The sequence below is a fragment of the Cervus elaphus genome, chromosome X (genome assembly GCF_910594005.1).
Source record: "Cervus elaphus chromosome X, mCerEla1.1, whole genome shotgun sequence".
Lineage (NCBI taxonomy): Eukaryota > Metazoa > Chordata > Mammalia > Artiodactyla > Cervidae > Cervus > Cervus elaphus.
The window spans coordinates 174,346,309-174,418,397 of record NC_057848.1 but is presented as its reverse complement, the minus strand read 5'-3'; the positions used below and the strand labels follow the sequence as shown (position 1 = coordinate 174,418,397).

The 72,089-nt window shown below is 45.0% G+C and overlaps 1 long non-coding RNA gene across 3 annotated transcripts; it reads left to right on the top strand.

Moving 5' to 3' along the window:
- The first annotated feature begins 16,593 nt into the window (after nucleotides 1-16,593).
- Nucleotides 16,594-48,486, top strand: LOC122689259. Of its 3 annotated transcripts, none has more exons than XR_006339778.1 (5): nucleotides 16,594-16,722; nucleotides 19,023-19,123; nucleotides 29,242-29,431; nucleotides 32,340-32,433; nucleotides 48,206-48,486. It is a non-coding gene; the product is annotated as an uncharacterized LOC122689259 (long non-coding RNA). The 3 variants fall into 3 exon arrangements; XR_006339777.1 differs by having other exon boundaries at nucleotides 16,604-16,722; nucleotides 19,020-19,123; XR_006339775.1 differs by lacking the exon at nucleotides 19,023-19,123 and having other exon boundaries at nucleotides 16,601-16,722.
- The last annotated feature ends 23,603 nt before the right edge of the window (nucleotides 48,487-72,089 follow it).

The following is a 72,089-nucleotide window of genomic DNA, read 5'->3' as shown; positions in this document are numbered from 1 at the left end:
GGTAGATAAGAGTCAGACACGACTGAACGACTTCACTTTCCCTCCATTTACTTAGAATGATACCCAAAGGCTTATTCTCTCACGTAGCTCTGAGCGGCTGTTCCAGGGAGGTGAGGGAGGAGCCAAGAACTGTTGCTGGGAAACAAAACAAAACAAAAAATTTGAGTCCCCTACATACGAAGAAGTTGTGTTCTGACAGCACATTCGTAACTACAGTTTGTTTGTAAGTCCAACAGAGTTAGCCCAGGTACCAAACTAAGACAGTCAGGTATATGGTAATGTACTGTCCTAGGTTTAGAAAACTTAATAATACGGCCTTCCCAGGTGGTTCCGCAGTAGAGAATCCACCTGCCAATGCAGGAGGTGTGGGTTCGATCCCTGGGTCTGGAAGATTCCCCTGGAGGAGGAAATGGCTACCCACTCCTGTATTCTTGCCTGGAGCATCCCATGGACAGAGGAGCCTGGCGGGGCTACAGTCCATGGGGTTGCAAAGAGTCAGACACGGCTGAACTGCATGCATGTGACAATGTAAGTCAGCCTGTGTGTGTGTGTGTGTGTGTCTATGTTAGTCACTCACTTGTGTCTGACTCTCTGCAATCCCATGGACTGTAGCCCACCAGGCTCCTCTGTCCATGGGATTCTCCAGGCAAGAATACTGGAGTGGGTTGCCATTTCCTTCTCCAGGGGATCTTCCCAACCCAAAGATAGAACCTGGGTCCCCTGCATTGGCAGGGAGATTCTTTACCACCAGGCCACCTGGGGAGCTCGTCATGAAAATACATGGAAGAGAGACAAAAGCACACGGTGTGGATTTCCTTTTTTTTTTTTTTTCCCTGGAATGTGTCCACATTTTCAGCAAACACTGTGGGAAAGGATCCTTGCACAAAGGCTTCAGTTCAGTTCAGTTCAGTCGCTCAGTCATGTCTGACTCTTTACAACCCCATGGACCGCAGCACTCAAGGCTTCCCTGTCCATCACCAACTCCCGGAGCTTACTCTAACTCATGTCCATTGAGTCAGAGATGCCATCCAATCATCTCAACGTCTGTCATCCCCTTCTCCTCCCACCTTCAATCTTTCCCAGCATCAGGGTCTTTTCAGATGAGTCAGTTCTTTGCATCACGTGGCCAAAGTATTGGAGTTTCTGCTTCACCATCAGTCCTTCCAATGAACACTCAGGACTGATGTCCTTTAGGAGGGACCAGAACCGGCAAACGTCAGCCACAAGACAACCGTGCTGCTTCCTTCCTGGTTTCCATGGCTTTGTGACTGCTTTTGATATCTGAGGTTTGATTTTGTTTTTAGGCAGACTCTATTCTTTAAGAAACATTGAGCAGAGAGTACAGAGAGCTCCCACGGAGCCCCCTAGGTTTGATTTTAATGATGGAAGAATCTTTCATTGTCCTGTAGGAAAAAAATAGGCAAGAAAGACTAATCCTGTTTTCCACCAGGATGGAGGAGGCAGTTGGCATTGTTAGCAGATGATTGTTGATCCTTGGCAGCTTGGAGGGGTTTTATGTCCCTCAGGCAGGAATTTTGTCCCTCCCCAGGGGGGTCTTTTTTTGTCCCAATTTAACACCTGGTTGGACGTTTTTATTATTATGGTTTCCCAAAGGCATCTTTTCCTCCCTCTTAGCTGCCATTCTATTAGGTTTTAGGTTTCCCGACCTTTTATCACCCGACGGCAGCTTCTTCGTAATTGATGGAACCACCTGTAAAATCAAGTTCCTGTCATTAAACACCAGTCCGTTTCCGTGGCAGGAGTGATTACGGTTTGCACAGCGGAGTTTCCCAGACACAGAAGTCAGTGAAGGCCCAAGAAAAGAGCAAATGGACCTCTCGACGCAGAGGGTGAGAGGTGATGAAAAGACGCAGGAGCCGCATTGAAATACACGGGGACTCTTTCGCGCTGAGACCACGCGCTTCCAAGACTGGGGGCATCCTTATGGCCCGACTGGTCCCAGCCTGCTTGCGTTTATTTTTATTTTTTTAAGTAAATTTTTTTTTCTTACTTATATTTGGCTGGGCTGGGTCTTTCTTGCTGTGCAGACTTTTCTCCAGTGGTGGCGAGCGGGGGCCACTTTTCGTCGCAGAGCGCACGGGCTTCAGGAGTTGGGTCTCCCAGTCTCTGGAGCACAGACTCAGTAGTTATGGCACATGGGCTTTGTCCTCCACAGCATGTGGGATCTTCCGGGATCAGCGATCAAACCCGTGGTCCCCTGCATTGGCAGGGGGATTCTTGACCACAGAGACACCAGGGAACCCCTGCCGCTGGCTTTTAGAATTCACTTCTATGTCCCACCGTTCAGAGCCTGCAAGTCCATTTCAAGGAGGAATCCATCCACGGCATCTCATCTTTAAGCCCTCTCTCCTTTGGAGTGGCCATATCAGTCTCGAAGCCTTGGCAAGCATGGGATGATTAGCAGGACCTAAAGTGTTAGTCACTCAGTCATGCCTAACTCTTTGCCAATCCATGGACTGTACCCACATGGCCTGCAGCCCACCAGGCTCCTCTGTCCATGGGATTCTCCAGGCAGGAATACTGGAGTGGGTTGCCATTGCCTTCTCCAGGGAATCTTCCCGACCCAGGGGATGAGCCTGGGTCTCCTGCACTGGCAGGTGGATTCTTTACCGCCATGAACCCCTCCGAGTTACCTCCGGGGGTTAAATTTCACATTTCGTGCCCACGTCCGTAGCTCACACTCTACATCTGTTTGTTCAGCTGCAGACTACCGTTTGCATCCTCGGTCATCGGGCGTCTGGAGACCACCTCCTCTGAGGGCTGCCTGCCTCTTTTTGAGATAGGTAGGTCAAGGTAATCCTTTAGCTGCAGGTAATCCCCATGCTGAAAGCACTGTAGTTTCAAAACAAAGAACGGGCATCTGACGGAGGCTCTGGCTTTTAAATGAGTTCTTCTCTACCTTGACTGTTTCCCTTTTTTTTTTTTTAATTTTTAAAAAAAATGTTATTGGAGCATAGTTAATTTACAGTGGTGTGTTAGTTTCAGATGTACAGTGAAGTGAATGAGTTATCCACACACATATGTGCTAAGTCACTGCAGTCATGTCTGACTCTTTCCAACCCCATGGACTGTAGCCCTCCAGGCTCCCGTGTCCATGGGATTCTCCAGGCAAGGATACTGGAGTGGGTTGCTATTTCCTCCTCCAGGGAATCTTCCCTGGCCCAGGGATTGAACCTGGATCTTCAGAATTCCAGGCGGATTCTTCACAGTCTGAGGCACCAAGAAAGCCCTAGCAGGACATGAAGATCTCCTTATGAAGGAAGCTTCAGACCAGGATGACAATGGTGCGGATTTGCAACTTAAGGCAGCCCTGGGGGAACCTTCCCTCCATAAGGCCAGTCCTGTGCGCTGAGGGTTATCAACCACACAGTTAGAAAGGTACCCATGCTGGTCTTCACCTGGAGTGGGGGCCGGAGGGAATTACAGCCCCTGCAGAATTAGTTTACTGTGCTCATCACCATCATCCAGGGTCAGGCGAATTAAGGATGCTTTTCTTTCTGATTGGCACCCTAAACCGCCCTGTCATTCCAGTGTGTACATGTTGCATGATGCATTAGAGGTTTTTTTTTTCTTTCCTGAAGCCAAGGCTGAGCCTCGCTGGAAGAAGGAATCAAAGAGAGACATTGTCCTGGGAGAAATCCCGATCCTGGGGAATTCTACCAGTGGTAGTGTTGGTCACACACTTGTGTCTGACGCATTGCGACCCCCTGGACTGTAGCCTGTCGGGCTCCTCTGTCCATGGGATTCTCCAGGCAAGAATACTGGAGTGGGCTGCCATTTCCTCCTCCAGGGGATCTTCTCGACCCAGGGATCGAACCTGGGTCTCCTACATTGCAGGCAGACGCTTTACTGTCTGAGCCAGCAGGAAAGCAACCAGGAATTCTACCAGAGCAGTCATAAAATGAAAATTCCTTGGTGAAAATAAAATGCTATCATGAGGACTTATCATCACGTAGCCGATGAAACAGGAGATGATTCTAGGGGAAATGAACATATTCCCGTTTTGGTCTTTCCCCCGCCCCTCCTTTAAACATGACATTATTGACTGAGCTGGGGAACATGTTATGAATGCAGGATTCCAGGAGTACTGTTCTCACTTATATCTTTCTGAATCATGTGTCTTTGTGGTTATTTCAGCCCGTGATTCATAAATCATTATTTACGTTTAAGCAGTTCTTCATCTCGGAACACTTCCATTAGCTACAGACGTTGTGTTTATCATCACACATAAGCCACTGTCCTCTATCAGCATGTATATATTCATATATTTTCGTTGGAAAAGACCCTGATGCTGGGAACAATTGGAGACTGGAGGCGAAGAGGACGACAGAGGATGAGATGATGGGATGGCATCACTGACTCAATGGACATGAGTTTGAGCAAATTCCGGGTGATGGTGAAGGACAGGGAGGCCTGGCATGCTGCAGTCCACGGGGTTCCAAAGAGTCAGACATGACTTAGCAACTGAACCGAACATGCCCGAGGCAGGAGTTGTCCACCTCAATTTTATTGACTCATCATTGTGACTCAGGGCCTTGCATATTTACACAGTGTGTGACTCTGGAAGTGGGAAGCAAAGTACCAAATGTTTGTTCTATAGTTTCCTTCGTATTGTTGGTCTGAAGCAGTGTGAGGAGAGAATCCTGGCAGGCAGGCCCTCCAGATTCAGAGCTGGGCACGTCCGGTCACCCACGTTCCCTGTTGATGGAAAGTCATGAATTACAACTCATGTGATAAAGATGTATTGATGCTGCTAGGTCCAGTGTTCTGTCTCTTTCACTCTTTTCATATTCTGGTTTCTGTCTTTTGTTTAAATATGTATCTTTTTATTTATCTGGCTGTACTGGGCCTTAGTTCTAGCACGTGGGATCTTCAGTCTTCATTGTGGCATGTGGGATCTTTAGATGAGGCACAAGGGATGTAGGAGGTAGGCATGGCAACCCACTCCAGGATTCTTGCCTGGCAAATCGCATGGACAGAGGAGCCTGGCGGGCTACAGTCTGTGGGGTCGCAAAGAGTCGGACACAACAGAAGCGACTTAGCACGCACGTGGAATCTCGGTGGCTGACCAGGGTTCAAACCCAGGCCCCCTGCATTGGGAGCTCGGAGTTTTAGCTACTGGACCACAAGGGAAGTCCCCCGCAAGCTGTTTACTAAAGTGATTCTTTAGGAAGATTCCTCCATACGTAACTAAATAGGTATGATTTGGGTATCTCTCCTACAGCTTTTTGTTTTAAGAAATTATATATTTTTGTACCTGTTGATTAGTGACTCAGTTGTATCCGTCTCTATTGTGACTACATAGACTGTAGTCCACCAAGCCGCTCTGTCCATGGGATTCTCCAGGCAAGAATATTGGAGCAAGTTGCCATTTCCTTCCCCAGGAGATCTTCCCAACCCAGGGATCAAACCTGCGTCTCCTGTGTTGGCAGGCAGATTCTTTACCACTGAGCCACCTGGGAAGCTTGTTTATCTTGAGTGTGTGTTGATATTTATCCACATCTTTAGATTTCATGTCTGCCCACTGTCTGTTTATAACACAATGATATAAACACAGTGTATACATTGATAGTATGTTTTCCCTATGAATATTTCAACACAAACATTGTCCCATGTGACTGAAAATGCCTTATAAATCATAATTTTTTTTTTAATCTTGCTGAACAGAATGTAAGATCTCAGTTTCCTGACCAGAGATCAAACCCCTGCCCCCTGCAGTGGAAGGTCAGACTCTTGACCACTGAACAGGCAGAGAAAGAAAGAAAGAAAATGAAGTCACTCAGTCGTGTCCAACTCTTTGCGACCCCGTGGACTGTAGCCCACCAGGCTCCTCTGTCCATGGGATTCTCCACGCAAGAATACTGGAGTGGGTTGCCTTTTCCTTCTCCAGGGGATCTTCCCCGACCCAGGGATCAAACCCAGGTCTCCCGCATTGCAGGCAGATGCTTTATCCTCTGAGCCACCAGGGAGAAGTCCTCGTAAATCATGATTTTCAGTTTGCACAGTTTTGTCCATAACTTGTTGGCCATGCATGATTTGGTCATTCAGAAAAATTATGTGGTATCAAGCATAACTTATTTTTGCTCTCATCATCAAAGCCACAATGGTTTATTTAATAATAGGCTCAAAAAGCATCAGTTATCATACTGTTTGGATTATGTTGAAGGGGGAAAAAAAGCGGCTGGTATAATTTGGACGTGATGCAGTTGGTTGAAGAGATGTGTCCACATTTCTAAGTAAGAGTGTTTTGCTTCTGTGCCGTGTTTTAAAAGGTTATACAAGTGTTTATTTGCTTTAACTCTTCAGCTGTGTTTTGCCGTCTTGGGGATCATCCTTTGTTTGTGCATTGCGATTGAAACTGAAGTGTATTTGTTCAGAACAGAATGGCATTTGTTTGTCAACTGCCGAGTACAGTGTGGCTTGAAAAGGGAGCAGAGTAAATAGAACAGGGGAGAAGAGTTGTGTGTTCCGGGAGTGGATTAGCACACGATGGCATTAGAGAGCAGTGTGTATTCAAAAGATTGAAAAGACCCCCGATCAATGAAGACAAAGATTTTTTTTGTTTTTTTTCGGTTGTCAGTGGCTTAGCCTCATCGCTCAGTCTGCCCTGGCCCAAATGCTAATTTGCGTGTGAAAATAAAACCAAATTACAAGACGCACAAGGTCAGGAGATTCCCTGAGAGTTTAAGTCCAGAGAAAGGACACTTGGACGTTGTATCCTTATTTCTGTTACCCACCCACTACATATGTGTATCCATGTAGGCCTGGCAGCGTGTCATCTTTATATACATGCGTGCATGCTCAGTCGCGTCTGACTCTTTACGACCCCATGGACTGTAGCCCCTAAGCTCCTCTGTTCATGACATTCTTCCAAGAATCCTGGAGTGGGTTGCCGTTTCCCCTCCAGGGGATCTTCCTGACCCCAGGGATCAAACTTGCATCTCTTGTATTGGCAGGCAGATTCTGAGCCATCTATGAAGCACCTACAGATAAATAGATAGAATTTGCAAAAAAAAAAAAAAAAAATCTTTCAGGTTTTTCTGTAATGTCTTGTGGAAAAGCCCGAATGAACCTTCTGGCCGACTCATGCATTTTTGCATGCAAAATGCATGAGAAGCACCATTTGATAGTGTGTGAAAAGAGGTTCTTATACCCAAGCTCAGCTATTTACAATGATCATAATGAGATTGCAGTGTTGAAGCTTGGCCTTGCGGTTGTCAGGATGGAAAAAGTCTTCCTCTACCCTTCTGGCTGGTCTAAGAATTAGATGGCTATGAGACAGATTGGCCGGAAAGGATATGAAACAAAAGTTGAATAACACATATACCTGGAGAGACCCTGGGAAACCAAAGTGCCCCTGACCCTCTTCTTGAATACTGTCTTCAGCTCCAGATGACAGAGGATGTTGGGGGCGGTGATTTGTGACTTCAACGGGGAGGAGGGTAATAGACATGGAGATGGAAAAGCAGACATTTGTAAACAAGTTTCTGCTGGCCCAGCAGAGACAGTGGGATCCAGAGCGGAATCCGATCTCCAGAACCCGCCGGCTGCACACCTGGTCCGTGTTCTTTGCCAGCATCTGGCATGTGAGTATTTGGGACGCCCTGTTTGGGAAACTGGCAAGCCACCCCTGTATTCTTGCCTGGGAAGTTGCTTGGACAGAGGAGCCTGGCAGGCTGCAGTCCATGGAGTCTCCAAGAGTCCACAGGACTAAGCAACTAAGACTCATTGCCATGTGAAACGGAAGACGTGAGAGAATTCCGGATAGTTCATTGTTTCAGCTTGATTTTCTCCTTAGCTCCACCCTTCAATTTAGGTGCCCTGAGATGATAGCTGATTGCCTGGGCCTGACTCTTTCCTGCTTGGGTAGTACGACTTCCCGCACTCTAAAAGGCAGGTGGTGACAGACCCCTCTGCATTTTGTCAGTGGTTGGGAGGATTAAAGAAATTAACACAGATCAAGCTCCCAGAAGGCTACATGAGCGCGGTGAGCATTGGACAGATGTCATCCGTCACTGTATTACATAACCCGTGTTGTGGAGCCTGCTGGTGGAGGACGTACATCTTCAGGTTTCCGGGGTCTGTGTGCGTGCATGCACGCAAAGTCACTTCTGTTATGTCCAACTCTTTGCTAACCCATGGACCGTAGCCCACCAGGCTCCTCTATTCATAGGATCTCCCAGGAGAGTACTGGAGTGGATTGCCTGCTCTTCTCCAGGGGATCTTCCCCACCCATGTCTCTTATGTTTCCTGTAGTGGCAAGCAGCTTGAGCCCCTGGGATTCTGCAATCTGGAGGAAAAGACAGCCTCTGGTTAAATGAGTGCATGTTAAATGAGCCACTTTGAAATTGAAACTGTTTCTGGGTGATGGCCATGTGTGTAGTCGGGGAAACTTTCAAGCTGACCTGGGGTGCTTGAAACTTTCAAAAGATGAAGGAGGTCCTCACTTACATCCACAAAATGCCCCCAGGAAGATATTTTGGGTTGACGGAAGAGTTTGTTTCTTGGCAGAGGATGCTATGAAAGAAACGGTTAATAAGACTCAGTTTCGGACTTTGCAAATGAAGAGGATGATAATATGCCACCCCAAATGGAAACAGTGGAGAAGGAAATGGCAACCCACTCCAGGATTCTGGCCTGGAGAATCCCCATGGACAGAGGAGCCTGGTGGGCTACAGTCCATGGGGTCGCAAAGAGTCAGACACGACTGAGCGGCCAACCACAAAGTGAAATAGACGAGTGGTGTTTCCGGGGCTCTGGGGGCTGTGAAAAAAACTCTTGTCTTTTAGGTCTCAGCACGGAAAAGAATTTAGCGAGAGGCAAAGTGGTAAGAAGTGATTCATTAGAATAGACCTCTTGTGAGGCTTACAAGTCAGGGGGTTCCCTGCCTGGAGTAGACAGTAGGTAACATTTTTATAATCAAATGTAGAGACGGGAGGAGGAGAAACCCTTCTTTGACTTTCTCGAGTAGGTGTCAACACTTCCATCATCGGCTCCTTCTCCATGCGGAGCAGGGGAGGTTTCTTATTCCCTCCGTGGTCAAGTTAGGACCACAGATTATTCCTTCTTTATGTGTGTAGAGAGCTTCTCCTAATTTGCCGAGCTCACTGGGCAGGATGTGGGTCTCATGCCACCATTATTTTATTGTCTTGGGACGTGTCTCCTGCATCTGTTGCATACTTTTGTTGCTAAGGAAGCCTGCTTGGTTTTGTGGCTAAGCAAACCTGTTTTTCTTGTGCTCATTCATGTCCGTGATTGTGTTCAGTCGCTCAGTCCTGTCTGACTCTTTGCGACCCCATCTGTAGCCCACCAGGCTCCCTCTGTCCATGGGATTCTCCAGGCAAGAGTACTGGTGTGCGTTGCCATTTCCTTCTCCAGGGGATCTTCCTGACCCAGGGATCGAACCTGTGTCTCCTACATTGGCAGGCAGGATTTGTTTTTTTTTTTTTTTTTTAACCACTGAGCCACCAGGGAAGCCCAACTTAAAGGGATCTCCCACATTTCTTTCTCCTACTTACAATCCCTTAGTGGAATTAGCTACTCAATTATCTACTTTGTCCCTTTACTCTGTCTTTGTCAAAAGCATGTGACATGATTTGGAGCTGAAAGCAGTTTTCAAGGGTTGACACAGGGGGAACTCTGCCCTCCCCCTCTCTGCCTAAAAGCACGCCATGTGTTATCTTTTTATAAAAGGAACGCATTTTCTGTTGTAAAGTTGTCTTCTGTCTTATCAAGTAGAGAACAACTCTTAAAACTGAGCCATGACTCCTTTCTGCAGAGGGTATCAGCTTGCTTCTTGTAACAAAACTTGCTAAACAACCCTTAAGCTTCCCTCAGATATTTTCCTTCCTCTCCTAGAAGCTAAAACTCTTCCTTCTTTTACTATCTAGTCACTTCAGCACAGTTTATCGCCCTTGGTTAACATGACCTGGATCTAACTTCCTCTTTAGAGTGCTCATTTATCTTCTGTGAAACCCCGAATGCATATAAAATTATTAAAACAATAAAATCTGTGCATTTGTTGTCAGTAGTCAGTCGTGACCAACTCTTTGTGACCGCATGAACTGTAGCACCCTAGGCTTCCGTGTCCTTCACTGTCTCCCAGCGTTTTCATGTCCATTGAGTCAATGATGCAATCCAACCATCTCATCCTCTGTCGTCCCTTTCTCCTCAATCTTTCCCAGCATCAGAGTCTTTTCTAATGAGTCAGCTCTTCACATCAGGTGGGAAAGTATTGGAGTTTTAGCTTCAGCATCAGTCCTTCCTATGAATATTCAGGACTGATCTCCTTTAGAATGGACTCTCCTTGCAGGCCAAGGGACTCTCAAGAGTCTTCTCCAACACAATAGTTCAAAAGCATCAATTCTTCATTGCTCAGCCTTCTTTATGGTCCAACTCTCACATCCATACATGAAAAACCATACCTTTGACTATACAGACCTTTGTCAGCAAAGTGATGTCTCTGGTTTCTAATATGTTATCTAGGTTTGCCGTAGCTTTTCTTCCAAGGAGCAATTGTCTTTCATTTTCATGGCTGCAGTCATTGTTCATAATTTTGGAGCCCAAGAAAATAAAGTCTGTCACTGTTTCCCCATCTGTTTGCCCTGAACCCGATGGGAGCAGACGCCATGATCTTCCTCTTTTGAATGTTGAGTTTTAAGCCAGCTTTTTCACTCTCCTCTTTCACCTTCCTCAAGAGCCTCTTTAGCTCTTCTTCACTTTCTGCCAAAAGGGTGGTGTCATCTTTATATCTGAGGTTACTGATATTTCTCCCGGCAATCTTGATTCCAGCTTGTGTTTCATCCAGCCCGGCATTTAGCATGATGTACTCTGCACATTAGTTAAATAAGCAGGGTGAAAATATACAGCCTTGACATACTCCTTTTCCCAATTTTGAACCAGTCTGTTATTCCATGTCTGTTTCTAACTGTAGCTTCTTGACCGGCTCAGGAGGCTGGTAGGCTGGTCTGGTATTCTCAACATATTTATCCTATTAACCTGGATTTTGTTCATTTCATTTGCCTCTGTCAGATCCTGAACCTAAGAGTCAGGAAACTGCCATAACACATTACAAACTAGATTGAATTATGGAATAATTTTCCACTACAAATGTATGGGTTTGTGTGCTTGCATTTGTTATAGTATAGCATAATATATAGTGTAGCATAATAGCATTTGTTATAGTATAGCACAATTATATATTATGTACTATGAGAGAATAAAAAAGATATGCTTTTTTGCTGAGCATCTTAGTCTCTTGGAGAGTGAAAGACATTTTGAGCAAAACCACATTAATATTTTTTTCACCTTAGTCTAGTAGAGGCCGTCCTTGAACCAGAAGGACTATGACCTCTTCTGCTTAGTATATCAGGTGCCTGGATCAGCAGGGGTGGGGGGTGGTTTTTTGCAGGCTAGCAGCATCCACGTCATCCACGAGGCTGTCGGAAGTACAGAACGTCTTGCCCTGGCCCAGACCTCCTGAGTCAGACTTGCATTCTGATGAGATCCTTGGGTGATTCGTCTGCCCGTCAAAGTGGAAGAAGTGCTGCTCTGACTGGTGATCAGTAATCGTCTGTACCAAAAGTGAATAAATGAGTGTATACATGAATAGATAATTGAATAAATGGAGCAATTAAGAAGTAACAAATGGTATGTCTTTCTTTACGCTTGCCTAGAATGCTGAAAGGTATTGGCTGTGTTGCTCAATTTTGCATCCAGCCTCTCTTTTTATTTATCTATTTATTAATTTGTTTTGGGCCGCACTGGGTCTTTGTTGCTGCAAGCAGGCGTTCTCTAGTTGCACAACTATCCAGTTGGAGCTCAGAGTCTTAGCTCTTCCTAGACATGTGGGATTTTTCCCAGTCTGGAGAGTGAACCCGAACCCGTGTCTCCTGCATCGGCAGGCAGACTCTTATCCACTGTACCATCAGGGCAGTCCAGGCACCTCTGAAAGAAAGGGCTTCTTTATTCACCAACCAGATTTCTTTCCAGACCGGACCACTAACTCGGGTGGTGATGATGCACCTGGGTTCCTTCTCTCAGTCTTGTCGTCCTATATGTAGACGAAGGCTCACTCAGCTCACCCTATGAGTTTCAACCTGCTGGTTCTTGCAGAAGATAGTCCTTAGAATTTGCGAATGGATGCCCATGTGACCTGCTTTAGTTTTCCTTTTCATAGCCGTTTAGGCTTGCAATTGCCTGCCTTGGATTCCTTGCGCTGACATCATGGTGAAAAGTTGCTCGGTCGAGTCCGACTCTTTGCGACCCCATGGACTGGAGCCTACCAGGCTCTTCCTCCATGGGATTTTCCAGGCAAGAACCTAATAGCATAGGTCTTCCTTTTTATTTGATAATTGCATAGTGAGATGGCTTACATCCTTATAGGCTGAGACCTAGCAGGGTTTGTTTCACGTTGTGTATTATTTTGATTTACAGCTTCTGAGCATTAATTGCTTTATTCTTGTAAGCTTCCCATGATTGCTGTTCTATTTTTTTTTCTTCTTGAACGTGTGAAATATTTGGTTAGTCATACAGATGGGAAAAAACTAAAGTCTCAAACTTTTTTTAAAAAGCTGCGGCTTTATTATTGATATATACTTGACCTTCAATATTATATGATTTTCAGGTGTAGAACATAATGATTCCATATTTGTATATTTTGTGAAACGGTCACCACCATAGTTGTAGCTAACATCTGTCACCTTGCATAGTTATTTTTTCTGATGAGAAGTTTGGCAGCTTTCAAATTAACTGTCGTCACTATTTTGTACATTACATCTCCATGGCTTATTTATTTTATAAATAAATAAGTTTTATTTTATAAGTAAGTACTTATAAATGTAACTGGCAGTTGATACATAGTGGCTTCATACTTTTTGCCACCCTCCTCATCTGGCAGCCCCCGGTTTGTTCTCTGCATTTCTTGAGTTTGATGTTTAATTTTTTAAGTCCCACGTAGAAGTGAGGTCTTGCAGTCAATATCTTTGACTTCTTCCACTTAGCGTAATGCCCTCCATGTCCACCCATGTTGCATCAAATGGCAACATTTTGTCCTTTTTTTTTTACAGGTGAATAATATTCCACTGTGTGTGTATGGGTGTGTGACTTTTTTTTTATCCATTCACCCATCAGTAGACACTTAGATTACTTCCCTCCACAGCCATGATGCTTGAACGGTTATGGAGATGCCTTTAGCAATAGCCTCGAAGACATGCTGAGGTTATGCTCCAGTGCGTCCTAGCTGGATGGACCCCGCATATTGGTTGTCGGGCTTAGAACTCTGACTAGTGTATATGGTAACTTAGCGTCAGTGAGAGCTGTGTTCTCATTCACATCTTTGTTCATTCTCGGGTTGAATGAGGTTTGTCGAGCAACTAATACTGGCTGGGTGTAAAAGATGTAGAACCGAGGGAGGTCCAGCCGCTGTGCTTGTGAGTCTCACGCTGGTGGGGAAGATGCTCTTGTGAATGTCATAGCAGACGGCAGTGGGCATGGCGTGCCCTGGGGATGTAAGACAGAGGGCTCCGAACACCACCACCCCTCCGCTCCCCCCCCCCAGACATGGGAGAGGCCGTCGTTGCAGAGAAGGGCTCATTTAGGATGGACTTGAAACAGTCAGGGTGCACTCCCCTTCATCTTCTGCCTGGATTCAGCCTGCATGCTCCATCCGACTTCTGTCAGTCCAAAAGCTCAAGTGGCTTTCATCATCCACGGAGCCATCTGAAGTGGGACTTGGGTTTAGTTGATTTCACTGTCCTTGAACTCAAGTGAGGAGAGCCTTTTTTTTGAAGACATAGACTGCCTGGGTCTTCGCCACTATATTGTCAATTCCTTTATCAATAAATGGGTTCTGTATGAGTGCGCGTGCGTGCTCAGGAATGTTTGTACAGCCCATGAACTGTAGGCCACCAGGCTCCTCTGTCCATGGGACTTTACAGGCAAGAATACTGGATATGCGTTCTGTGTATATTTTTATATATTATATTGCTCGTTCAGTTTTCTTGTATAGCAGAAAGTGGTACAGAAGTGCAAAGCCACTGTGAAAGTGATGTGAAACTGTTAGTCGCTCAGCTGTCTGACTCTTTGTGACCCCGTGGACCAACTGTAGCCTGCCAGGCTCCTCTGTCTATGAGATACTCCAGGCAAGAATACTGGAGTGGGTTGCCATTTTCTTCTCCAAGGGATCTTACAGACCCAGGGATCGAACCTGGGTCTCCTACACTTCAGGCAGATTCTTTACCATCTAATCCACCACGGAAGCCCAAAGGAATTAGACGCTACTAAAAAGTTTTATGTATACATGCATATATATATATAGTGTGTATGTGCAATTTATATATCTGTATATATATATTTAAAGTGACAGTCTTCCAAAGCAAAACGTGCATTCTGTACCCTATATACGCCTATCAATTTTTCCTGAAGCCTCCGTCCCCTGCAATCCTTACCTTTCCTATATCACTTGAGCTGTTCTATTCTTGGCTCTTCCCAGACAAGAGAGATTGCACTTTCCAAAGGAAGAGGCCTTATTTGGTCAGTTCTTCTGAAGCTCCTCCGTGTTCCCTTTTCTGTAGGACCAAGCCATGGAGCTAAACCTTTTTTGTTTTGTTTTTGGGTAGCAGGAATGAAACTGTAAATACAAGAAAGCATGTGCTGTGCTTAATGGCTCAGTCGTGTCTGACTCTTCGTGACCCCATGGACTGTACCCCACCAGGCTCCTCTGTCCTCAGAATTCTCCAGGCAAGAATACCAGAGTGGGGTGTCCTTCCCTTCTCCAGGGGTTTTTTCCAACCCAGGGATTGAACATGAGTCTCCTGCATTGCAGGCCAATTCTTTACCATCTGAAACACCAAGGAAGTCCCCATAAATCCTGACATGGCAAAAAAAAAAAAAAATGTCACTCAGCTGTATGGCAGTGAATGCAGATACCTTGACATTGATGTAAAGAATGTACTTTTTTAATTTATTTTTTTATTGAAGGATAATTGCTTTACAGAACTTTGTTGTTTTCTGTCAAACATCATTAAAAAAAAAAAAAAAAAACGCCTGTAGGTTGGCAAACAGCTGAGTGTGTCCTGAGCGGTCTGTGGTCCATGTGGAAACTGCCTTAATATCAAATCCTTTATCTTTCCTGTTGCTGGACACCTACTTTGTAATCATTTGTTTTCCCCACTGAAGAAAGAAATTGGGAGTTGAGATAGTGGCTGACAGTGTAGACAAATGGCTCAGCTAAATACGGCTGATTGGAAGGACTTCCATTGTGGTCCAGTGGTTAAGATTTTGCCTTCAATGCAGGGCGTGCGGGTTTGATCCCTGGATGGGGAAGTGAGATCCCATGTGCCTCATGGCCAAAACACCAACGCATAAAACAGAAGCAGCATAGTGACAAATTTAAGAAAGACTTTAAAGAAGTCTTAACAAAGCATCAACAAGATCTTAAAAAAATAGAGTTGAGTGGAGACAGAGGCTGGAGATTTGCAAGAGAACGGGCCGGTGGATGGGAAGTAGGGAGGTGGTAGGTATTGGCGGGTTAACACCTCCATCAGTGTGACGTCTGAATGAATCAGGCTCTTGACCCTTCTCAGGGTAGCCAGCTCATCAATCAAACAAACCAAAATAGAAACTCCAAACTGGCATCCTCCCATCTTGTGTACAGAGGAGACGGTTAAGACTGTTTACGTTCACCACTTCAAGATCTTTTGTCCCCTCTCCATTCCGTTCAATTGCTCAGTCGTGTCCGACTCTTTATGGCAGAAACCAACACAATAGTGTCATTATTCTCCAGTTAAAAATGCACAAGTTGTTTTTTTTTTATCGTCCAGAAATTGACAGATGTCCCGGGAAAGGGGACGTGACCAACCCAATTGAGTCACTGCCAACTGAGTCTGCTCCCAGCCAGCCCTTCTTTATCTTGCTGGAGAAATGATGTAAGAAGGCAAACAAACAGCGACAAAAACTTGTATAAGTTTGGAGATTTTTTTTTTCCTTTTAATTATTTATTTTGGTTGCACAAAGGTTTATTGTGACATGCAGAATCTTAGTTGCAGCATGCGGGGGTGGGGGGGTGTGTAGTTCCCTGACCAGGGATTGAACCCAGGGCCGTCTGCCTTGAGAGCACGGAGTCTTAGCCGCTGGACCACCAAGGAAGTCCCTGGAGATGTTTTTCTAACCACGTGGTGCACTGTGTTTGCTCTGAAGAATGCAGAGTATATTATACTCTGTGGGTTCTAGGGGTGCACATGGAAACTGCCTTTTCTCTTTTTATAGGGAGCGGTGTGCTCTGCCTGGCATACAGGATCTTAGATCCCCGACCAGAGATCGAACCCAAGGCCCCTGCCGTGGAATGTGCAGAGTCTTAACCACCGGCTCGCCAGGGAATTGCCTGGTCTCTTTTCTTAACCCATAACACATGGAGCGATCAGGGGGTATAATGTGTGAATGCCTCCAGCCGTTTACATCCAAACAAAGGAGCGCTTGACAGGAGGTGTGCGATGAAGCTAGACAGACGTGACTCGGGGCGTCCCAAGGCAGTGCTTGCGAAGTCAGCACGAGGGTGCGGTCACTTCTCTGGCAGACACGGCCAGCAGCATCAGATGGTCTGACTCGAGAGGCACAAGGCCGTATTCCTACAGCCAGCCTCATGTGCCGGGTCAATCAACAGTGCCATCAGGAAAAGTCATGCCGGAGGGTTGCGTGTTGGCTGTGAGTCAAAGTCTTTCTGCTAGGATGGGCTTGCGGGTTTGCTGTGAGTCATGCGTTTTCTGCATTCAGCTTTCTTGACTATCTGCTTGCTTATTTCTCTTTGGCTGTGCTGGGTCTTGTTTGCTGTGCCCGGGCTTTCTCTTGTTGCAGTGAGGGGGCGGGGGGCTGCTCTCTAGTTGCGGCATGGATACTTCTATTGCGGTGATTTCTCTCGTTGCAGGGCACCAGCTATAGGCACTTGGGCTTGGTAGTTGCAGCTCACGGGCTTAGTTGCTCTGAAAGTGAATGTCGCTCAGTCGTGTCTGACTCTTTGCGACCCCATGGACTGTACAGTCCATGGGATTCTCCAGAATACTGGACTTGGGTAGCCGTTCCCTTCTTTAGGGGATCTTCCCCACCCAGGGATCGAACCACGGTCTCCCGCATTGCAGGCGGATTCTTTACCCGCTGAGTCACAAGGGAAGCCTTAATTGCTCTAAGGCATGTGGAATCTTCCAAAACTTGGGATCGAACCTGTGTCCCCTACATTAAGCTGGACTCTTAACTACTGGAAGCCCTTCCGCTTTCTTTAAATTAGCACCTTTTCTCTGCTTCTCCCTTCTCCTCCCTTCTAACACACACACACCAGATGTCCAGGTTTTTTTCCTTTCAGGGGAAGAATAATCATTGGCTCCTGTCATCAGCAGCAAGGTCTTGTGGTAAAGGCTGACTTCTTCCAGGACAGAGTTTGGAATCAGTAGTTTCAAGGTGATGTTTAGCAAAGGTGCTATGAATTCAAGCAGATAGGTACTGAGTCCCGTTGGGGAGAAAGGAAACTCCCCCTTTCTAGGTTCTTCTGGCTGGTTTGAGAATTAAACGGGCGTGGGACAGAGGAACAGGAGAAAATCTCACTTACCTGTGTACACACTCTAACCTCGCATGAGAGTCAGGGACCTCACGTTCACGGGAGGCTCGGAGACAGAAGGGTCGAAGCAGGTCTGAGCAGCTTCCTGGGTGGAGGAATGGAACGGAGCCTGGACCTCCAAAGACAGGAGGGTTAGGGTTAGGGGTTAGAGTTAGGGTTACGTTACGGTTACACTTAGGGTTAGGGTCCCAGGATGCTAAGAAGAAGAGCAGATGTTGGGTGGTTGTGTTTGCCCTGACGTGTAGCTGGGGTTGCTTAACTAACATTTATCTCTGGGAATAACTCTTTGGAGGGGGGGAAAAAACCCCACAAAACCCACACATTTCGGGAGGGGGGTTCAAGATGGGGAACACATATGCACCCATGGCTGATTCATGTCATTGTATGGCAAAAACCACTACAATATTGTAAAGTAATTAGCCTCCAATTAAAATTAATTAATTACAAAGAACCACACATATCAATTACTCTGAGTCATCAGTGGGGCTTCCGTGGTATCTCAGGCAGAAAGAATCCTCCTGCAATGCTTGAGACCTGGGTTCCATCCCTGGATCAGGAAGATTGCCCCTAGAGGAGGGCATGGCAACCCACTCCAGTATTCTTGCCTGGAGAATCGCATGGACAGAGGAGCCTGCCGGGGCTACAGTCCATGGGTTGAAAAGCGTCAGAACTTGCAGGGCCTCAGTAGCATCTAGGCCAGAACACTCACCACGTGGAACAGGCACATTTGGCATGGCTTTATTCTGAACCCCCACAGCCTCATTCTAAGAACCTGAAGAGTCAAGATAACTGCAGTCTGAGGACTGGTGCAGTGGGTTCCATGATGTGGGAGTGGGGTGGGCAGCTTGGGAGCTGGAAGCATCTCGGCTTTGGGCTTAGATCCCCCTGCACCCCAGGTTGGACCTGAGAGGTAAGTGTGGGGCTGGGGCACAGGGAGGGGACCGGGAGCAGTTACTTGACCTCAGTGAAGAGCCCCAGTTTTAAAGCGGTAAACTGCCTTCTCTGCTGTTGCCCTCTAAGCTGCAGCCGGCATCTTGCGATGGTTTCTGTTCTCTTTCCTCTCTGAATAACTGTTGCTGGCGTATCTAGTACCGATTCCTCATGAATCGTCTGCCCCTCCTGTTGCTCTGTGACAGTGCCTGCTAGTTTCCCCGTTGAAGGGAGCTAGCTGTCCTTGAGAAGTGCCTGGCATTCCCTAGCTGTGCACTGAATGCATATCTGCCCGCTGCTTTCATAAACGCAAGCAGACAGGGGCAGGAAGCCTGCTCACTTGGCCGTAATGCACTTCTGTGTAGCGGCAGGTCACTCACCCATCCCTAAGTCCGTTCTCACTGTGTGAGGAGGCATGCTGTGCTTGGCCGTGTTTGGGATGAGTTTTTTTTCTTTTTTCCAGTAGGGTCTCTCTTCCTATGAAGCAGAGACGAAAGATGGGAGCTACACGGTTAATACAGAAAGCGCTGGCTCAGCCAAAGGGACCGAAATAGGCCCTTGAAACAGGTAGTTGATTCCTGATAAAGACGTTTGTCATCGCAGACAGGGTCTGAGCGCAGACCTGGAGAGCGTCTGAGAAATGAAAGGAGTTTGGGGACACCAGTGAAGTGTGCACACACGCACACATGTATGTGTACACACAGGCACGTGCACACACACAAACACATATGCATATGCACGCACTCATACATGCGCGTGGAGAAGGACACGGCAACCCACTCCAGGATCCTTGCCTTGAGAATCCCATGGACAGAGGAGCCTGGTGGGCTACCATCCATGGGGTCATTCACACATTCGTATAGAGGCCCGTGAACACACACATGCAGGCGTGCACCCATGCAGACACACAAACACTATACACACATACATGCATGCAGACACAGCATACCAATGCACACACAGGCATGTACACATACACGCACATTACCTTTTTCTTCTCTCTTCTCGAAAGATGCTGTTTTTGAACACATAGGGGAGGAGAAATCTTTCTCCTCCTCTCCTCCTGGTTTTCATGGCTAGGGTTGTGACTCAAACTGATAAAGACAGATTAACAAGAGGAGAAGATCATCAGTTTTAACGCACTGATGTTCAGTAAGAGAAATGCAGTGTGAGGAACTGGCCCCAGTGATTGAGGCTTATACACCGTTGTAGGCTGAACAAAGACAAGGGGTTTGGGGATTCTGGTAGGAACAGGCAGTACAGAGAACTCTGCTCAATGTCATGTGGCAGCTTGGATGGGAGGGGAGTTTGGGGGAAAATGGATACATGTATGTGTGTCCTGAATCCCATTTCTGCCCACCCGAAACTATCACAACATTGGTAACTGGCTATAAAAAATAAAAAGTTATAAGAAAAAAGCAAGATAACACATCCTTGAAACTCAGGGCAAAAGCTTCAGACTCTTTCCTCTTATGGGTCTATTGTCTTCAGTCCTAAAGACATTTCACACAAGCAAAGAGTGAACCCCCTGCATGAAACATCTCACTGGCCCTCCTTATCTCAATGCAGTTCTTCCTCAAACAGGGGGATTCAGAGACTTGAAGCATGAGGGTAAATCACATAGACACAGGCAAACACATGGTTCCCTCTGACTGTCGGGCGTTGATGGACAGGCTCGCCACGAAGTGATCACTTGACGTCACTGGTGCTGGCTTTTCCAGGGCCCCCATGGGTTCCTGTCCCAGTTCGCTGTCTCACACCTGGGGGCAGCCACTCTCTGTTCAGTGGAGATTTTGTTTTCTTTTTCTCGCATGAAATATGAGGAGTCTTGATCAAGTGCAATTTTGCTTTTGATTCTGACTAGTGAGCATCTGCCCGCCCTGTTTATTCGGTGCTTCTCTTGATGTTCAAGCTCTAGACAAATGTTCAGAAGGACAGAGGAAGGACTTCCCTGGGAGTCCAGTGTTTAAGAATTTGCCTCCTGAAACCAAAATTGAAAAAGACACATGTGCCCCAATGCTCGTTAAAGCGCTATTTCCAAGAGCTAGGACATGGGAACAGCCTGTCTATCCATCAACAGATGAATGGATAAAGAAAATGTGCTACATATACACAACGGACTATCACTCAGCCATAAAAAAGGAAAGCATTTGAGTCAGTGCTAATGAGATGGATGAAGCTAGATCCTATTATTGGAGAAGGAAATGGCAACCCACTCCACTCTTCTTACCTGGAGAATCCCAGGGACAGGGGAGCCTGGTGGGCTGCCGTCTATGGGGTCGCACAGAGTTGGACACGACTGAAGCGACTTAGCAGCAGCAGATCCTATTATACAGAGTGAAGTAAGTTAGAAAGATAAAAACAAGTATTGTATATTAACGCATATATATGGAATCCAAAAAGATAGCACTGATGAACCTATTTGCAAGGCAACAATGGAGACTCGGACATAGGGAACAGACTTATGGACCTTATAGGGTTTCGGGGAAGGAGAGGGTGGGAAGAATTGAGAGTAGCATGGAAACATACATACCTACTGTATGTTAAAAAGATAGCCAGAGGGAATTTGCTATATGACACAGGAAACTCAAACGGGGGCTCTGTGACCACCTAGAGGGGTAGGATGGGAAGGGAGGTGGGAGGGAGGCTTAGGAGTGAAGGGACATATGTATCCCTGTGACTGCTTCATGTGGGTGTTTGGCAGAAACCAACACAATAATGTAAATCAATTATCCTTCAATTAAAGAGAAATAAATTTAAAAAAAAATCCACCTCCCAATGCAGGGCACCCAGAGTCCATCCCTGGGTGGGAAACTAAGATCTCACAAGCATTACGACAACTGGAGAAAGCCTGAGCATTGTACTGAAAACTCATTGCAACATACATTCATGCAATAATATTAAAAAGAAAGAAAGAAAAAGTACAGAGGAAAAGGCCAAGTACAGTATCACTGATGCACATTCCTCGCAGAATCTTTGCCCACACATGAAATTCTCCACCCCACCCTGGGAAGAATCTTTTACTCGCAAGGGGTGGCTCTCCAGATTTTGGTGCTATAGTGATACAAATACTGCAGCAGAAGGTGAACTAAAGCCTAGACAAAAGGTTTATCACTCTGCTTATTCTCCTTTTGGAACTATTAATTACCGTGATATTGTTCACATTCCTATTACCTTAATGTTATTTCTCATACTGTTGCAGAAACCAGTACTCGAGAAACCAAGCCCCACATTGGGAGAGTTGGATAACTCAGGTTTATTACGCTGGCGGGCCCAGAGGAGTTAACACTCTAAGCTCTGAGCCCCGAACAAAGGGGTTGCAGAGTTTTTATAGACAGGCTATAGTGGGCAACACTAGCTGCTAATGGGCTGGTTTAAACTAAGGGGTTTAGCACGTGAGGGAACAGTGGTCAAGATGGGGAGGGGGATGCCTGACCTTTACATGGACAGGCATGATTAAGCAGGTTTGCAGGGGCCTGGCAATTGCAAAGAGCAGGACAAGGGTGAGTGAGATCAGCTCCAGTTCCTCAAATTGTAAGTCCCTGCTTTCTGAGACTATGAGACCTATGTGATCCAGACTTTGCAAGGAGCAAGCTGAGTTACAGAGGCAGGAAGAGCAGGAGGTTATGTAAATGTTTAACTTTTCCTCTTCAATATGATAAATTTTACAAAATAGGCAGTTTAAAGGGAGTCAGCATCATCAGCCTTCTGGTTCCCAGTGCTGTGGGGTCTCCGCCCTGGTGGGCAGCATATGGTTAGCTTCTCCCACCTGGTGAGGGTTTCAGTATCTATAAAATAGCTCAAGAGGCATGGCTCAGAATACTATCCATAGCCCTTAAGGGGGAACTAAAGGTCCTTGACTTTGTTTCAGGACTTCCTGGGTGACTCAAATGATAAAGAACCCGCCTGCAATACAGGAGAGGCAGGTTCCATCCCTGAGTCAGGAAGATCCCCTGGAGAAGGAAATGGCAACCTGCTCCAGTATTGCGTAGAGAATCCCAAGGACAGAGGAGCCTGGCAGGCTATATAGTCCATGGGGTCAAAAGAGTCGGACACGACTTAGCAACTAACCCTTTCACCCACTTTCACGTCACCTGACTTGGTCTAATGGCAAAGTATTATCATTTTATCTTGCTCGACTTTTCCTGTGCTTTTTTTTGCATTTTCTCACTTCTCTGGTTAAATTTATTCTTTAGAACTCAGGGAAGGCCTGGGAGGTGAAAGTTTTTCTACAATCTAGAAGCAGAAAGTTTTTCTGCAATGGGGGGACAGTCTGTCCTGGGAAGGCTCTATGAGGTCCTGCTCAGTTAGAGAAGGCTCATCCTGAAGGGTCTGCAGTGATCTTCTTCCACCTGTTCTCAACTCAAGAAACTGGATGAAAGGACTTCGCTGGTGGTCCAGGGGTTGGGACTCCATCTTCCAATCCAGGGGGTCCTGGTTGGGGAGCTAAGATTCCACCTGCCTCGTGACCACAGAAAACAAAATGTAGGACAGAAGCAATATTGTAACAGATTCAATAAAGACTTTAAATGTGGCCCTCATGAAAAAAATCTTTGTTGTCGTTCAGTCACTCCGTCATGTCCAAATCTTTGTGACCCCATGGACTGCACACACCAGGTTTCCCTGTCCTTCACCATCTCCTGGAGTTTGTTCAAACTCATGTCCGTTGAGCTGGTGATGCCATCCAACCTCTGTCGTCCCCTTCTCCTCCTGCCTTCAGTCTTTCCCAGCATCAGGATCTTTTCCATTGAGTCAGCTCTTCACATCAGGGGGCCGAAGTACTGGGGCTTCAGCTTCAGCATTAGTCCTTCCAATGAATATTCAGGGTTGATTTCCTTTGGGATGGACTGTTTTGATCTCCTTGCTGTCCAAGGGACTCTCAAGTGTCTTCTGCATATCTTGGGTGGGTGGGGGACTGGATTCAGTTGCCCAAGGTCATTCCATGCTTGGTATGAGATTCCCTGCAAGCTGAAGACACAGAATTATCTTGTGGCCTCTGATTGGTTGTGTGTTTGTAAGTGTCAAAAGATAAGAAAGAAAAAAAAAAGTACTTCGTGTAAGATACAGCATTCCTACTCTTTTTTGCTCTCTCTCTCATGGGGAAAAAAAGCAACAACAACAGACAGTACTTATTTAACTTTCTCAGATATATGGCCCTGCATATTTTCTCTGGTTAAAGGGAATTTAAAAAAAAAAAGATTATTAGGATACAGTTTGTGAGTTTTTGACAAACAACCTGGGGTAGCGCATACTTTGCCAGGTCTGTCAAGGTGAAATACTTTTGGAATAGAAGTGGCAATATTTTATGCGTGCTTAGTTTAAAAATGGAGTGTGTCCTTGAAATATGATTTCCAAGCTTTGGAGTCATTATGCGTGAGTTCTTTCCATTCTAAGTCAGGAGGTCTGCATCCAGGGGACAGATGGATGTGCCAAAGATTTGGGACCCTCACCTGTCCATCCTGTTCCCACTATATTCAGTAAACACCACAGAGATGTGTTTTTTTGAAAATCAATATTAACGTCCTTTTTAAAGATTGCTCTTTACAGAACTGTTTCCTTCACGCCCCTTTGCTCTGTGATTTTAGGAAGCTTTTACTCTCTGTCTTTTTTCACAATTAGAAGATTCTTGGCATTGAATGTCAAAGTTACATTTTCTTTCTTCATTTTGACCAGCTTCTTAAGGGATTACCCATGATTACCAATAAACTGTGGAGAATCACACTGCCTGTTGACTAATGTTAGTTCTGCCCTGTACTACATGTATGATCTGAGGCAAGTGACTTAAATATTTTGATTATTCAGTTTCTTTTGCTATAAAGTTTGAAGATAATGGTAGAGCTTCCCAGGTGGCACTTGTGGTGAAGAACCTGCCTGCCAATGCATGAAACATAATGAGAGGCGGGTTCCATCCCTGGGTCGGGAGGATCCCTGGAGGAGGGCATGGCAACCCTCTCTAGTATTCTTGCCCGGAGAATCCCCACGGACAGAAGAGCCTGGTGGGCTACTGCCCAGGGCGTCGCAAATAGTCAGACATGGATTATTATAACAGCAGCATTCAATATATAACATGGTAACTGTAATTGACACCACTGTACTGTGAAAATGAAATTTGACAGATGAGTAGAACTTGAATGTTGTTCACAAAAGAATTAAAAGGGTTAGCATTTTTTGTGATGGGTGTGGGAGCATCCTACCTTGAGATATGCATGTGTCATATCATTACATTGTGCTCTTTAAGAAGTATCTTCCAGTTTTATTTGTCAATTGATAGTGCTGAGAGAAATGGAATGCATGTGTCCATCTGGGTTAGTGTTGACCTGATGTATCAATACTTTTTGGAAATCTGATTTGTGTCGATTTCTTACTATACACAGTGACTTTTTCCTTATTTTTTTTTTTTCCTGAGTTAGCACAGAGGAGAGACTTAAATTCAGCATCGATTTTTCAACCTGGAAAAGAGAAAAATTACAACCTTCCTTTGGGGAAAAATCAACAATAGAGATAAGCAAACCACTTCCTGATGAGACACAGTCTCTTTACCAACTCATTTATTTCCAACGTGCCAGTGTAGGAAGGGATGCCTTTGAGGGCTGGGGGGTGGGGGGTGAAGAGCCCTTTTATTGAGTGGATTCATGTCCCTGTTTCCTTGAGGACAGCCCAGTAAATGATTCATCTTTGTAGTTTCTGTCTCCAGCGCTTAATAGACAGTAAATGATTCCTTTTTTTTAAAAACTCAAGATATTTTAAAAAATTAATTTATTTATTTTAATTGGAGGCTAATGACTTTACAATATTGTAGTGGTTTTTGCCATACATGGACATGAATCCGCCATGGGTGTGTATGTGTTCCCCATCCTGAACCCCACTCCCACCTCCCTCCCATCCCATCCCTTTGGGTCATCCCAGTACACCAGCCCTGAGCACCCTGCTTCATGCATCCAACCTGGACCGGCGATCCGCTTCACAGGTGATAATATACATGTTTCAACGCTACCCTCTCAAATCATCTCACCCTCACCTTCTCCCACAGAATCCAAAAGACTGTTCTCTACATCTGTGTCTCTTTTCCTGTCTCCCATATAGGGTCATCGTTACCATCTTTCTAAATTCCATATATATGTGTTAATATACTGTATTGGTGTTTTTCTTTCTGACTTACTTCACTCTGTATAATAGGCTCCAGTTTCATCCACCTCATTAGAACTGACTCAAATGCATTCTTTTTAAGAGCTGAGTAATACTCCATCATGCGCATGTACCACAGCTTTCTTATCCGTTTGTCTGCCGATGGACATCTAGGTTGCTTCCATGTCCTGGCTGTTATAAACAGTGCTGCAATGAACATTGGGGTGCACGTGTCTCTTTCAGATCTGGTTTCCTCGGGGTGTATGCCCAGCAGTGGGATTGCTGGGTCATATGGCAGGTCTATTTCCAGTTTTTTAAGGAATCTCCACACTGTTTTCCATAGCGGCTGTACTAGTTTTCATTCCCACCAACAGTGTAAGAGGGTTCCCTTTTCTCCACACCCTCTCCAGCATTTATTGTTTGTAGACTTTTGGATAGCAGCCACTCTGACTGGCATGAGATGGGACCTTTACCTCTCCTGCTTTGCCCCCTCAAAATGCCCCTTTAAGCAGCCCCTCAACTATCCCAGGGCCGCTTGTGTAGTTTTGTCTTGGCTGGAATGTCCTGGAAAATGCAATTGCACAGGATTGCGCCTTTTCTTTAAATAGTTTTATTTGTAAAGCTAATTGTTTTATTTGTAAAACTAAGTTCTTTTTGTTTGGCTCATGCAGAGCATCAGATGGTTGGATGTCATCCCTGACTCAATGGGCATGAGTCTGAGCAAGCTCCAGGAAATGGTGATGGACAGGGAAGCCTGGCGTGCTGCAGTCCATGGGGGTCGCAAAGAGTCAGCCACAACTGGGCGACGGAACAGCAGCAACAACACTGGGTCTTAGATGTGGCCCTTGGGACCTTGGACCTTGGACCTTGGGACTTGGAAAGACTCAGGAGTCCTTCCCTGTGATGCATGGACTCCTGTAGTTGCTTGTGGGATGTTAGTTCCGTGACCAGGGATGGAACCCATGTTCCTTGCATTGCAAGGCGATTTCTGAACCACCAGACCACCAGGGGAGTCCCCATATCTAGTCTTTGAAGGTGGCTTTTCCCATGGAGCATCGTGACTTTGAGACTGGTCCACCCTGTCGCAGACATCATTTTCACCTTCTGATTTAATTCTGTCGTATTATGGAGGCTCCACAATGTATGCATCCATCCCCCTGGTCCAGGGGCCTGTGAACTGTGTGTGTGTGTGTTTTTTTTTTTTGTCTGTTATATTTAGTTGCAAAGACCTTTCTGGTAACCATTGTGGGAGATGTTTTAGGGCAGTGGAAGAGATGAAAACCAGCCTTGGGAGTTGTGAGGGGGAGATGGCAATTAGAGATGAATATTTCATGAGATTTGCCTGTGAAGTGACGGATAGCCAGAGATTTGTAGTTCCAGGGAGAGATGGGGTGAAATGAAGATTTTGTTCTTTTTATTACAGGAAGATATATCTGAGCTTATGGATCCTCTAAGGGTGAATACAGGGTTTTTATATTTGAGTTTTGCCTTTGTTTGTTTTGCTATTCCGTGATAGAGACATGCCTGAAAAATAAATTTAGCATTCAGCAAAACAGTTAAAAATAACGGGGCTCGGGGGAAATAGTTGAGAGCGTGTTGCTCAAAACCTTTTGAACTTTGCAACCTGCATAATAACAAATACAGTCATATCAAAGTCACTAGCAAATGAAAAAGCAGTCACAGTGCTAATTTTAAACAGAGGCTGGCGTGTGTGTGGAATGTTATACTCGAGAATGATAGCTTGCTGGCAGGGGGATGTACCCCAGGTTTCGGAAGACAAAGAAAAAGGTACAGAAGTCAAGGAGAAACAAGGTCATCAGCATGTCCCAGATGATTGAATGACTGGCTGCATGGGCCAGAAAGAGAAGGTGGGGTGATAGAAACTGTGTACATTTCTCTTTTCTCCTGTGCAGTTGATGATTTCAGCTATGTTCATATACTTTGTATTCCATGGCTGTGACTCACTGATATGAAACATTAATCTCCGGAATACAATTTATATGAACCAGTGCACCTTCTGTGTTCTACCGACATCATTCCTCGGGTGATCAATGGCAGAGAAGCTAATCCATGATACATAAGTCAGTGTGTGTCCTTAGGAAGAATGATCTAAAAGTTAGAGGAGAGAAAAGTTTGATGTTGTTATTGTTTCCTCACTAAGCCAGGTCTACTCTTTGTGACCCCATGGACTGTAACCCGCCAGGCTCCTTTGTCAGTGGGATTCTCCAAACACGAATACTGGAGTGGGTTACCATTTCCTTCTCCAGGGGAAACTTCTCAACCCAGGGATCCAACCCGCATCTCCTACATCTACATTGGCAGTCGATTCATTACTACTGAGCCACCCAGGAATCCCCAAATTTGATGTAATGTGCTCACAAATAATTTAGAATCAGAGAGAGCCTATACCAGAGCGTATGACTCATTCCTGACCCCTAAAGTCTTATCAAGAGGCATTGACGTCTGCTCCACAGTTTTACAAAAGGACCATATTAAATAACTTGCGCATGGCCAGCTTTAGTTCCCACAGTTAATTGGTGACATTTGCAATTGTCAAAGTCATTATCTACCAGTTTTCTACATTTTCAATCCATAAGTGTTAATAAGAATAAATGTATTCTTATTCAAGAATAAACTTAATTATCCTCTCCAGCTGGTCAGGCTGAATTAGATAGCATCCTTAGTGTTAATGGGCCAGCCTGAATGGGGTTTGGGGGTTAGGGGAGAATGGATGCATGTATTTGTATGGCTGTGTCCCTTCACTTTTCACCTGAAACCATCACAACATTGTTAATTGGCTGTGTGTGGGGGGGGTGGGGGGGTGTGTTAGTCACTCAGCCGTGTCTGACTCTTTGCGACCCTGTGGACTATAGCCCCAGCAGATTCCTTCATCCATAGGATTCTTCAGGGAAGAATACCGGAGTGGGTTGCCATTCCCTTCTCCATGGGATCTTCCCGACCCAGGAATCGAACCCAGTCTATTGGCTGTACTCCAATACAAAACAGAAAGTTTAAAGTTTGGAAAAAACAAACAAAGGAGTGAGGTAGCATCCTTGGAAGATCAGTACATCAGTCGCAAAAAAAAGGTGGCCCCTGGCGGTCCAGTGGTTGACTCCACACTTCCAATGTAGGGAGCTCAGGTTTGATCCCTGGTCAGGGAACTAAGATTACGCCATCCCAGTCAGTGTGATCGAAGCCAAACAGAAAAGGTGGTTCCGTGTTGCAGTGGTCTCAGACTGAGAGGGGCTGGGACCGGGTTTGGGGCTTATCTCAGAGGGGTTGGTATGATGTCAGTTTCCATCTGTTGTCGTATAACTTAGTCTCTCCATCTTTTTCTGATACATCTATGCATTGATATCCTCCATTAAATGTGAACTTTAAGAGAAAAACATCGTGTTTCCTTGATTCTGAATTCAAGCTCTGGTTCCCCCGAGTGGCAACTTTAGAAGGGGATGTCATCAAAGTTCATGAGATGACCGTCTGAGAAGGGAGCGATGAAATTACTGGCCAGAGGGTGTTAACTCCTTTAGACTGACCCCACTCATTCTGTCTTTCCTCAGACCTGCCACACTGTGGATGAGCAAGAAGACGGAGGTAAAATACGACAGCCCCAGGCCATCTAAAGAACAGCATAGCTGAGTGCCCGGCATAGACTTGAGTGTGGAAAAGTGTCGTGCAAGAGAGGAAGCCTGCGTGAGAAGCCGACTCAGCCCCCAGAGCAGACTCTGCCATCTCCTAGCTGCGGGAGGGGTCAGTTTCAGAAAGTGTCCTTTCTTTGAGACTTCCCTGGTGGTCCAGTGGTTAAGACTTGCCCTTCCAGTGTAGAGGGTAAGGATTCAATCCCTGGTGGAGAAGCTAAGATCCCACATGCTTTGGGGTCAAAAAAAAAAAAAAAAAAACAAAACATGGAACAGAAGCAATATTGTAACAAATTCAATAAGTTCAGTTCAGTTCAGTTGCTCAGTCATGTCCACTCTTTGTGACCGCATGGACTGTAGCCCGCCAGGCTCCTCTGTCCATGGGATTCTGGAGGCAAGAATACTGGAGTGGGTTGCCATCTCCTTCTCCAGGAGATCTTCCTGATCTGGGGATCAAATCCACGTCTCCTGCCTTGGTAGATGGTTTCTTTGACACTGAGCCACCTGGAAAGTCCCAGAATGAAGCATTATCCAGTCCTCAATATTAATAGTGCCAAAGCTGAAAACTCCTGAAGTATGGTAATCCAGATACATCTCTTTATAGAAAGCACTTAGGTTTCCAAGTGAAGGTCTTCCAATGGAAGGTTAATCTCTGCCTGCCTGCTAAGTTACTTCAGTCATGTCCAACTCTTTTGCAACCCCATGGACGGTAGCCCACCAGGCTCCTCTGTCCATGGGATTCTCCAGGGAGGAATACTGGAGCGGGTTGCCATTCCCTTCTCCAGGGGATCTTCCCAACCCAGGAATCAAACCCGGGTCTCCTGTATCTGCAGGCAGATTCTTTATCAACTGAGCTACAAGGGAAGCCCTAGATGATGAATTAGGATCATTCAAATAATTTGGCAAAATTACTTGAGGAATGAATCAGAAACTTCCTCAAGTAATTTTGTCTCCATCTCTAGGTAGATGTTGCATTACTTGTCTCTATAATAAGTTGGTAGAGTTCTTGTCTGCAAGGGGATTATAGGAAAAAATTGAGGATTGAGTATTTAGGTATTTGCTGAAGCTGATGCTGTGTGTTATAACGCAACCTGCAACAGATGTAAAGCAAACAGTGAATTAATGTTTCAAAGATGGGCTTATCACCTTTAGGGGCTGAATCCTGTTAGCGACATTATTACTCAACTTTTTTTGGTGTGCAGTGGGTAAATATCAACTGGAGAATTATTTCATTTATAGCAGAAAGTCACAGTTCTGGATCGTAAAACACAGTCGGGATCATAAAAGCACACATCATAAGAGAAATGTGGCCTAATTTATTACCTCAATTTTGTGCCCCAGGTTTCCTCGCTATTGTTCTTTTTATTAATTATATGAGTTTTTTTTATGGTTTATTCATAAACAGAATGCTGTCCCCAAATGGATGAACCTGTTGACTCATTGATCAGTAAACTGTAAATGCTGCTGTAAAATAGAGTGTTTTGGCGATAAATCAGACATGAAGAATTCTAGGTTTCCCCGGGGAGCATTTTTGGTAGGTTACATCAACCAACTCAAAGCCCGTACCCGTGAATCAGTAATGACTGCTGGTTTATGAACCTTGCAAATCACAAATATTATTTTTCCTCCTCAGCACATCTCTCCTGTAATAAATAGGTAATTGGTTTTGCCTTATTATACTTTTTATATCACTCACTGCAATAATCACATATAAATCCATAGGGTTTATAATTTCTTTTATTATAAATTTTTCATTAGTTTAATTCCTCATCTTTTCTTTCTTAGTCATAGAGCATTGCCAAAACAATCATAATGAACTCAGCACAGATATTTTTGCTTTGGTGGTATAACTGCTTTGTTATATTTATTACTGTTAATTATTTCTTTTATCCTACAAGTATACTTATCACCTAAGGATGCATTATTTTATTTTATTTCTATTTTTTTCATTTATTTTTATTAGTTGGAGGCTGATTACTTTACAATATTGTAGTGATTTTTGCCATACATTGACATGAATCAGCCATGGATCCACATGTGTTCCCCATCCCGATCCCCCCTCCCATAAAGATGCATTATTTTATAAACACTGTAGACTGTGGAGAAAAAGGAATGCTCCACTACTATTGGTAGGCATGTGAATTAGTGCTGCTACTAAAGAGAAAAGTACACAGGTTTCTCAAAAAAGCTAGAAGCAGAGTTAGCACATGGTCATCCAATCCCACTTCTGGACATGTATCAGGGAAATACTTTACCTCAAAAAAGATGCGTGTAGCCTAGTGTTCACTGCAACACTGTTTACAATAGCCAGGACATGGAAGCAAGCTAAATGTCCATCGATAGATGAGTTGATAAACAAGATGTAGTAAGGGGCTTCCCTGGTGGTCCAGTGATTAAGACTCTGAGCTTCCACTGCAGGGGGCACAGGTTCAATTGTTGGGTCAGTGAACATCTTCCATGATTCGTGGCATGGCGCCGCCCCCCCCCCAAAAAAAAAGATGTTTCCCATAAACACAATGGAATATTACTTAGCTATGAAAAAGCATGAAATAATGCCATTTGCAGCAATGTAGGTGGACCTAGACATTGTCATACTGAGTGAACTATGTCAGACTGAGAAACACAAATATCATATACCACTTACATGTAGAATCTAAAAAGAATGATGCAAATGAACTTATTTACAAACCAGAATAGACTCACAGACATAGAAAACAAGCTTATGGTTACCAAAAGGCAAGGTAGGGGGTATTAAATTTAGGATTTGGGTTTAACATATACACATTAATGTATAAAGTCTGTAAGCAGCAAGGAACTACTCTATAGCTCAGGGAAATGTATTCAGTATCTTAGAATAGCCTATAGTGGAAAAGAATATGAACAAGCATATACACAGACATATAACCGAATCACTTTGCTATACCCTGGAAACTAGTGCAACATTTCAATTTAACTATACTTAAATTTAACTGATTAATAAAATAAAAAATAAACAATGTTTTTTTTTTTCCCTTCCATAGAAGACTCTCTAGGAAACTCCCAATACAAAGGAACAACTCTGCTTCAAAGTGTCCCGTGCAAAGCTACATCACAGGAGAATCTGCCTTCAACAAGGTGAGACAGCGTCTTAGACAAAGAAGTCACAGAAATTTTTGTACAAAGTAGTTTCTACCATATAGTGTACACAAAGTTAGATGAAAAGTAAAATGAAATGACATATACGCTGAAATTAAGATAAGAAGGAATTGCCAAGTTTTAGATGAGAACACATAACATTCTGCATATGCTTCAAATATTTGTAACCAAGGATTTTCCTCACCTTGATCAACATCGGACTAGTGTATGCTTTTATTTATCAGTGTTTCTCTCTCCCTCTTTTTCTCTTTACTCTTGAGTATCTCTAAAGACCCACTCAGAAAATGTCTGTTTCTCCCACAGTTGACTCTGAGCTTGTCTGACGGGCACATTGAACTATCCAGGGATGAAATGCCTCGCCAGGCTAAACACACTTTTAACAGCAATATTGCGAAGATTAAGCTTCTGTGCTTACCTATAGGGGGCCCGCCGTGTGTCTGTTTTGGGTGTTTAGAACGCTGGATGGGATCACTGACTTGGATGCTTCTGGGGACGTGTGATTCTCATATAAGGCCGATGGGAAGAGCCCAGTGGGATCTCTGGGACCGCTCCCTTTGACATCATGCAGGCTGGTCAGGATGAATGAGTACAATATCTCCCTGCCTGGGTAGCCCTGCAGGGTTCAAGAGGCTTTCAGTAGCGTCATTCCACCAAGCCACAAGCCCTCGTGAATCCAAGTGCTGCCAGCCATCGTGAGGACTTGAACAGGTAGGAAAAGATGAAGGTGAAAAATACCATATGGCACCTCTAGCTTTCATGTCTCGTACATGACTTGCTATGCATGTTTTAATTAAGTACCTCATTTCCTTGTCCTCAAGTGGTTGGGTGCGTTGGCTCTGGAGGTTAATGTCTATGTTTTCAAACATCAGGGTGAAGTCTAGATAAAGCCAGAGACCACAGGGACGTCCCGGGACAGTTGGCCAGGTGATGAGGCTGTGGGGTCTCCTTTTAGGGAGTAAGTCTTATTCTACCTGGAATGACTACGACATGTTAGGTGGTGGACAGTTTTGTAAACGTGTCTGCGAAGACCTGGGTTTTCTGGATACCAGAGAAGCAAGAAGTTTCATGGCCTGTTTCTGCTCTGATCACCTGTCTTCCATTCATGTGTTGCTCTCTTAAAAGTAGCATCCTGGCCTCTTTCATTTTTTGGGAGGGTGGGCTAAGACAAGCCCCCTTAACCGTCATGGCATCATGAGGGAGTAAATAGGTAACTGAAGTTAGATTGGTTGGAGTCTCTCTTGAGCGAGTATGGATATTAAACAAAGCATAAAAAGGGCTGGAGTGAATTCATCCCAGGAGTTCCCAAATGAAGTAACTAGTCAGCCAATCACTGGTGCTCGCATCTTTCAGATGTCTTCATTCCTTTTTGGGCATTGGCTCTAATCATCTCCGACCTGATTTTACTTTACTCATTTTTTTTTTTTTAAGAGATGTTATTTTTCCTTTTTAATCCTCTTCAGTTAGCTTACCTTGCTTTCCATCGTTGGGACTATTCCATAAATCCAAATTGATAGTCCTCATCACTGATTTCAACATAATCACATTTAGTTGGGCGAATATGAATCAGTTCACATTGAGTTTCAGTCTGGTTGAAAATAGTGGCATGTCCCTTTCCTCTTTGTATTTTTTTTTTTTTTTATCATTGAGGGAGTTCCCATGTAGAGTATTGTTACACTATTATATAACTTGTATTTATTGTAGGAGTTTCATTCATAACTGTGAAGGGTGAAAGTGGAGTTCAGTATACATAGTCATACAGGTTCTTCCAACCAAGGACTTGGTAGCAGCCTTGATGACTTCGGTCACACTGTAGATTGCATTTCATGTGGGGAAGAGGCTGGGGTGATGGGCAGTGTTATTGTCTCCAAGTCACCCCCAGTGAAATGAGGTAGGGCTCGGCATTAAGTCAGAAGTGGAATGACGGACATGCTCCTAACAAGAGGGTTGGAATGATTAACGGGGAAACTCACTGTGACATGTTGGGAATGAGTCCATTTGATCTAGACCCAAGCTGATGGGCCATCACCGTTGATTAAGGGAATCTGAAATCCTCATGTGGGCGTGTATCACCACACTGTCGGAAGTTAAGAAAAGGTGTGGATGACTGATTAAGTTTGTCAATAGCCTGTGACAACCGATTTCTATGCAAATCAATTTCATGACTGCTGAGTGAATGGCCTTGATGGGTGAATATGCCTGCTTTATCTCGGGAGATTTCACCAAATGTTGACCTTTTTAAGAACACTGTATTGGAGTATAGTTGATTTACAATGTTGTGTTACTTTCTGCTGTATAGCCAAGCAAATCAGTTATACATGTGTGTACATCTGTCGTTTTTTAGATTCTCAGTATTTTTTCCAAACATTTTTCCTCTCCAGCATTTTGAAAGTTAGGCCTCTTAGAGTTGCTCACCTAAAGCAGAAACTGAAAACGTACAATGGGTGTAAGCCTGGCAATGGATCATTTTTGGCAGTCACTCTTGACAACCTGGGCTGAATACCAGCCTTGTTTAGGGACTGCGTTAACAGTTATCACAGGAGAAGTTACAGTCCTGTTCTTGTCAGTTCTTCCTCTGTGATTAATGACCAGAGGAGAAAATCCTAAGAATAACCTGGGTCCCGGTCAAAAGAAACACGGGTTTAAATCTAAGAAGAGCGGAATGCTAAGCATCTATACTACTCTCCTCCTGAGGGTAGCGTCCCGGGTCATCTGTAAGAGGTCCTTGTCCCGTGGTCGTGAGATAACCAAGCTGAAGTGTCAAGGGGAAAGGCTCGATAGACAGTTTATTTGGATAAATGGATATTGACTGGTGAGTTAGAATGATCTCATGGGTTATAATGCTCTGTGAGCTGTGAAAGTCCTTTTTGCTGGCTCACAACCTTAGAACATATATTTACCCATAAATCACTCCTGTTGTACAGGTAAAATTGTTTATATGGCTCTGTTGGTTAATTAGTCACATCTTTACCACAAGGAACAGTTTAGATCAATTAAAAAAGAAAAAAAAAAAACCTACAGATAAGCAAGTGTCCCTTTTCAGAAGACTAGGCTTATATTTAATCTCTCTATTTTAGAGTTGTTCAGTGTTAAATCTAAAACTTCCTCGGATTTTTTCCCCCCATGAAAGTTAACGTCTCATCATTTAGTATTTATTTTCAACTAAAATACCCCTGACTCTTGTGAGTTATGAATCAATTTGTTTGCATTGCCTCAAATTGATGTCCCTTGCTTGACTGCAAGGAGATCCAACCAGTCCATCCTAAAGGAAAGCAGCCCTGAATATTCATGCGAAGGACTGATGCTGAAGCTGAAACTCCAATCCTTTGGCCACCTGATGCAAAGAACTGAGTCGTTGGAAAAGACCCTGATGCTGGAAAAGATTGAAGGCAGGAGGAGAGGGGGAATACAGAGGATGAGATGGTTGGATGGCATCACAGACTCAATGGATATGAGTTTGAGCAAACTCCGGGAGTTGGTTATGGACAGGGAGGCCTGGCGTGCTGCAGTCCATGGGGTCGCATGGAGTCGGACACAACTGAGCGACTGAACTCTTGATAAATGTATACGATATCCATTCTATTTAGGGTGGACTTGTCAAATTTTCATGTCTGCATGAGTCACCTGAGGGTCTACTTAAATCAGAGATTCTAAATAATTCCCCTCATCTGGCCTGGGATTCAATATTTCACACATCTCCCACAGGGTGTTGCTTCTGTTTCTGGAGGTGAGCGAGCCTTAGATCTTTTCTTCTGCCAAGCATCAGATGGTAAACATCTTTGGCTTTCTTGTCCAAAAGGAGCCAGAGACAGTGCAGAAACACCAACGGCTGTATTTCAGTCTGGTTGTATTTATGGACACTGAAGTTGGAATTTCACAGAATCTTCATGTGTTACAAAATATTATTCTTTTTGATTGTTCCCAAACACTTGGAAATGCAAAGACAGCAAAACAACAACAAAACGAAAAAAAACCAACATGCATAACTCTTGCACTGTATATAAGTAAGCAGCAGGCAAGATTTGGCCCGAGGTCATAGTCGTGTGATATCTGTTTTAACTCAGCATTGCAGGTTAGATTGAGTTGTCAACGAGACGTGCAGCGGGCCTGGGGAGGGAGCACTGCTTTCTCTGCCATCTGCAGATGGGATCAGCTTAGAGGGGCTCTCTGGAGGAGCAATAGATTTCCTGTGCCCTTAAAAAAAAAATAGTAATACTCATTATTTCTCCTGGGAGAGTAGATAATCAAGCCACGTTGGTATTTCCATGTTTATCTTAACTCCTAGAAATAGTGTTTAGAGGAGATATCAACCATCAGTTAGAATGTTGTGTATTTAATATGATGCTGTGATCAATGGGACACCCAGGAAGATGTATGGAACTTTTTGTTGCTGTTGAGTCACTCAGTCATGTCTGACTCTTTGCAACCCCATGGACTATAGCACTCAGGCTTCCCTGTCCTTCAGTAACTCCCAGAGTTTTCTCAACCTCATGTCCACTGGATCCATGATGATGTCCAAGCATCTCATCCTCTTTCGTCCCCTTCTCATCCTGCCTTTCATCTTTCCCAGCATCAGGGTCTTTTCCAATGAGCTGGTTGTTTACATCAGGAGGCCAAAGTATTGGTGCTTCAGCATCAGTCCTTCCAATGAATATTCAGGACTGACTTCCTTTAGGATGGACTGGTTTGATCTTCTTGCAGTCCAACGGGCTCTCAGGAGTGTTGTCCAGAACCACAGTTTGAAAGCATCAATGAGTCATTGTCTAGTTATGGTGTGTGATTGGAACTTTGGGCCTCCCTTGTGGCTCAGATGGTAAAGAATCTGTCTACAATGCAGGAGACCTGGGTTCGATCCCTGAGTTGGGAAGATCCCCTGGAGAAGGAAAGGGCAACCCACTCCAGTACTCTTGCCTGGAGAAACCCATGGACAGAGGAGCCTGGCGGGCCACAGTTCATGGGGTCACGAAAGAGTCAGATATGACTGAGTGACCAACACTTTTACTTTTCACTTTCACATTGGAGATTTAGGAGATGACTGTGATTTTTCTTAGTCAGTATTTCCGTGTGTCCGTGCTGTTACTGCTAGGACAAGATTGTACCTTTCTGTGGATCATTGTATTAAACCTTTGAGTCTCAGGGAGTACATTTACTGTCGGGAAATGAGAAAGTCCTATTTTCCTGTGATGTCGTTGTAGTCTGCCACCCTGAGGATGTTAGCGGTGGCTGCAGACCAGGCTGGATTTCATTCCTTTGACCTTGACTGTGTAGCCTTCTAACTTTCAGGGCTGATGTGGCTGGGAGGTTGCAGAGAAATGTGGCTTCACCCTGTAGGAACACCAGCTCTGTCAGTTACTGTCTTAGAATCCAGCAGACAGCATGCCCCTTTACCAATTCTAACACCCTAGGCAGAAAGTTGGACCTTTATTTAAAATACTGTGACGAAAAAAACTGAAACGTCACTCTGAGTATGCACATCTATTGCAAGGCATAGGATAATTTCATATATGGTGCTTAGACTCAGTAAGATGGTACATTTAAATTTTAGGTGTGTATTTAGGTCAGAATTATTGAATTTAAAGAGCTGGGTCTTAGTTGCAGCATGCAAACTCTTAGCTGTGGCATGTGGGATCTAGTTCCCCGAGCAGGGATCAATCCCCAGGCCATCTGCCTTGGGACTGTGGAGTCTTATCCACTGATGCTAAATTGCTTCAGTCATGTCCAACTCTCTGCGATCCTATGGACTGTGGCCCGCCAGGCTGCTCTGTCCATGGAAGTCTTCAAGCAAGAAGACTGGAAGGGGATCTTCCGGTGGGAATCTCACCCACTGCACAACCAGGGAAATCCCGAGAATTAGCTAATGTTTACATTCACGTCAGATGATGGTTATGATAGTTGTGGCGTATGAAGCATTTTTATTTTGCTGGCTCTCTTTCCTTCTTATAAGATTCTTTTCTGATGAGTACACAGAATGTCAGACACGTGGACTGTCCTGTGTGAGGTCACTCAGATACCGTGTTAGTAGTTAGGAAATTCTAGATGCTGAAGCACAACACAGACACGTGTAATAATTCCAGCACGTGATAGAGGCTCGATTCTCCTTCCAGTAAAGGGTGCAATGGGTGTGCCTAACAGGCTTGCAGCTGTTACCCTGTCAGACATTTGGGACCCACACCGTCCTTGCATTTCTGACTTCCCTGGTGGCTCGGCTGGTACGGAATCCACCTGCAATGTGGGAGACCTGGGTTTGATCCCTGGGTCGGGAAGATCCCCTGGAGAAGGGATAGGCTACCCACTCCAGTATTCTGGGGCTTCCCTTGTGGCTCAGCTGGTAAAGAATCCACCTGCGATGCGGGAGACCTAGGATCACTCCCTGGATCGGGAAGATCCCCTGGGGAAGGGAAAGGCTACTCACTCCAGTGTTCTGGCCTGGAGAATTCCATGGACTGTATAGTTTATGGGGTCGCCAAGAGTCGGACACGACTGAGCGACTTTCACTTTCAGATTTCAGATGTCCTTGCATCTCAGGCAACCACGATACTCTGTAGTTTCCAGGTTCTCAGTGCTGTGGCTTTAAGTGGGTCAAGTGGAAAGGGTATGGGGGTGGGAATTCGTCTCCCAGCGGGGTGTGCTTCCACTCAGCTGGAACTCAGCGGCAGGACCCCCACCCGGAGGAAGAGTCAGCAAGTGGGTCCTGGTGTTACCAGCAGGACAAAGGTGGCTTACGACTCAAGCTAGCATCCTTCAGATGTCCTTTCTCTCTTCCTTACTGTGTGTTTGTTAAGTTGCTTGAGTTGTATCTGACTCTGTGCGACCCCCCTGGACCACAGCCCACCAGACTCCTCTGTCCATGGGGGTTCTCTAGGCAAGAATACGGCAGTGGGTTGCCGTGCCCTCCTCCAGGGGATCTTCCCGACCACCCAGGGATCGAACCCGCATCTCTTAACATCTACGTGCATTGGCAGACGGATTCTTTAGCCCTAGCGCCAGACCGACTCTGATCTTTTTAACATCTACACTCACCAAGTTCTACCCCAAAGGAAAAGATGACCACAGTCAAGAATTTACCTGATCATAATTTTTTTTTCCTGCCTCTCAACCCTCTTGAATCCTTCCGCAGCTTCTTTTAATTTCAGTGCCAGGAGATGGGCTATCCGGAACTTCATTTCCTTCGAGTTGATAGGATCGGTCAGTTCAGTTCAGTTCAGTCGCTCAGTCGTGTCCGACTCTTTGCAACCCCATGAATCGCAGCATGCCAGGCCTCCCTGTCCATCACCAACTCCTGGAGTTCACTCAAACTCACGTCCATCGAGTCGGCGATGCCATTCAGCCATCTCATCCTCTGTCGTCCCCTTCTCCTCCTGCCCCCAATCCCTCCCAGCATCAGGGTCTTTTCCAATGAGTCGTAGTGCTCTATAAATTATTCAGGATAATATTTCTTCCCACGCTGGTAATATTGCCTTTGTTTTCATCTCCTGGCCTCTTGTATCAGGCAATGGGACGTGTAATATCTTAGCCCCTCGGAATTTGAGGGTCAAGGTACCAATGCGCCCGTTTAAATATTCATGAGGGAGGCGGAGCCTGCTTTTGGAAGCTCTGCAGGCCTGTTTAGGCATTCCATCCCATCCGTGCTTCAGGTTAAAAACCCATGACTGCCGGAGAGGAAAAAGCCAGGCTGTGAGTAGCCAGCGCTGGAAGAAAATTGGCTCATTTTACCAAGCGACTTGGCGAAACAGATGAGCCTGCCAAGGATGCTGGAGTGGTTTTGCCTTCTCCTTGCCCCGTGGCTCTCTCTGAGTACGTTCTCTGTTTCTGATCGTGGGACGTGAATAAAAGAGCCCATCACTGCCAGCTGCTGGGGAATCAGCCAGCCTGCCAGGCAGGAGCGCTTCTCCCAGCTCTGAATCACTGTTCGAGTATCGCAGCCAAGGGCTTGGAGGTCTCAGCCATCCAACCCTTCAGGGTTGTGCTCATCTCGTTCAGCCCCTTGCGGTGATCTCTTTATTTTAAGTAATGAATCAGTCAGGCAGACGTCTTTGTAGGGAAAAGTGCGGTAATACAAAGATGCGGGATTTACAAGGGCAAACGTTGCTCTGACATGTCGAAAACTTCCAGGTTCCACACAGAAACGGAGACAGCAATCCATGACCTCAGCGCAGTTGCAGGATACAAATTCAACATGGAAAGACCAGATATTTCCTACACATTAACACTGAACACCCTGAAAAGGAAGTTTTTGCTCATTCAGGGACTGTAGTAAAAAAATTGACATTTACGTGCCTTCTGAGGTTTTAGAATTTTTCTTTTGGAATGTTCTGTAAAACACTCTCGACTCGCTTGGATATTCCTCTTCCTCAAGGCAATGGTAAGGGTTTGAATGTTCCAATCAAAGCTTTTGTGCTGATGAAAACAGTTTTTTTAGTTTAATTCAAGTCTATCAGAATATACCCACCCCCTCCCTCTTTTCCTAGATGAGAAGATATCCAAAATTAGGAAGAATTTAAAATCATCTGACACTGCTTATTCTTGTCCAGTAGCCAATTCATGTCTGGCTATTTGTGATTCCCAATGGACTGCAGCATGCCAGGCCCCCCTGTCCATCACCAACTCCCGGAGTTTACTCAAACTCATGCCCATCGAGTCGGCGAGGCCATCCAACCATCTCATCCTCTGTCCTCCCCTTCTCCTCCTGCCCTCAGTCTTTCCCAGCAGCAACATCTTTTCCACTGAGTCATCTGTTTGCATCAGGAGGCCAAAGCATTGGAGCTTCAGCTTCAACCGCAGTCCTTCCAATGACTATTCAGGAATGATTTCCTTTAGGATGGACTGGTTGGATCTCCTTGCTGTCCAAGAGGTTCTCAAGAGTCAAGCATCAATTCTTCAGCGCTCAGCTTTCTTTATAGTCCAACTGTCACATCCATACATGACTACTGGAAAAACCACAGCCTTGACTAGATGGACCTTTGTCGGCAAGGTGATATCTCTGGAGCGTGATCTGTGTCCTTGACTGTGCATGCATGTTGCCTAAGGGTCTTGTTAAAATGCAGATTCTGACTCGGTTGGTCTGGAGTGCGTCTGATATTCTGTATTTCTAGCAAACTCCCCATGATGCTTATGCTCCCAGTTCGGGTACCACGTTCTGCAGAGCACGGGGATGGGAGTTAAAGATGTAGGCTCAGGGTTGAAGACTGTCAGGGCAAGGTGGATTCCAGGCTGACAGGATGGGAGTCAGAACTGATTGACTGTCAGCAGGATGAGTAGAGAAACACAGTGGCCTGGGCAAAGACTTGGAAGGCAACCAGGCATGGACTGACTAGGAATTCCAACTATATCCCAAGAGATGTGCTTCCTGTATACCGTACAAAAGCAATAAAGGCCACTTCCTTATTTTTCCCAAGTTATGCAGAGCACTCTGCCTTGTTTGGGTCAACATGACGTTGACCAGATGTCTCTCTCTCCATATAGCATCATTGTCTTGCCAGGGTACCACATACCACTTGGAATGTGGTCACCAGACACCAGCATCACCGGGGAGTGATGGAAATTCAGAGCTGAGACCCTACCCCCAAAACTCTTGTATCTGGAGCTTCACTTGAATAAGATCCTAGGTGATCTGTACGTGTGCTGGAGTTAGAAAGTACTTGTCTAGACTTCTCTTATTGTCGGCAACATGGGAGAATGGGTAAGTTCAGAGCTGATATAAGTTGTGAGCAGACCGGAGTGGACAGCTGCACTGAGGGAAATTGACCTGGAGAAGTGACTGGACTCTCCTTAAGGAAGAAACAGGTTCCTGTTGGTTTGCACTTTGGAGGTTTGAGGGTTGCTTATTGCTGCAGCATAACTCAACCTATCCTGACTAAAACTGCTAAAACTACCAAATCCAAATGTCTGATTGGATGTTTTGGAGATATTGACCAGATTCGGTCCCTAAGTTCAGTTCTTGGTTTGTAAAATAGAGATAACTATCTTATTGTGTTGTGATGGATATTACTACCTCTGTAGAATATATACATACATATATATATATACATATACCTATATATGTACACACACACACACACACATATATATATGTATACACACACACACAAACACACACCCCAGAATACTAGAGTGGGTTGCCATGCCCTCCTTTAGGGGATCTTCCCAACCCAGGGGTTAAACTCAGGTCTCCTGCATTGCAGGCGGATTCTTTTTTTTTTTTTTTTTTGCAGGTGGATTCTTTACCAGCTGAACCACCAGGGAAACCTCCTCTATATATGTATACATATGTAGTAAATAGATAAATAATATTACAATTAAATAAATGATTAAAAAAGTAGCAAGTATTTTTGCTGTCATTGTTGTTGAATTGATCAGAACTCAATGTATTGGTGCAGAAGGCAGAATTTGAGGCCGCAGGTGTGTAAATGACAACCCCTGGGCCAACTCTGGTCTGTTGCCTGTTTATGTAAGTAATTGTTTTTTTCAGTCGCTCAGTCATTTCTGACTCTTTGTGGATGTTATTCGTAAATAACGTTATAATGAAATGCAGTCTCACTCATTCCTTCATCTATCTTCATGGCTGATTTCATAGAGTTTCTGTGACCCCACTAAGCCCCAAATACCTACTTTCTACCCTTTTCCAGAGAATCTCGGGTGATTCCTATTTTGTTTGCTAGTCTAATATGAGTGGAAAAGGGGATGTCTATGAATTACTTGCCACTTGGACATTTGGACTCCTTTATGGTCCCTTGGATTGCAAGGAGATCCAACCAGTCCATCTTAAAAGAAATCAGTCCTGGAAATTCACTGGAAGGACTGACGCTGAAGTTGAAACTCCAATACTTTGGCCACCTGATTCGTAAGAGCTGACTCATTGGAAAAGAGCTTGGTGCTGGGAAAGATTGAAGGCTTGAAGAGAAGGGGACAACAGAGGATGAGATGGTTGGATGGCATCATCGACGAGATGTACATGAGTTTGAGCAAGCTCTGGGAGTTGGTGATGAACAGGGAGGCCTGGCATGCTGCAGTCCATGGGGTCGCAAAGAGTTGGACATGACTGAGCCACTGAACTGAACTGAACTGACTGATGGTTGTAAGGAATTGGATCATATGACATTTACCAAAAGGATAATCAGATGCAACATTGAGAGTCCAAGATACCAGCATTTCATAACCCCCATGTCACATGTTGGGTCAGCTTGCGGGATCTATATACAGTTCTTCATATATCTTAGGTAACATATACGGATTTATTACAGGAGGGCAAACATCCCTCTTTAGCTAGATTGCCCTACCTGTAGAAGCAGAAACCAGTAAATGACAACCGTGTTCCTCCAGATGGCAGATTTCTTCTTAACAGTTATTTTAAAATCTGGTATTGTCTTATTTTTGTTCTCTATAAGACACGGGCTCTTGAAAAGAGCCAGTGGCGGGCTGCAACAGCCAAAAGAACAGCAAAGATTTCTTGAAAGAGCTGTAACTAAAATACAGCACCATTTCCGTGTTGTGGAAGCAAAGAGCAGTCATTGAAAACCAGAAAATTAATGGCCGGGGATTTGCTTCGGAGCAGCTCTCCCGCCTGGACGGCCTGCTGACTCAGCTGGGTCCTTGCTGCTCTCGGAGCCTGTGGCCAAAGAAGTAATAATATGTGATGCCCAAGCTAATGGAGGATAAAATACAGAGGCAGGAGCAGAGAACGGGGCAGGGGTAAAACTCTCCCAGCTCCGGAGACGGAATCTGTGTCCGCTGTAGGAATCCTGGCAATGAGCCAGTGGATAGCCAAAGACGAGCTGACTTAGAGACAGGAGATGCTCTTTTCTTTCCTTTTCTGCCACCAACTATCTATCTGTCTTTCTGGGCGAAGTGTCATTGTAACTTTCTGTGGGAGAATCCCCATCTGCTAGACTGTGTAGTGTTGGTGGGACTGTCCCTTGCTGTTGTTGTTTGGTTACTCAAGTGTGTCCGACTCTTTGTGACCCCATGGACTGTAGCCTGCCAGGCTCCTCTGTCCATGGGATTCTCAAGGCAAGAATAGTGGAGTGGGGTTGCCATGCCCTCCTCCAGGGGATCTTCCCATCCCAGGGGTCAAACCTGAGTCTCCAGCTTAGCAGGCGGATTCTTAACCACTGAGCCCCTAGGGAAGCCTGGACTGTGGGTACCAAATGGCCTTTCTGCCCCTTGTTAAGGACTCAGCAGTGACCAGGACTAGACCCGGTGAATTCTCCCTTGGGACTCCAAATACCGTCCAGACAAAGGAACAGGCGTTGATTCTCGTTTGTCCCAGCTGCAGTACGGACGTGTGAGTTACCTTTTCATCTCCAGCTCCACCCAGTCCCAGGAGCTGCCCTATGCCTTTTCGTTTCTGCTCTGAGTTTTTGGAGAGTCCTTGAGTTGCGTGGACTATATCCAGTTGTGTGTGTGTGGGGTTTTTTTTTTTCTGGTTTCTCTGGATCTTCACTGGGCTCCCCTCATCACACACACTGAATGGGTTTCTGTAGATATGAAAGAGTGTTACCCAGAGTGCAACTGCCTGTCCATCCAGTAGTCACAGGTCTTTATTTCAAAACCTGTATCCCTCGTGGCTCAGCCGGTGAAGTCTTCCTGCAGTGCGGGAGACCTGGGTTCAATCCCTGGATCGGGAAGATCCCCTGGAAAAGGAAACGGCAACCCACTCCAGTATTCTTACCTGGAAAATCCCATGGACGGAGGAGCCTGGTAGGCTCGCAAAGCGTCAGAGACGACTGAGCGACTTCACTTCACTATTATATACAGTGGGCTTCCCTGGTGGCTGAGCTGGTAAAGAATCTGGCTGCGATGCGGGGTCTTTTCTGACTCTCTGCAGCCCCATGGACTGCATCTCACCAGGCTTCTCTGTCCATGTGGATTCTCCAGGCAAGAACACTGGAGTGGGTTGCCAGGCCCTCCTCCAGGGGATCTGCCCAACCCAGGGGTCAAACCCAGGTCTCCCGCACTGCAACCAGATTCTTTACCAGCTGAGCCACCCAGGAAGCCCAAGAATACTGGAGTGGGTAGCCTATCCCTTCTCCAGGGGTTCTTCCTGACCCAGGAGTCGAACCGGGGTCTCCTGCATTGCAGGCAGATTCTTTACCAGTGAACCACAAAGGAAGCCCTCTGTACATAAGATAGGTTGTGAAATAAAGACTTTGTGATTGTTGGATGGACGTGCAGTTGCATTCTGGATGATATTCTTTCATATTTACCAACCTCCATCCAGTGTGTATGACCTTACTTAAAAGGGCATTAATGACATTAGACGTGGCTTAGTGAAGACTCTTAAAGGAGATGAAAGGGATAAATGACGTGCAGGTAGATTAAAGGAATCAGAGTTGATTAGCCCAGATTAAACAAGGACTGGACAGGAGAGATTTTCAGCTCAAGATAACTTGAGCACTTCAATTTAACTTCCTCTTTTCCAAATCCAATGAAAATGAACAAAGCGTATGTCATGAAAGAATGGTTGTAGTTGGCGCTTCCCAGATACAAAATATAGATTTTTGCTGTTCAGTCGCTCAGTCGTGTCCACGTCTTTGTGATACCATGGACTGCACCAAACCAGATTTCCCCGTCCTTTGAAATATAGATAAGGAAGGGCGGTTCCATCCAAGGGCAGTTCAGAGGTAAAGGAATGCTTCACACTGGACACATCCTTTGTAATTCAAGAGTAGACAGCTAGAATCCAGATGAGGGTGAGGGGAACAACACAGGAGAAAATAATTGCCCATCTGGGGGCGCTTTGAGAGGAGAGGAAAGGAACAGACTGGAGAACGTGGTCCCTGTCTTGAAGTGTGTCTCGAGTCTGTATCTGTTAGGAGGCTGGCAACGTCCGTGCAATAGCTAAGTTGTGTCTGACTCTGTGACCCCATGGACTGTAGCCCACCAGGCTCCTCCGTCCATGGGATTCTCTGGGCAAGAATACTGGAGTGGGTTGCCGTGTCCATCCTCCACGGGATCTTCCCGACCCAGGGATCAAACCCGTGTCTCTGATGTCTCCTCTATTGGCAAGTGAGCTCTTTATACCACTCGGGCCACCTGGAAAGGGTCCTCGGAAACATGTCAGTTACAGATGCTGGTCTCAGATTCATCCTGATGCCAACAGCCACACCAAACGAGCATGCGACCCCATGGACTGCAGCACACCAGGCCTCCCTGTCCATCACCAACTCCCGGAGCTTACTCAAACTCAAGTCCATCGCGTCGGTGATGCCATCCAGCCATCTCATCCTCTGTCGTCCCCTTCTCCTGCTTTCAATCTTTCCCAGCATCAGGGTCTCTTCCAGTGAGTGACTTATTTTCACCAAAATGATGTTGCCTTGTTCTCTCATGCCCTCAGTCTTTCCCAGCATCAGGGTCTTTTCCAACGAGTCGCCTCTTCATATCAGGTGGTCAAAGTGTTGGAGCTTCAGCTTCAGCATCAGTCCTTCCAATGAATATTCAGCATTGATTTCCCTTAGGATGGACTCTTTGGATCTCCTTGCAGTCCAAGGGACTCTCAGCTGAGGTGTGTCAACACCCAACTCCGCAAACAGAGGAAAGACGAGACGGAACATAAACCACCATCCATCGTGATAAGCACACGAAACAGGGACTGCGCTGACATTTAAACATCCATGAGAAATCTACTCAAGAGTGTCGTCATTAGGATTTGAAGGATTAGGGATCAAGAGCAGTCAGGAAAGAGAGAGGCCATACATCAAGATTAAATGGAGATTATGGACAGAGGACTCTGGTGAACTACAGTCCGTAGGGTCGTAAAGAGTCGGACACAATAGAAGTGACTTAGCACGCACACACACACACACACACACACACACACAGAAAAGATTAAATGGAGCTTAAATGGAGATGGTGTCTGAATATTTAAAATTGCAATTAGAGGAGGGAAGTGGATGCTGGGTACTTAAAAAGGTGAATTGGAAGGTGAAATATGGAAATGATCCTATCATTCAGGTTTTTGAAAAGTGAAGAGGTGAAATTGATGAACAAGATGAAATTGGAGAGGTGTTAGACAGCAACGGTCCCCAACTTTTATGCCACCAGGGACCGGTTTCATGGAAGACAATTTTTCCATGGACCGGGGTGGGAGGGGTAGCTTGGGGATGATTTGATCGCATTACATGTATTGTTCACTTCATTTCTATTGTTACGTCAGCGTCACTTCAGGTTATCAGACCTTAGATCCCAGAGGGTGGGGACCTCTGTTCTAGAGGGGATCTGGAGACTCAACGTGACAATAACAGGAAGAAGGACCGTGACCTTTAGGAATAATAGAGCCAACCACGCCAGAGAAAGGGGCTTTTAGATTTTATAGTGAGCCTGAGAAAATGAAAGGCATCTATCTATCCCAGTTATTCTCCTTCTTAATAACAACTTTAAAGGAAAAGATGCTGTAAGCTTTCTGACAGGGTAAAAGTATTTCAAGGAAGAATGGTCCAAAGATGGGAAAATCATCAAAGAACTTCTCCCTTTGAGTATCAATTCCAGAACACAATATAGCAATAGATAGAATTAGGAGCAGCTTCCCAGGTGGCGCTATTTAGAATTCCCTGCTGGCTCAGACGGTAAAGCGTCTGCCTACAATTCGGGAGACCAGGGTTCAATCCCTGGGTCAGGAAGATCTCCTGGAGAAGGAAATGGCAACCCACACCAGTATTCTTGCCTGGAAAATCCCATGGATGGAGGAGCCTGGTAGGCTACAGTCTATGGGGTCGCAAAGAGTCAGACACGACTGAGTTATTTCATTTCCCTTTCCCAGGTGGCGCTTGCGGTAAAGAACCAGCGTGACTTTGCAGGAGATGTAAGAGACTCTGATTTGATCCCTGGGGCAGGAAGATCCCCTGGAGGAGAGCATGGCAACCCACTCCAGTATTCTTACCTAGAGAATCCCATGGACAGAGGAGCCTGGCGGGCTTCAGTCCATGGGGCCGCAGAGAGTCGGACACGACCGAGCGGCTATGCACCCAGGCTGGACAGGAAAATCACTGATTAGGACCTGAGATTTCTATATTTATTTAAGGTGCTCATTTATAATGCTAATAAAAGCCTGTTCTTTAAAACAGATGTTACTCATAAAGTGTCGCAGCTGTATATTTTTGTCTAGAAAGCTACTTCAGGAAACTCTGCAACGTCTGGATATTCATCATAGATGAAACTGCTTATTTATCAACAGACTTTCTTGAGTCCAGTAATAAGATTGTGGAGATAAGGAAAACATAGATCCAAAAGGATCAAGATAGATAAAGAATGACTAGTTAATGAAGGGTTAAATCGTTGTGGAGTTTAAAGCTTGTGGATAAGTCATAACTCTCGAAGCAGACCAGAGGTTGAAACTCTTATCGTAAAGTCAAACTGATCTTGCAAAAGACAGCCTCCCCAGAGGTCCAAAATTTAGACACAACACCACCTCCCAAGGCAAGGATAGAGTTGTGTTAGTACTAAGATTGGTGGAAAGTGTATACACAAAGTAGGTAGATTTTAGCAGCACCCAGTTCCCACGACTCACCTCTGTGATTCCGGTGTAAATCTAGTTCTCTCTAGAGGCTCTGAGCTAGAGCGATTCGGGATTTTAGACAGTAATGCTATGTGTGTGCTCAAGTTGCGTGGTCATGTCTCTTTGCGACCCCATTTACTGAGGACCCTGTTGGGCTATATAGTCAGCCAGGCTCCTCTGTCCATGGGATTCTCCAGGCAAGAGGACTGGAGGGGGTGGCCATACCCTCCTCCAGGGGATCTTCCCTACCCCAGGAATCAAAACTTGCATCTCCTGCTTGGCAGGCAGTTGTTTTTTTTTTTTTTTTTAACCACTGAGCCACCAGGGAAGCCCCTTCAGATTAATATAATGAGAGTTAATTGGAAGTCTATATAAAAAATGGTGAGTCCAGTGCTATACATATTAGACTGCTCAGGGAAGTTCTTTTTTTCCTTTTACGATTTATTTTCTTCTATTTGTGTTTCATTCTGTGCAGTTTTCACTGGTCCACCATCACGGTCTTTGAGCTTTTCTTCTGCATTGTCCAATCTCCTGTTTGCCTAAGCTCCTGTATTCTCATCTTGAATCTTATAGCTTTCATGCCCACAAAGATGATTGGGGTTATTAGTGTATCTTCAGTGTGAGTGCTTCACTTGTCAAACAAACAGAAGACAGTTACCATAACGGCTTTAATGTCTTACCGTCTTGTTAGTTGTGGGTTCGTTTAGTTGCGCGTTAGTTTAGTGGTGGGTTAATTTCTCTTGATGGATCTCTCAATTATTTTGTTCCTCTGCTTCTGTCTGGAAGTTTTCTTTTGATCTATGTGATACATAAATATAGACAAGAGAGAAAGCTGAGTTTAAAGCTGTTACCATCATGATCAGTTTTGTTTCACTCAACAGTACTGAAATAATTATGTTGTTCAGTCACTAAGTTATGTCCAACTCTCTGTGACCCCATGGACTGCAGCACGCCAGGCCTCCCTGTCGTTCACCAGCTCCCGGAGCTTGCTCAAACTCACATCCATCGAGTCGGTGGTGCCATCCAACCATCTCATCCTCTGTCGTCCCCTTCTCCTCCTGCCCTCAATCTTTGCCAGCATCAGAGTCTTTTCCAATGAGTCTTTTGTTTGCATCAGGTGGCCAAAATGTTGGAGCTTCAGCATCAGTCCTTCCAATGATTGTTCAGTGTTGATTTCCTGTAAGTTTCATCTCCTTGCTGTCGAAAGGACACCCAAGGGTCTTCTCCAGCCTTTTTTGCAGCCTAAAAAGTCAAAAACATCTTCATAATAAAAGTATCAGCTAGAAAATGTATAATACTGAAACATACATTTGATCTGTCAAAAAATGTCAATCCTTGTTCCCACTACCCATGTAACCTCCCACGAGGCACTTAAAATGGAATTATCTGCATGATTGTTTATTCGAGAGGAAATGATTTTACTTATATAGAAAATCATTATCCCCTTGCATTCACAACTACACCTCTGCGCCAAGTGAATGTCTTTGTCATTTGTCACATCCTAAGCTTTATTCTGTTGACAGAACAGCATCACTAAAAGGAAGAACCATATAGGAAGCTTAGTTCGTCTCTGCTGAGGATGGTGATCTCAAAAAAATATATTTCTTTTGATCTTGAAATTAAAGAACATCTGAACTTTGTAGCTCGGTTTGAGTAACATTTATGAAACTGGATGATGTATATTTAAATTATCAGGAGATTATCAAATATGTTGCATATCTTTTATTCTCGAAAGAGAAAGTACATTGAGAGACATTCTCTGTCTTCCTCTCTGTCTCTGTTATTATTATTATTATTTTTGCAGTCTGACAATGAACAGTTGGGATTCCCTTATGACTCGGATGGTAAAGAATCTGCCCGCAATATGGGAGACCTGGGTTCAATCCCTTGGGTGAGAAAGATCCCCTGGAGAAGGGAATGGCAACCAATTCCCATATTCTTCCCTAGGAAATCCCATGGACAGAGGAGACTGGCGGGCTACAGTCCATGGGGTCGCAAAGGGATAAGATGCAACTAAACATTGTACACACACGCAATGACCAATTAAATGTATGTGGATAAACTCACGGAATGTATTCTCCCTCATCCATGTTTGTACATAGGAGGGACATGGTCATACTGCTGTTTCATTCATTCCGGTTTCCGAGGTGGTGGTCTATATTCATTTCTGCAATCCTTGGTGACTGTGTCTGGGATTTATATGAGACAGAGTGTATGAAGGCTTGCCTATTCATGTCCCCGAACTATCTCCCCTGTCTTTTATATATTCGCCACCCTCCGAGAGACACGCCATCTCCCCCTGACCTCTTATGCTGAGTCCCATTCTTCCTGTTGAAGCTTCCAGTCTCCTTCCACACATTCCTTTTCAGCCTGCGCTTCCTTGATCATTGTCTCCCAAGCTCACACTTTACTCTCCCAGCCCCTCTCTTATAGCGCTGACCACACTGATTTACAACGTAGCGGGCCTGCCCTTCTCTTTCCCTTGGGCCGACACTGCATTTTCTTTTTCCCCTCACAGTACCCCATTCTCTGCTCTGACTTCTTTCGTCCTCTCTTGTGGACGCGGCCATCAAGTCTCCGGTAATTTAGGCTCACGCACGTCTCACTCCCACGCTTGACCACGCTTTTTCCTTCCCTGTTTCATGTTTTGTTCTTACAGCTAAAGGATGCTCTGACTCACCAGATCACTCCCCGCTCCACATCCCTTTCTCCCATCATCCCAACACATCCGACACCCTGGTCTGATGTGATTCATTCATCCACCGAGCACATCCTTCCACGGCCCTCTTTCCCACCCTGATGAAGGCTTCCTCCTCTTCAGTCTTGTCTCCAGAGACCAGCTTTCAGTTCGCAGTGTTCCATATGAAGCTATACCCCCGCACTTTGCGGGGAGGAATGTATATTGTAAAGTGATTAGCCTCCAATTAAAATAAATCAATTAATTTTTTTTAAAAAAGTACATACTTCAAAATGCGTACACACACACACAAGAATGTGTGGAGCCTTGAAAATCTGGATGTCAAAATCCAAGGCATGTTTCTATAGAAGATAGAGCAGGCTTTCCTCTGCTCCAACTCTTTCTTTCCTTGGAAATATTCCAAGTTTTGGAATAGAGATTCTATTTCTTTCCCTTACTACCTCTTTGAAATGATGATAAAAATAGGTCTCATTACGTACAGGGTAGTAAGCTGTTACTCTTCCTGGATTGCTTCCCACAATTTGCTCTCAATTGCCTCTAATTTTATTCCAATTTGTGCTCCTCAAACATCCACGGCTGTCTCTTTCTACGCTATCTCCAGTCAGTAGGTAGAGCCCCATAAAGGCTCACGTGTTAAACGTGAATGGTGAACCAAAAACGCCTCTTTAAAACTTTTCCTCTAGCGCCCGCTATTTTAAAATGGTTTTGAAAAACAACAACAACAAAAACTTTTCCCACCTATTTTAAACTTGGCATCAAAATGTTTTCATATTCTGGAGCTCTAGCAAAGGATCTAACCGTCAGCACATTATATATGTATACTTGGGATATATCTAATATATCCCTGTAGAAACACTGGACCAGCCGTTTCAAATCTGTTGATGGGAAAATGAGCAGCGTGTAATCGACTTGTAAAACTGATCGCCAATCCTCATGGTCTGATCCAGAAGCCAAATTGGACCTACCGTCTATCAAAAATGAGATTCCATTTTTCAATTCAAACACATGTATTGAAGTTATGAGGGAGCACTGTCATTCTACATTTTGAAAGTTGATTGATCAGTGAGACAGTTTGTCTTCGGGTGACGTTAAACGCTGCCATGTGGAGGGTGGGGTGAAACAGAGATTGATCACTGGGTTGTCGATACCCTTTCTGAATTCGGCATGGCACTTTGGGAGGTCGCTGGAGTGGGTATCCAGCTCAGAAATTTCCCCTGAAAGACCTCAGTTCCAGCTCATCGCATCTGGGCGTCCCATCGGCCGTCCAACCTGCATTGTTCCCTGGGTAAGACATTCCTGCCATCCTTTGGGTGACCCAGACATCAACAGGAGAAGGTGTTAACTTGTCTACTCCTTGGTCAAGGTCAAGATAAAGGTCATTTGCATGCACTAAGTCAGGTTGCTATACTGTTCCTTGTGGTCTGACGTGAGCAGAAAGGCCCATCACCTCTGTGGTCTTCAACCTCAAATCCATGGCGGTGGTGGTTTAGTCGCTAAGTCGTGTCTGACTCTTGCTACCCCATAGACTGTACCCACCAGGCGCCTCTGTCCATGGGATTTTTCCAGGCAAGAATCCTGGAGTGGGTTGCCATTTCCTTCTCCAGGGGATCTTCCCAATCCATGAATTGAACCTGCATCTCCTACATTGCAGGCAGATTCTTTACCAACTGAGCTATTGAGGGAAGCCCTTAAACCTTGAATAATCATGAAAATAAACTTGAGGCCAACTCAAAATGCAAAATGTTGTCCAAGACACCTGTCCACTATTCCTCAACGCTGTCCAAGAGATGGAAAACAAGGAAAGTCTCAGAAATGGCCACAGACCAGAGAAGAAATGGGAAACTGGTGAAATCCCCAAAATGGGTGAAATTCGGTTAGCATGAATATTCAGCATTGGTTTTACAGTTGTAACCAAGCTACTGAAAGGTTGTTGCCGAACCACGAAAGACGCCGGGATTCTTGGCCTCCGGAGGAGAAGAATTGAATCTGGGGCCAGAGACAAGGCTTGATTGTTCAGAGCTTTTGTGTAATGAAGTTTTATTAAAGTATAAAAGAGATAGAGAAAGCTTCTGACATAGGCATGGGGGGGGGGCGGAAAGAGTGCCCCCTCACTAGTGTTAGCAATGGAGGTATATACTTTTTAATTACTTATTACAGTGAATCAAAAGAATGTCTGGAGCTTGTCAAGACCTTACTAGACCCACTCCCATAATTTGCATTTTGAGATAATAGGATTAGCCAGAAGGTTTTTTTCCAGAGACTGTCCTCAAGCAGGATACATTATTGTTTTATAATCCTAAGGAGTGTAGAGGGGAAAAAAAGTTTGTCCTTTCCTCCTCCTTGAGAATTCCAGACCCTTCTCTCCTTGGGGACCCCCAGACTTCTCATCAACCTGCCTAGGAATTGACTGTCCAACTACCATAGCTATGTGAAGTGCTGACGTTAAACAGGTGAAACTGTTTCAGCAGACTGAAACTTGGCTGTTCTGTCTGCAGTGTTCCTGTAAATCCAGAGCTCCATGAGTGCAAGGATCAGTGGGATTTTGCTTTTTAATTTTCTTGAGTGCGGCCAAGGATGTGCTTTTTTAATAAAACCAAAAATTGTCACCCAAGGTCCATCGGGTCTGTTGAGTTTGCTGTTTTGCTCTTGTACCTTCTGTGGGTTTGGACGAATATGTGATGGCATGTGTCCACCATTACAGCATTATCCAGAATTATGTCACAGCCCTAAAAATCCTCTGTGCTCCACCTTTTTTAACCCTTCTTTGCCCCCAAAGCCCTGGCAACCATTGATCTTTTTGGCGTCTCCTTGGTTTTGCCGTTTCCAGAATGTCATCTAATTGGAATCATACAATGTGTAGCCTTTACATATACACTTCTTCACTTTGGAATACACATGGAAGTTTCCTCCATGTCTCTTTGTAGTTTGATAGCTTGTTTCTTTTCTTTCTTTCTTTTTTATTTAGTGGCATCAGGTCTTATTTGTGGAACATGGGATCTTCATTGCATTGTGCCACATCTTTTGTTGGGGTGCATGGATTGTCTAGTTGTACTGGGTGGGCTTAATTGCTCTGCAGTATGTGAGGTCTTCTCCAACACCACAGTTCAAAAGCATCAATTCTTCAGCACTCAGCTTTCTTCATAGTCCAGCTCTCACTTCCATACATGAACACTGGAAAAACCATAGCCTTGACCAGACGGACCTTTGTTGGCAAAGTAATATCTCTGCCTTTTAATATGCTGTCTAGGTTGGTCATAGCTTTCCTTCCAAGGAGTAAGCGTCTTTTAATTTCATGGCTGCAATCACCATCTGCAGTGATTTTGGAGCCCAAAAAAATAAACTCTGATACTGTTTCCACTGTCTCCCCATCTATTTCCCATGAGGTGATGGGACCAGATGCCATGATCTTAGTTTTCTGAATGTTGAGCTTTAAGCCAATTTTTTCACTCTCCTCTTTCACTTTCATCAAGAGGCTTTTTAGTTCATCTTCACTTTCTGCCATAAGGGTGCTGTCATCTGCATATCTGAGGTTATTGATATTTCTCCCGGAAATCTTGATTCCAGCTTGTGCTTCTTCCAGCCCAGCGTTCCTCATGATGTACTCTGAACATAAGTTAAATCAGCAGGGTGACAACATACAGCCTTGACGTACTCCTTTTCCTATTTGGAACCAGTCTGTTGTTCCATGTCCAGTTCTAACTGTTGCTTCCTGACCTGCATACAGGTTTCTCATGAGGCAGGTCAGGTGGTCTGGTATTCCCATCTCTTTCAGAATTTTCCACAGTTTATTGTGATCCACACAGTCAAAGGCTTTGGTGTAGTCAATAAGGCAGAAATAGATGTTTTTCTGGAACTCTCTTGCTTTTTCGATGATCCAGCCGATGTTGGCAATTCGATCTCTGGTTCCTCTGCTTTTTCTTAAAACTGGCTTTAACATCTGGAAGTTCTCAGTTCACATATTGCTGAAGCCTGGCTTGGAGAATTTTGAGCATTACTTTACTAGGTGTCAGAGAAGACTCTTGAGAGTCCCTTGGACTGCAAGGAGATCCAACCAGTCCATCCTAAAGGAGATCACTCCTGGGTGTTCATTGGAAAGACTGATGCTGAAGCTGAAGCTCCAATACTTTGGCCACCTCATGCAAAGAGTTGACTCATTGGAAAAGACCCTGATGCTGGGAGGGATTGAGGGCAGGAGGAGAAGGGGACGACAGAGGATGAGATGGCTGGATGGCATCACCGACTCGATGGACATGAGTTTCAGTGGACTTCTGGAGCTGGTGATGGACAGGGAGGCCTGGCGTGCTGCAATTCATGGGGTCGCAAAGAGTTGGACACGACTGAGCGACTGAACTGAACTGAACTGACTGAACTGATTTGAGATCTTAGTTCCATGATCAGGGATAGAACCCACATCCCCAGCATTGCAAGGCGGATTCTTAACCACTGGACTTCCAGGGAAGTCCCAGCCCATTTGTTTTCAGTTCAGTTCAGTTCAGTCACTCAGTCGTGTCCAACTCTCTGCTTCTCCATGGACTGCAGCACACCAGGCCTCCCTTGTTCATCACCAAATCCCAGAGCTTGCTCAAACTCATGTCCATCGAGTCGGTGATGCCATCCAACCATCTCATCCTCTGTCGTCCCCTTCTCCTGCTGTCAATCTTTCCCAGCATCAGAGTCTTTTCCACTGATTCAGTTCTTTGCATCAGGTGGCCAAAGTATTGCGGTTATAGCTTCAGCATCCATCCTTGCCATGAATATTGAGGACTGATTTCCTTTAGGATTGACTGGTTGGATCTCCTTGCAGTCCAAGGGACTCTCAAGTGTCTTGTCCAACACCACAGTTCAAAAGCATCAATTCTTCGGCGCTCAGCTTTCTTTATAGTCCAACTCTCACATCCATACATGACTGCTGGAAAAACCATAGCCTTGACTACATGGACCTTTGTTGGCAAAGTAATGTCTCTGCTTTTTAATATGCTAAGTTGGTCATAACTTTTCTTCCAAGGAGCAAACATCTTTTAATTTTGTCACCATCTGCAGTGATTTTTGAGCCTCTTGGAAATGAAGTCTCTCACTGTTTCCACTGTTTCCCCATGCATTTGCCATGAAGTGATGGGACCAGATGCCATGGTCTTAGTTTTCTGACTGTTTTAAGCCAAAATTTTTCACTCTCCTATTGTACTTTCATCAGGAGGCTCTTTAGTTCTTCTTTACTTTCTGCCATAAGGGTGGTGTCATCTGCATATCTGAGGTTATTGATGTTTCTCCTGGCTATCTTGTTTTTAGTGCTGAATAATATTCCATTCTGCCTGCAGTGCAGGAGACTGGGGTTCTTTCCCTGGGTCAGGAAGATCCCCTGGAGAAAGACATGGCAAGCCACTCCAGTATCCTTGCCTGGAAAATCCCATAGACAGAGGAGCCTGGTGGGCTGCAGTCCATGGAGTCGCAAAGAGTCAGGCATGACTGAGCAGCTAACACACTAATCATAGTCTGGATGTTCTCCAGTTTATTTATCCATTCATCCACTGAGGGGCATCTTAGTTGCTTCTAAGTCTTGGCAGTTATGAATAAAGCATATCCACTTGGATATACATTTTCATGTCCTTTGGGTAAATACTAAGGAGTAAGATTGCTGAGTTTAGTTTTGTATTGTCGTTCAGTTGTCAAGTTGTGTCCGACTCTTTGCGACCCCATGGACTGCAACACACCAGACTTCCCTGTCCTTCACTGTCTCCCAGAGTTTGATCAAAGTCATGTCCATTAAGTCGATGATGCCATCCAACCATCCCATCCGCTGTCACCCTCTTCTCCTGCTGCCTTCAGTCTTTCCCATCACCAGGGTCTTTTCCAACAAGTCAACTCTTTGCATCAGGTGGCCAGAGTATTGGACCTTAGTTTTGTAAGAATCCTCTAAACTGTCTTTCAAGGAGCCTCTGCACCATGTTGCATGCTGTTTGCATTTTTTACACGTGTTTATCTTCAGGACCTTGAGTGGCATCTGGCACACGGAGGAAGCTAATAAATATTTGCTCAGTACAGAATGATAAGGTGCACCTGGGCTGTGTATTGAAAGTATGCATTTCCCAGCCAAATCCCAGAGCCTCTGATTCAGTGGATCTGGAGTGGGTCCCAGGAGTCTGCCTGTGTGTTCTTGCTAGGGTGGCTGGTCCGGAAATGATGCTTTTCAGTAACACTGCTTTCCGAGCTGATTCTGGTGAACTTCCTTCTGTTGTCTGGTCAGAGAAGAAGGTTTTGGGTACTTCTGAAAAAGGGTAGCATTCCTGGTGTATGCTGTTCATATAGCACTGTGTTCCCAAGTTGCTACTCGCTTGTTTTGAAAATAAACCAGGCTGCCTACCCGCCCCACCCCCCGCCAAAAAAAAATCTAGTTGAATGAAAATTGTTGCAGATAAATGTGAGTTCAGAATGGAGAACTTTGGAAAGCAGGGGAGACCACAAGGTGGAAGGAATACATGTTTTCAGACATACTGTAGACACTTGAATTCTACAGAAGTAATTAACAGTGCTTTCCTGAAGTATGTCCAAAACTGTAGGAATACTACATTAAATGAGGGCTTGTTGACTGAACTGAGCTGAACTGAACTGTCTTACGTAACCACAGTGCAGTGATCAAAATCAGGAGCTTAACACGGACCCGATGCTACTGTGTCTCTAGAGAGCTATTGAGATGCTGCCAGTCGTAAGAATAATGTCCAATTTATCCTTCAGCTTTCCTGTTTGTTTGAAAGTGAAAGTATTAGTCGCTCAGTCGTGTCTGACTCTTTGCTACCTCGTGGACTGTACTCCACCAGGGTCCTCTGTCCATGGGATCCTTCAGGCAAGAATACTGGAGTGGGTTGCCATTTCCTTCTCCAGGGGATCTTCCTGACCCAGGGATCGAGCCCAAGTCTCCTGCGTTGCAGGCAGACTCTTTACCCTGTGACCCACGTCTCAAGTAACTCCGCAGTCTTTCTTGGCATAGCGGAACTTTGACACTTTTGAATAGAGCAGGTTAATTCTTTTACAGAATGTCTTCAATTTCATCTTCCTTGATCTCCCTTTATGACTCGGTTCAGATTAGGCTTACTTTTTTTTAATAAAAATTTTAAGTTTAAAGGAATACTCTTAACCTCCTTAGCCCAAGGTCCTTATCGTAATGGAAGATGAAAATGGCTGAAAAGTGTTGGGAAGCTTTTGAGACGGAATTCTGATCTTCTGTAAGATGAAAGATTTCCATGAGGAATAAAAGAACTGTGTACAGTATAAATCTTTCTTTCTTTTATGTGTATTCCATACTGGGAGCTTAGAGAAATGTACACTGCTGACACGCATCTTTTTGCTTTTCCAACTATTTAAGATTTTTTGTTTGTTCGTTTGGTGTGTACCATTTTCAAGGTCTTCATCGAATTTGTTACAGTGTTGTTTTTGCTTTGTGTTTTGGTTTTTTGGCCTTAAGACATGTGGGATCTTAGCTCACCAACTGTGGTTTGAACATACATCTCCTGCGTTGGAAGGCAAAGTCTTAACCACTGGACTACCAGGGAGGACCCTGTTTTGTTTTGTTTTGTTTTAAACTTTGATTCCCTCCCCTTCTGACTTTTTCTGTGCCGCTGATGTGTTGGGGAAGCCGAGCCATATGTTGTAGAATGTCCGTTTTCTAGATTTCCAAGAATGCTATTTCTGGTGTCTTTTTAAGTGAAATTCCCCTCAGTAGACTAAACAGTACATGAATGAAAGAAGTATCACAATCTAGGCAGATTCTGGAATAGCTACTGAAACTTTGTAAGCATTTAGCAACAGTGAAGAGATCCTTGCTGAACCTGAGGGTGGAGTCACTAAGGATACTTTCTATAAGGGTCTGTCCATCTCTTTTTCTTGGTGCAACATTGATGGTCCTGGAAAATCCTTCAGCTTCATTGTTTCTGGATCTCGGGAAGGTGATTGGCATAACCTTCCTGCTTATTTGTCATGATAACATCCACCTCTCTTCAGCACCTCTCCTGCGTCAAGAACTTGATAAGTGTCCTCTGGATCTCCTGATCCCCAAAATCAGAATTCAGGAACCACGCGAGTTTATAGTCACATCTCAGCTCTGCCTCTTCTACTGTGAGAGTGTGAGTGTGTAAACTAACCTCCTTATGTCTCAGCTCTCTTATCTGTAAGGAAGCGGTAAGGATGAGACCTGCTTTAAGTAGTATTTGTGAAGATGAAATACTGAGTTGGTACCCAAATTCGGATTTTACAGGGAAACCTAAATAAACCTTTTGGCCAACCCAATGTTTTGAAAATTGAATGCAGGTCAAAATGTTAATATGGTGCCTCGCATGTTAATACATTCTCACTAACGGCTTGCTGTTAGCTGTCACGCTCCCTCTTGTTCTGATGAAGAGACCGCAGGTCAGAGAGGCTCCATGTATGAAGCAAGGTCTAGGTCCAAGTTCTAGCACCGAAGTCATTCCTGTAATACTTCTCCTGCTTTCTTGCAGACAAGCCAGAAGAGAACAATACAGATTTTTTTTTTTCAACTTGTATAACGCCCAGCCATTCTGAAAAATGAATCAGTGCCTAAAAGAGTGTGATGTCTGTATTTTTGCTACTGGATCTTTACCACCATTTACCCCTGTGAAAATGTGGCTTCCTGGAAGATCGTTTTTAGCAATGGCAGATGAAAAGAAACTATTCCAAATAATGCCGTGAATGAATTAGGATTTAAAAAATCACCTAGACACTAAAAACCTACACTTGAATTTTGAGATTTAATTAAGAAAACATACACACTTCTGACTCGTTCTCCAGAGAGAAACACTTGACAAATATCAAGTAAGTTATTTTTAGATTTTGAACTTGCTGTGAAAAGTAGTAGGGGATTTTTGTTCACCCATCTGAGCCCCTGTCTGCCCTTCTTTGAGATTACGGATTCTGCGTGCGCTCAAGTCCCAAGTTCAAGGATTTAACAAGAGTGGGTGAAACTGGGGCCCTCCATTTTTATGCTCATCGTATTACAATGAGAAAAAAAATACAAAGTGCAACCTCAAAATGCGTGCTGTGATGCCACCAGCCGGTGATCAACCAGAAAATATGGTCCAGTTTGCGGACAGCCCCTTATTTGAGGATGTCTTGGTACCAAGTCCTTTCTGGTAAAGTAGAATGCAATATACAGCCAGTCCGGAGAGGACAAAGGGTCTGCAAGTCCACCATGGCCATTGATTGAAGGTCCATCAGACTACTTCTCCCCTGCCTTTCTGAGTGGACCATCAGAAGAACTAGTATTGGAGCTGAAAGGCCACCTTCGTTGTCATGGGGGTGCTAAGGGTGGGGAGATGTGATTATTCCAACAGTGGACGTCGTGAAAAATACAGAACTATACCAAGATGTTGTTACAGGAGAAAATTCTGTGATAGGCTGAACGGTTTCCTCCCAAATCCACCTGTTACAGCCCTGATCCCCGCTACAGCCATCTCTGAATATCCACGTTGTGATTGGCTCCAGGATAGCCTCAGATTCCAGAATGCTTGGATGGTTGAGTTCCTATGTACAGTAGGGGGCTTCCCTGGTGGCGCAGATGGGAAAGAATCCACCTGCAATGCAGGAGACCCGGGTTTGATCCCCGGATGGGCAGGATCCTTGGAGAAGGAAATGGCAACCCACTCCAGTATCCTTGCCTGGAAAATCCCATGGACGGAGGAGCCTGGCAGGCCACGGTCCATGGTGTTGCAAAGAATCAGATATGACTGAGTGACTTGCCTTTCTTTCTTTTTCTTCCTTTCTTCTTTTCTTTCTTTCTTTCCTTTCTTTCTTTTCTTTCTTTCTTTCTTTTCTTTTCTTTCTTTCTTTCTTTTGAAGGAAATGGCAATCCACTCCAAGGTTCTTGCCTGGGACATCCCATGGGCAAAGCAGTCTGTTAGACTATATAGTTCATAGGCTCTCAAAGAGTCGGACATGACTGAGTGATTAGCACTTTCCTTGGTGGCTCAGTGGATTAAAAAAAAAAAAAAATCCACCCACCAATGCAAGGGACGTGGGTTTGATCCCTGATCCGGGAGGATCCAACGTGCTGTGGACCACCTAAGTCCTTTGCCCACAACTACTGAGCCTGCAGTCTAGAGTCTGGGGACCTCAGCTGCTGAAGTCCATGCTCCATGACAAGAGAAGTCACCGCAATGAAAAACCCCAGAGGCCTTCAGAGAGGTGATTCAGGTGGGACGAGGTTGTGGGCTGGACCCTAATCCAATCTGACTGATGTCCTTATTAGAAGATGGGGGGAGGGTTTAGACACCCAAAGGGGGGCCCCGGGGGGCCTCTGACAGAAGGCAAAGACTGAAGACAGGGAGGAGACAGTCATCTGCAAGCCCGCGAAAGAGGTCTCAGAACAACCTTGATCTTGGAACTCTGGCCTCCCAAAGTGTAACATGATAGATGTCTTCCGCGTCAGGCCCCCTAGTCTGTGGTGTTTTGCTACAGCAGTCCCTGTTGACTGATACACCCTCCCTGTTCTGTAAACTTGAAATGATAACATGTTGAAACCTTGTAATGGTTAACCTGATGTCCACAAGGGTGGGCTAGATAGACTCACTGTGAAGTGAAGGCATTTTAGAGAAGGTGGAGACTGCCCTTCCCATCTCCCCTGCCCCCTTTCCGCACACACGTGGCCTTCCCTGGAGCAGGTTGCCACAAAGTCCAGTCTACAGGCTTAATCTGGCCCCTCGTCTTTATGATAAGAAGGCTGGCTGCGGTCTGCTTCGGGGAATCCACTTCGATTTCAGGATCCGCTGAGGTTGGCGATGCCCAGAGGAAAAGCACTTCTCTAAATTAGTGTGGGAAGAGAAGCGTGCACAGCCCAGGTGCATGACTGAGAAATTCCCCGTCACTATCAGTGGCAGACGGTGTTGTGCCTTTCGACCAACCAGCATTGCCCCAGGGTGGGCACTCTGTAATGGGTGACCCACCGTGTCAACAGGGGTCAGGATAGATCCGAGGTTCTGAGGGTCCCGCCACGTGCGGCCTCCCATTCAGGAAGTGGGAGCTTTCTTCCTGCTGGCAAATCCCGTTGCACACCCTGGGGATCACCTCTTTGGAGCCCGGAGCATCTCCTCTAGTGTTGAGAATGATCATGGAGCAAGGAGATCGAACCAGTCCATCCTAAAGGAAATCACTCCCGTGGAAGGACTGATGCTGAAGCTGAAGCTTCAGTGTTTTGGCCACCTGATGCGAAGAACTGACTCGCTGGAAAAGACCCTGATGCTAGGAAAGATTGAGGGCGGGAGGAGAAGGGGACGACAGAGGATGAGATGGTTGGATGGCATCACTGACTCGATGGACATGAGTTTGAGCGAGCTCCGGGAGTTGGTGATGGACAGGGAGGCCTGGCGTGCTGCAGTCCATGGGGTCACAGAGTCAGACACGACTGAGCAACAGAAACGAAAATGCAATATGATTATTGCTGCCAAAATTTGGCCCTGGTTGACCTGCGCCAGGTTAAATCTTGGAGACAGTTTTGGGTGAAGTAGAAAGAAACAGCATTGTTGCTTTTCCAGACAGAAGGGGTCCACAGCAGAGCTAATGCCCTCAAGATCAAGACTGTGTGTCTCCCCTGGAGGGGATACTCAGGAGTCTTAGAGTGTTCAAGGAACAGGGTGTGCTCAGCTTGTGGACGTACATCTGATTGGTTGGTGACCAAGGAATCAGGAGTCAGCATCGTCAACCTTCCGCTTCCTACTGGTCTGCGATCTCCATGCTTATGAACAGCATTCGGGTAACTTCTCCCACCTGGTGGGGGTTCCAGTATCTGCAAAAAGCTCAAAGGACATGGCTCAGAATATAAGGTATGGTCCTTGTTGTCGCTGTTCCGTCACTAAGTCGCGTCCGACTCTTTGCGACCCCGTGGACTGCAGCACGCCAGGCCTCTCTGTCCAACACCAACTCCCGGAGCTTACTCAAACTCATGTCCATCGAGTCGGTGATGCCATCCAACCATCTCATCCTCTGTTGTCCCCTTCTCCTCCCACCTTCAACCTGTCCCAGCATCAAGGTCTTTTCCATTGAGTTGGCTCTTTATATCAGGTGGCCTAAGCATTGGAGTTTCAGCATCAGCATTAGTCCTTCCAATGAATATTCAGGGTTGATGTCCTTTAGAATTGACTGGTTTGATCTTCCTGCTGTCCAAGGGACTCTTAAGAGTCTTCTCCAACACCACGGTTCAAAAGTATCAATTCTTTGGTACTGAGTGTTCTTTATGATGCTACTGTCCCATCCATACACGATGACCAGAAAAACCAGAGCTTTGACTATACTCCTTGAGGAGGATCTAAAGGTCTTTGACTTTGTTTAAAGGCTAAAGTATTATTATTTTGTCTCACTTGACTGTTTTTCTTTCTTTCTGCATTTTCTCACTGTCTGATTAAAAGGATCCTTTGACTAAAGTTCTTCTACAGACAGATGGCTGGGGGCAGGAAATGAATGCTCCTCACGGGGTCCTGCTTGGTTTCAGGATCAGCGGTAGGACATTCTGTAGACTGACCTGGAACTTTGTTGATAGACGGGATGCTTAGAATGGTCTCTGGCACATTGAATACCTCTGTATCTCAGTCCCAAGGAAGGAAACGCGTGCCGTGCGTCGGTCCTCAGGAGAGCCCTCCATTTCATCATGAAACCTCTACAGGAATCAAAATCTAATTCTCAGCTGTCATGGAGATGAGCTGGTTTTCTGACAGTAATGACAGCCCTGAGTTCATGGGGAAATAACGCCCCAGCTGATGGCAGACAGAGGAGGTGAACTCCATCATAGCTCTTCTTCGGGGTGGCCGGCCCGTGCACGGACGCAGGAAATCATACAGATTTCCTCTGTATCATACAGATGGCTCTCTGGCTGTGCCCCGATCATTAGCCTCACAGAACAATCCCTTCTGCCTCTTGAGTCTGAGCAAAACATCCAGCTGGCTGAGTGGAACACTCATGGCTGAACTCCATCTCCCATCAAAGCCATCAGAGAGGGTTTTACTCCCTTTTTGCAAAAAAAAAAAAAAAAAATTCCTTGCTATCAAGACGGCTCTCAGGTCTTTGTGCTCCTCCAGCTAAGAAGGGCATCGCTTCAGATGAAAAGATACCAATTTTATCCTTCCTGGGGTAGAAGAGGGGTGAGAGGCTCAGACAGAAATTTCTGCTTTCAAAGTTGCCTTTGTGACCCCTCTTACTAGTGTTTGAGATGACTGTGAAGAACTAAGATATAGGGAAAGGAGATGTTAGTTTTTAATCCTTTGGTGAAAGATTTAAGAGATGTTGGAAATGCACACTTTATAAGAAATAAGCCCCTAGAATGGTACTGTTCTTTTCTCCAAGTTCCAGTGGCTGAATTTGTTCCTTTTAATTTTTTGACTCTTTATTTTGAGACCTGACTGTGTTTCCGTAGGTCGGAGCTCCTAGGGGTCGGTGACTTGGAGGCAGTTATTTAATTTTGTTTTTGTTTTTAATGTTTTCTTAGACGATCCCATCCTGCATTTTGTAGACAACTTGGAACTAGACACATATGTACCTCATATTTATTTTAACATTTGTGTCGTATTAATGGAAAGATAAAGTATTGGGGGAAACAAGATCAAAACCTTGTTTTAAAATCCTAGGAAAGCTATAACTCAGTTCAGTCTTTTTAAGTATTTTGAGGGGAATGTCACACGTTGCGTCAATACATTGCAATTAAATTCTGTTTCATCGACTCTGTAATTCATTTATACTGTGAAATCTCCGATGTTGCCTTAATTGATGAATCTTGTATTCACTTGAAATATACATGAGTTACTTTTACTTCTATTTGATCTGCCAAAGACGGGATTTGGGTTTTCATTTGCCTTAAGTGGATACCGAGCCTTTTATCGCAACAGAAGTCTGTGGGTTTGTACCAGTCGCTGCCTGTAGGGGTGAATCACCTGCGTTTTAAGATTGAAGATGGTCACACATTTTTGGAAGTTCCCAAGAGGTGGAGGCTCTTTCCCTCTCTCTCTTGTGCAGGGACTGGCCTCCTGGTTTGCTGAAATGGCAACCCACTCCAGTACTCTTGCCTGGAAAATCCTGTGGACAGAGAGCCTGATGGACTGCAGTCCATGGGGTCGCAAAGAGTCGGACACAACTGAGCGACTTCACTTTCACTTTTAAGGGTGTTAAAATTCTAAGGCTGGACTTCTTGGAGCTGTGTGACTTCTGCTTCTGCTGTCTTTGACCCTGCTGTGATGTGTACAGTGCGAGGTTAGCCTCCCTGATGAAGTGAGACCGTAAGCACAGCCGGAAGGGTACGACTATCTTACCGGGCTCAGCTGGGCGTCCAGAGATACCACACACCACAGAGGTGACCCGTCTCCTCCGAGCCCTGTCTGGATGATCAACACCGCAGCATCGTGAGAAATCAATTGCTATCTTGAACCACTACATTTTCTAAAAGTTATTTGTTTTTAAGGCTTTATTGGGATACAGCCAGTTAATGGTGTTATGATAGTTTCAGATGGACAGGGAAGGGACTCAGCCATACGTCTACATGCATCCTTTCTCCACCAAACTCCCCTCCAATCCAGGCTGCCTTGTGACATTGAGCAGAGTTCCCTGTGCTGTCCAGCAGGTCCTTGCTGGTTCTCCACGGTTTTTAAAGGAATCTCCATTCTGTCCTCCAGGGTTAGCCATTCCACTGTGAATGCATGCCTCTGTAGCTCTAGGTAAGTGAGACTATACCCCTCCTCCCCACACGCCCAAAGAGTTCATTACAAAATTAATGTAGGCAAAGTCTGATTGAAGATAACAACACTAATTCAAACCTCAGTTAATGTAGAAACTGCAATTATGTGCTTATATTTGCTCTGTGCTTTTTGCAGTCAGATAAGGCTCAAAATTATCTCTCTCTCCTTTTTTTTTTTTTTTTAATCGGATAAAGGAAGCAAACAAGTTAATCAGGTAAGTTTTCTCCTGATGTCAGATTTTAAGAGGGATTTGTCTCATGAGCAGTTTATATAGTAGCTACGTGAAAGAAAATAAGAAAAATGTTTATATGTCTGATTCTAAAAGCAGATACTTAATGAATAATCAAAGGGAGTTATATCAATGTATGACAAAACCCACTGAAATGTTGTGAAGTAATTAGCCTCCAACTAATAAAAAAATTAAAAAAAAAAAAAGAAATAACGTGAATGGAGTAATTTTCTGGGGACATATTTGGTAAGGAATAACTTGGAAAATATAAAGATTATATATCTATTAAGTGTCTAAGTGGCATGGTATAATAAAGATTATGATTAATAATCTTTATTTTACCATGCCACTTAAAGACGCTTAATTCCAGTTGTGTTTTCGTAGGAAGTTGCATACTACATTCAGTATTGCCCAGTTTGTTCTAGAATTCATTCCTTTAATAGAATTAATCTGAGAGCCACGGAGTTGATGTTCTGCTGTTTATTGAAAGAAAGATCTTCTGTGACATGATTCTCAAAAAGGAGAGTCCATCCCCGTTTTGTTCACACACCCAATTTTGATCATGAGTCTTGACCTCAGGAAGTGGGAGCCATTCAACAGGGGTGTGCAGTTATTCACTTGAGACGTCTCAGTCCTGTGGCTTAGAGCCAGGAGATTTGTTTTGGCTTAGAAGGCACTGTGCCTGGGTTAGCATGCATTGTTACAGATGAAAAAGCCTAAGTGTGTTGTTCTTCACTGCTTCCAGTTTTGAGCTTCACCATATCCCCTGGTGACGGCTGGGATGAAGTAGACATGAGATCCGCCTCACGTAGCATGCACCTTTGTGCAATTAAACCGTGAGGAGCTTTTGCTGCCAACAGCCTTTTGTAGGGTGTCCGTAGCTGTCACTGAGCTCTTTTTTCTGACAATTATTTTGCACCGTATCCAGCTATTCCTTGAAGAGTAGAGATTGCATGAGTGCCCTGAGCCCTCAATCCTTGTGGCAACCACAGTCTTCACCATGTCTCCTCTGAGCGCTGTATCGGGCAGAGTTCTGTACCCCCTCGGTACTGAGCTCCCCCCTGTTCCCTTGCTTGAGCCAGTGGCTGTGTAAACATTTGTAACACAAGTGGACCTTTTGAAGGGGCTTCCCAGGTGGCATTAGTGGTAAAGAACCCACCTGCCAATGCAGAAGACACAGGAGATGCATGTTCGATCCCTGGGTCGGGAAGATCCCCTGGAGAAGGGCATGGCGACCCTCTCCAGTACTCTTGTCTGGAGAAATCCCATGGACAGAGGAGCCTGGCGGGCTACAGTCCATGGGGTCACAAAGAGCCAGATACGACTGAAGTAGCTTAGCATGCATGTCGAGGTTTTGAAAGAACTTGAAGTGTTTGTTCCCCCAGCTGCCAGTAAGCGCGTGCCTGAGCCAGCTTGTTGGAAATAAGACATCTATGGTGATGTACGCTGGTTCACACCACACCAATGAAGACCCTATAAATGAAGTCCACGGACAGCAAAGAGCCGCCCAGCTGAACACAGTTTAAATGTCCACCTCTCTGCCTCTGAGCTAAATCACCGCAGTTCATTTATGTATCCGTTTATTCATTTGATGTGGACCAGTTTCAAAGTCTGTATTGAATTTGCTACAACGTTGCTTCTGTTTTGTGATTTGGTTTTTGGGGCCACAAGGCATGTAGGATCTTATCTCCCTGACCAGGGATCAAACCTACATCCCCTCCATTGGAAGGGAACATCTTAGCCTCTGGACAGCCAGGGACGTTCCCAGCGTACTTTGTTTGAAGCCATTGAGCTTAGGGATATTTGTTATGTGACTTTATGGCAGTAGTAGATAACTGATCTTTTTTCCAGCATGCCCTTGTTTGATTGGCAAGACTAAAGTCAGCCCACTTAGAATACAGTATATCAGTGTTACTTTTTGCCGTGCGTGTGGGCATGTGGTCAGTCCATCTTTAGGTGAAATTCATAAATTAAAGTAATTATAAGTTAGTATAACATCCTCGGTCCCTCATTCATTAACATAACATGTTAATAATTATAGCAATTATGTTAATACCAGAAGGGCCGACTTTCGTCACTCGGTCATACCATTATGAGGTTAACTGCTATGTTACTGAGATGAAAAGTGGGTTGAAAGGTTATCACTTCTGAGGCGTGTTGTTACTACTTCATCCTGGTGCCTTGTGGATGGAATCAGCTCATAAAGGAGGAGGACTTCCCTGGGTGTTTCGGTGTTTAAGACTCCACTTTTCACTACAGGTGGCTCAGCTGGTAAAGAATCCACCTGCACTGCGGGAGACCTGGGTTCTATCCCTGGGTCGGGAAGATCCCCTGGAGAAGGAAATGGCAACCCACTCCAGTACCCTTACCTGGAGAATCCCATTGACAGAGGAGCCTGGTGGGCTACAGTCCATGGGATCGCAAAGAGTCAGACACGACTGAGCAACTTCACTGGTTCACTGGTTCCACTATAGGGCATTCAGGTTTATTCCCTAGTTGGGGAATTAAGATCTCACATGCCTCACGGTCAAAAATTGAAAACAGAAAACAGAAGCAATATAACAAATGCAATAAAGACTTTTAAAACAATGTTCCACATCAGAAAAAAATAAATTTCTTAAAAAAAAAACAAAGGGAAAGTCTTCCAGATATCATCAAATGTCCTTAAGAACACCAAGAAAATTGCCTGCCTAATCAAAACTGCAGGGAACTTGGGTTTACATTCTAGCCTGAAAGATAAAGCAATAAAATGGACATTGGCTGTTGAATCACATGGCAGTGTGGCTTGCCTCGTTCTGCAGCAAAGGAAGCCTGTGTTTAAATCTGGGCACGACCGCTTATTGGTTTGGGGAAGGTGGATTCGATTCTCAAATTCTCTAAGCATCAGCTTTCTCATAAAAAAAAAAAAAACAAAAAAAAACCAGAGGCTATTAATATTACTTCCATAAGAAGGTTGCTTCGAGATTTAAATCCAGTGGTATATTCAGGATGCTTTGCAGAGCACCTGGCATATATTTAACTGCCCAATAAATTATAGTTATTATTATTAAGACGGCTTGCTGCTCATATGAGCCTGAAAATTCGGGAGCAGCAGTTTATTGGGAACAAAATTAGTGTAGCATCCTGATGAGCTCTGCAGAAAAGCACTGAATCACAAGTGTCTGTGATGTAGAGGGTGCCTCTCTTTGAAAATGGGACCTATTTTTAAGAAAAGAAAAAATTGAGTTTTGGAGTCACACAAGGGTTTCCCTGGCGGCTCAAATGGCAAAGAATCTGCCCGCAGTGTGGGAGGTTAGGGTTCGATCCCTGGGTGGGGAAGATCCCCTGGAGGAGGGCATGGCAACCCACTCCAGTATTCTTGCCTGGAGAAATCCCATGGACAGAGGAGCCTGGTGGGCTACAGTCCGTGGGGTTGCAAAGAGTCAGACACGACTGAGCTACTAACACTTTCACTTTTTGAGCAACTGACACTTTCACTTTTAAAAACTGTAGGAACTATGGAATGACCACCTTAGATACATGGTAAATAATCACAATGATGAAAAGTAATCTATCCATCAGGGGAAATGCAGAAAATATAGACAAGTGAAAAGAAGAAAAAATTCTTTAAAAAACCAGAAATCTGTTTTGGTTTTTTTTTTTTTTCATAGCTTACATGTTGTAGTGTATAGTCTCCCAGTCTTTCTTCTCCTTGACATTTAAAGGAGAACCATTGATAATTAGAAATTATTTCAGGGAAAAGCAACACTTTTTTTTTTCTTTTGCAAACAAAGGTGTTGTTTCATTGTCTCTGACAGAGAATGCTGAACAATGGATCTCAGATTCCGAAGAAAACATTTCAGCCAAGTATCAGGGTTAGCATCCGCACCCTTCACATTGCTCTAGTAGACCTCAGCGTTTCTGAATCTTTGTTCTGCTAAAAGGCGAGAGGAGGATGTGTGCGGGTGTCTGACATAAGCAGGATGGTATGAAACGGCCCTGCATTAGTGGGTTGGAAAAATGCTGATGAAATAGAAGCAACACGATATTTTGAGCAAAAAAAGAAAAGCACTTGCTTTGTTCTTTCTTTTAGAAGCGGAGCAGGAGTCTGAAATGAGCTTTGGTTTTGAGTTTCTGGGCAGTCTGGCTCATCTCTTTTTTTCTTCCTTAGGGTGTTTGAACATGACTCTAGAATGCTTCCTTTGTGTATAACCCGTGGGTCATAGTGGTAGAAATCTATCAGTTCCCCAGGAGCCATCCTAATTAGGCATGGGAGCCATCGGCTGGGTGCCTCACAGTTCTGTCCAGGGTCCTCACGGGTTATGTGTCCAAAAGGAAGTGGGATAGAGAACAGACCTCTGCAGATGGTGACTGCAGCCATGAAATTAAAAGGCGTTTACCCCTTGGAAGGAAGGTTATGACCAACCTAGACAGCATATTAAAAAGCAGAGACATTACTTTGCCAACTAAGGTCCGGATAGTCAAGGCTATGGCTTTTCCGGTGGTCATGTATGGATGTGAGAGTTGGACTCTAAAGAAAGCTGAGAACCAAAGAATTGATGCTTTTGAACCGTGGTGTTGGAGAAGACTCTTGAGAGTCCCTTGGACTGCAAGGAGAGCCAACCAGTCCATCCTAAAGGAGGTCAGTCCTGGGTGTTCATTGGAAGGACTGATGCTGAAGCTGAAACTCCAATACTTTGGGCACCTCATGCGAAGAGTTGACTCATTGGAAAAGACCCTGATGCTGGGAAAGATTGAGGGCAGGAGGAGAATGGGATGAGAGAGGATGAGATGGTTGGATGGCATCACCCACCTGATGGACCCGAGTCTGAGTAAACTCCAGGAGTTGGTGATGGATAGGGAGGCCTGGCGTGCTGCAGTTCATGGGGTTGCAGGGAGTCGGACACAACTGAGCGACTGAACTGAACAGACCTACCCTCACTAAGAAAGCTGTTGGGAAACATAATGGGTCAGTTGACCTTTACGCTTTAAGACTGACTCCATGGATTTTTTTTGTTTGTTTTTTGATACTTGTTGCTGTTCAGTCGCCAAGTCATGTCCGACTCTTTACCACCCCTCGGACTGCAGCACGCCAGGCTTCCCTGTCCTCCACTGTCTCCCAGCATTTGCCTGAGTTCCTGTTCATTGAGTTCTACATTCTTTGGGGTACACTTATTTATCCAGCTACAGAGCTCGGAGGCAATGATTTCTCCAGGGAGCCAGCCTACTCTCCATTAACTTTCAAAAGTGTGGAATCACTTCAAATCTAGAGGCCTGGTTTTGAAGAAAGTGGCCCCATTTCAAATTGCAGCATAATGTCAGGATGAACTATGAGAGCGATGTTTAAGAGGTTTGCATCTGCAAGTGAGTTCATAGCTTAGAGTTGTTCAGTCGCTCAGTCGTGTCCAACTCTGCTACCCCATGGACTACAGCTTGCCAGGCTTCCCTGTCCTTCACTGTCTCCTGGAGCTTCCTCAAACTCATGTCCGTCGAGTCGGTGATGCCATCCAACCACCTCATCCTCTG